Consider the following 72089-nt stretch of genomic DNA (forward strand, 5'->3'; position numbering starts at 1 on the left):
AATTATTTCCCTAAGGCTATACAGTCATTTAGTATTTGATCTAGCATCCACTATGAGATCCAGGATGTTTTCTTGATAAATATTTCCATAAATAGCTAGTCAGCTAGTTAATGTAGTATGTCACCTCTCCCTGCTTTCCAGACACATATATACATACATGAATTCTATAAGCTATAACACATCATAATGATCAACAGAAACAAATTACACTTGTTATAAATCGTAAGTCCTTAGTTCTTACTGTTAGACTAATTAACGTACTAGAGGTAATTAAATCAGCATAAATATCATAGCTGAATTTCACGAAAAAGATCAGAAAATGTTATGCCCATTAATAATTTCTGTAGCTATTCAAGCAAATATAATGCAATAAGGATAATTAAATCTTGTGCTTCAGGGAGCAAGTGGGTTTGCTTAAGGAACAGAAAGGAAAATATGCCTTTATTCTCTGCCCGAGGGATAGTAGTGGAAAACTGACTAGGTATATTAATGGGGTACTAGAAACGGTAACATCTGCTGTTCTCTAAAATATCAGAGCTTTGGCTGAGGTAGAATTAACTGATTCATATCTGATATTGAATTATAATAACTTCTATTTACAACATAGTGGAAACAGGCTCTTTTAAAATTTTATTTTCGCTTTAATTTACTAACTACAGTTTTTAAAAATGCATGCTACCTGATAAATGCACTAAAGATTACATTTTTGAAGTTCTTGGCCAGAAAGACTTTCAATTAAATTGAATTTCTATTTACAAACTTGATTTTAATGGTGTTGCTTACTCAGAGTAAAAGTCTGCTTTTTCCTTTCATGGTTTCTCCACTGGTCTGAATCTGAATTATCAGCAAACTATTGGAGGTAGCAGGAATAAATATGTAGGTATTAGTATGATGAACCTGAAATACCAAACAACTTATACAGTAAAAATCTTTAATTGTAATTCATAGAAAGCAGTACTATTTTTAATCTTTTAAGAAAACAGATGCTGCATTATTGGCAGCAATTACAAGAGAGGACTATGTGGTAGACTCAAATTTAATGCCTGGAAAAAGATGATAATTTCCAATTTTAAATATATGCCTGCCTGAAAGTTTACTAATCTACTTACCTTAGTGATCTCACATACTGATAGTAGGAAGTTTTAGTTAGCTGAAGAATTCTAATACCACTTCTCAATTTCATGTTGTAAGTGTATTTTTTTAAATATCTTCCCCAAATTTAATTTTATTCCTAACTGCCCTCACTTTTTTTTCCTTCCTGGGTCTCTAGGCTATGCTAATTTGCATATTTGAATTAATGCACCAAATAATGTTTGAAAGTCTAATCTTATTAAATGCCTCTAAATCCAACACTTCTGCTAACTAGAGAGGCCTTATTAATTAATTCATATGTTATTAAAACCTCGTGCTGGCTGCCTACTAGGTTGTCTCTGGGGGTCGAACGGACCAACTAGTTCCCTTAAAAAACAGAGTGCTGAGACAGAGCAATTTATGTGAAGTCAGATCTCCAAAGAAGCTCATTTAACCACTAGCACAAGACTCCATGCATTCTAGAATTTACTAGTTGAATAATTACTTACAATTTGACAGTTTTTGAGCTAAGCGTTTTTCATCTTATTTTCCCACCCTTGAGTAAAGCTTTGTCACAAAGGAAGTTTAAAGAAGAGTGTGAAATAATTTATATGTACCATGTGCTACAATTGTATTGATGGTGACAGAAATTCTTTGAGTAGTGATGGGCCTAAGAAACAAGGAAGGAGAATAACTGATAATTAACAATAATTATGTATCAAAATATGAATAGCAGCAGTTCCTTTCCATAAATAAAAACACAAATAAGAAACCAGAGGCCTTATCTGAAAGAAAATAAAACATGCCAAAAATACAGAAGTACTTACTATAAACTGCATAGAATATATACATATATACGTATTTTTTTTTTCTTTTTTTGATGGAGTCTTGCTCTTGTCACCCAGGCTGGAGTGCAATGGTGCAATCTCAGCTCACTGCAACCTCCACCTCCCAAGTTCAAGAGATTCTCATGCCACAGCCTTCTGAGTAGCTGGGATTACAGGTGCCCGGCACCATGCCCAGATAATTTTTGTATTTTTAGTAGAGACGGGGTTTCACAATGTTGGGCAGGCTGGTCTTGAACTCCTGACCTCAGGTGATCCACCTGCCTCGGCCTCCCGAAGTGCTGGGATTACAGGTGTGAGCCACTGCGCCAAGCATAGGATATATTCAAAAAGTGTATGTGTTGGTGATTTGTCCTGTCTGTTTTATATATAGCGGGGTCCCCAAACCCTGGACCAAGGGCCAGTACCAGTCCATGGCCTGTTAGGAACTGTCTTGTACAACAGGAAGTAAGCAGTGCCCAAGCATTACCACCTGAGCCCTGCCTCCTCTCAGATCAGCGGTGGCATTCAATTCTCACAGGAGGGCTAACCCTATTGTGAACTAATACGTGAATAATCTAGGTTGCACCCCTTATGAGAATCTAGTGCCTGATGATCCGAGGTAGAAGAATTTCATCCAGAAACCATCCCCTCTGCCATCCGTGAAAAAATTGTCTTCTACAAAACCAGTCCCTGCTGCCAAAATGATTGGAGATTGCTAATATGTGGGACATAATTCATAATGAACTGAAGTAACACACTACTACTATTTACATGACACGAGTCAGAATATTCTTTACTTCTCGGGATCAAGTAGGAGTTCAGGATGGGAGATAACTTCCATAGTTACCACAGGCTAAGAAATAGCAATTGGGCCAAGGGCTACATTTGTCCTAATGGTTACTATTTCTTGCTCCCAATAAAAGGATTATAGATGAGATCTTCTGAGTAAAACAGATAAGATGAAACATAAGACTACTCTCCAACAGGCTAGGCTTTGTGCATTCCTCTAGTTATTGCCAAATAAACATTTTTCTGGACGATTATTAGCCTTTACCATTTGATGCAAGTCTCCTTACACATAAAGCTGCAAGAGGGAATTTGGAACAAGTCTAATTGCCCACCAATTATTAATAGACAGGAATTCAAGGACTCTTTTGTCACAGTCTGGATAGGAATAGCTGATAACAAGGCTTCCAAAACCACAGCACTTCCAAACCTGTAAACAGGGGTCTTAGGAAGAGACAGTCCATTACAAGGTTCTTGTGTTTGTTATATTTGCTCAGTAATATTAGCCTATATAAATCTATTTTTGCTTCTTTTAGTAAGAGATGTAACTCAAATTTCTTATTTACCTACAAAAGTTAATAACACCAGTTCCATATTATATATATTCAGGGTTTGTGTGTGTGTGTGTGTGTGTGTGTGTGTGTGTGTGTGTAGTAAAAGTAAGGAGCAGGCACTCTTTAAAATTTGTGATATGCCTCTGAAAGAAATGCTCCAAAGTTGGCTAAATTGGACTGTCATTTTAATAATTACAATAGAGTGATGAATAGGACATTATAAGTGCTGTTACAGCATTTGTTATACAAAAGAGTGGTTGAATGGTTATTTCTAAAAATTAAAAATAGAAAACCAAAATGATTATTGCAAAACTAACTACTGTACCTGCTTTACAAACGGAAATTCTTAAAGAATGGGTATTTCCAAGAAATATTTCAAAGAGAAATTTGGGCCTGAAATCATTTTATCAAATATGCCTTCTCTTAACCATTAATAATACGCTTTTCTTGTAGTTAGTAATACAAAAGTTTAATATCCAGAATTTACAGTTGGAATTAGTAGATATTGCTAGCATAGCTACACAAGTAGATCATTATTGTCATTAAAAATAGGATATTCTAACAGCTTGAATTTATGTGTTAATAATAGAATTATACCTAAGAAAATAATTATAGTTGGAAATTTTTATCAGCTTTTAAAACCATGTGTATCTCATGACTATCACATCAACGAAAATGAAGTTCTTTTAATATGCCAAAAGTAGGCATAAAATGAATTAAAACCAGCAATTCATTTAAGAATAATATGGATCACAATATACTGAATCACTGGCGTATTGGGGCTTTGCATATAGTACACTATATACTTATTATAACATATAACCAATCATTACATGTTATTACTACCATTTTAAATATAAAGTACAACCAAGAATTAGTAAGTGATTAAAATCCTGGTTTAGTTTTTCAGTACACTCTTAAGCACTATGCTATGATTTAATTCTTAGCTATATATTTAGAAGTTAAAAATCATGTCTTCCTACAAGTATCTAATTTTTTTGTCCTTTCCTCGTCATAAGACCTGCAAAAGTTTCAACCACATAATGATATCAGGCTCACAGTCCAGGATCTCATGATCTAGTTGAACTCTAGATGCAGTGTCTCTGGGTCTACAGACCTATGAACTCAAAAGTCAAATAATCTGTCATATAACGTGAAAAAGAGACAACATAACAATAATAACTTATTTCATTTAAAAAGGGGAGAATAGGAGGTATTTAGCAGTCTCTAGTTCATAGTAATTCTAAAATCCCACTTGGCATTTTATCTGGGGGTAAGAAATATTCCTTGACTTAAAATTTAGGAGTATGTCCATAGATCATTGTTCTCATCCTCTGCCTTCTGGGAGTTCATTTCTTTTTCATCATATGCCTTGGACAATGATAAAGAGGGAATTGGTACATACATCTTTTTCTGGCAACCAGCTAACTACTTGTAGAAATCTGGAGACTAAGAAGTCTTTAGTAGAACTCTCAATCTCTACTAGTCTAGATGGCAGTGCTTTTTGATAACAGAACTTTATTTTACAAGGTTATGAGTTTTCTATGTATTTTGAGATCTCCTCTATTTGCCAAAATCAATGTCCATAATTATTCCCAAATGCCTCTCTCTCTAGATTCAACTATATGTATTTTAGATATATCATATCTTGATAAAAATACTACTTTAATCATTCTAGCACCACTTATCCCCTGTTGAAGAGCAAGCTAGTTAGTTTTTAGAGACATGATCTACAAGGCATGTTAATTATTTTAGAAATTTTAACGAAAGGTTTGATGACAGCACCCTTCACTGAATATTTTTCCTGAGATGACTTTTAATGGCAATCCTCTGAATTAGACCTTTTCCTTGAGGCTCTATTTTAATGGCTACATCTTTAATTTGGTGAAAAATAGTTTCATTTAGCAACTCTGCAATTCTGAACTGTCTCTGCTACTCCTAAATACTGTTTGCAAATTGGCTATTTCTTTTCTGATTCCATCTTTTCCTTGTAGTACCGCTACATGTTTATTACATATATCATCTTTTTTTTCCAGTTGCAGGCAATAGTTGTATTAAATGTTTCATTACTACATATTGTAAGTCACAATTTTTCTAGCGTCCTATAATAGTTTTATCTTTGTTCTTCTGGCCAATTATTGCAGTTTTCTTTCCACTTGTAACCTTGGTCAAAATCATATTTTAAGTTTTTCTTGAAGTAACACCTAATTTCCTCAGAGCAACTTCTACAGTTGTTAGCTATGGCCATAGTAAAGTTGTATGCCATAACACCTCAAAACTCAATGAGTTGAAATAATCATTTATTCTTATTCATGTGTCTGCAAGTCAGCTAGGGTAGGTCTTCTGATACCAGCAAGGTTTAATTAGGTTTAACTCCCAGCTACATATATGGTTTAGTATATTCTGCATGCCTCGATTCTTCTGAGACTAGTGGGCTTCCTGGGTTCAGTGGTTCTCATGGTGGACAGAGCACAAAATGTCAAGTTCAAACGTATGAGCACATTTCCCTATTCTGCTTCAGTCATATTTTGCTAATACTTCATTATCAAACCAAATTACATGGCCACCTCAAAATCAAGAGGTGGAGAAGTACATCTAGTGTCAAGAATTGGAAAGCCACATGGCAAAGATGCAGATACAAGGAGAGACAAAGAATTGGGTCCTAAAATTTGATCTACCCTAGTGGGTCTGCACTGTCTTTTTTTTGACCGTAATATTCCTAGTAAAGTCAGGTTTGCATTTCTTTTTTTGTCAGATAGTCTACAGTGTTTATCTGTAATTACAATTATGGTAACATCTTGATTAACATATATTGGTTCTTCATAAGTTTGTTTAGGAAAACGTGTATAGAAAAATCTTACTATAGGCTTTTAAGCCCTTCCACTCCCTTCTAAAAAGTACTGTGAAAATTCTAGAATATTCAGGTCATGACGTCAAGCAAGCTACCTCGATGTACATATGGCCTTCCTTGCATTATGTGAAAACAATCACCAAAAGCAGATGCCTCTCTACCATCAACCAAGCATGTGCCATTTCAAGCACAACTTCATCACATTGGTAAAGGCTCTATTTTACCTCTAATTGGGGATTATGTAGATTATTTGATCAATCATGTGTGCCTTTGGTCATAGGAGTTTTTAGACTACATGTGTGAGGTGAACATAACTCTCAAGCAGCAAATACTTGTGTAAAGAATAAAATCTATGCTACTAACTAGACATTCACAACCAACTCTTCTGAGTATGAAAAGAGAATAACATTTCTTAACTAATAGCATAATCTTGAATGTGTGTGTATATTTTCAGATGTTTTTCAGTTCTTCTGCTGGTTGGTAGATGAACATAAGAACTTTTTTGACGGAAAATTCTTGAATTTTGTGTAAAGTTCATTGCAAAAGGTAGTTCTGGCCAGCATATTGGTTATATAAAATTCCTTTATAGATTAGTGTTAAAGGCAAAAAGTGCAATGGATATGCTAATGGCATTCTTATGTATCACAATATTCTTGATCAGAAAGAAATATGTTGAGTTTCTTAATGTTAAGGTCTAGAATTAGAGAGTATAATAGATTTTCTTCCCTTAATCTGGCAGAGAGCTGTCAAAGTTGTAAATCACCATTTATCCAACAATCATCTATTTAGCTTCTTGGTTGTCAGGAAGAAACCAAATACAGAGACCTCCCACTTTTCTCCCTACTACATCTGCTCTTGCAGTTGTAACTCATTGTGTGGGTGCAACTGTAGGAGTCATTGCTGAACAGCAGTAACCTCAGCCTCCACACAGGCTGGAAGCACATGGTCATTTACCAGTGGAGAAGGGAAAGTAGCAGTGAATGGCAATAGAGTAACACAGAGCGCCAGAATTCTGTGTTAGATCTTTGGACATATATCTGTGTAGGTTGCTAACATAAGTGGAAGCTGTGAGTGGTAGAACTGGACAGGGTGTGAAGCAGGTAGTTATAATTAAGGATGTGTTTCACAGATGGCCAAGAGTGATACTAACTTAATTATCTTCCTTTCCAAATCTAAGAATTCATTTTACATTCGAAGTAGACATTTTGAAGAAGCATCAGATTTGCTAAAGGAATATGCTGTATATCGGATTTGTGACCTGTTATACCTATTTCAGAAACACAGTGTTCACAAATTAGTTGGAGGAAAGGCATCCTCTAGTCATCGAGGAATTGAATTTTTGGGCTTATAGGCACATTTCAAATAAGAAGGGTCTTGCAATTATTCTCTTAATTTCCATATCTTTTGGGTGGAAAATCCCAGTAAAACTTCAGACAGTAAGGTTTACAGGCAACAGTGCATTGATTCCTAGGAAGTCAATAAGAGAATGAGTTGAAGAACTTTGGAAGAGGGAAATCATTTCTATGTATCTCTCACAGTACTATTCTACCTCTTGGCCTTAGGTAGCAAGAAAAGACCTGAGACAACATGATCTGTATTTTACTAGTGCATTAGTTCCTAAGATAGGCATCTTGAATTAAGCCCCCTTCTATTCCACACTGCTTGTATGATCATGAAGAAATCTCTTTAACTCACTAAATATTGATTCTTCTCATGTTAAAATGGTTATCATAATTAGGACCTATTACATAGAGTTCTTGAGGAGATTAAATGTTTCTATATTTAGACATTATTCCAGTACCTGGTAAAAACTAAATACAGAAAAAATAGTACCATTCCTCCCCTTCTCCTTGTCTTTCCTATTCTTCATTGTTTTTGTTTTTTTCTTTATCCACTCCATTTCTCTCCTTTTTCTGTCTTTCTGCTACCCTTCTTCCATCCTCAGAAATTTGTTTGCTTTCATAGACATTAGATAAAATAATTATGTGATGACATAGAATTTTCAAAATTGCTTAATCATAGAGAAAAATACTATTTGCTACATGCTTTGTCATAAAAATATATAAATATTCCTGTGCATTTTAGTAAAAAGCTCTTGAGGAAAAAAGTAATTATGTGATTAGCAAACTTAAACACTAGAGGAAAAGTAATAAAGACAATACTTATCTGAAAGATGGACACACAAACCTAGGGATTTACATATAAGCCTGAACAAGTCTTAATATCTATAAAACGGTCTGGGTTTTATGTGGGCCTATAAATAGCATTGGAACTTCAGCAAACAATTGAAGTTGTAGAGTATCTTAGTGTAAATGGATTAGCATTGCTTGGAATTTCAGTTATATATCCTTCTATTTAGAACACAGCTTGCAAAGAAATCACAACTTTAAATAACCCTTGGCCTTGATCTATTGCCCACTCTTATTCTAATGGCTCTATTACTTAAGCAATTAGAGACATGGTTTTGAAAAAATGCTGGACCATGTTCCCAATCCCACAAGTGTAAATTACAGCTAGTCTACTTTGTCTTTTCCCTAATTTTGGTGTATGAATGAAATAAGCATATATTTTATTGACATTCAGTTTCATTAAGTGCAGATTTGGTGGTACTATGAGAAAAAGAGACTATTGTGTCGTGCTTTCTACTTCATGTAGAAATGAGACTGTAGATATGATACTGTAAAGGTTCTCTACGAGGAAAAGAGTTAATTTTATAGAACTTTAAATAACTCAGGGTTTTATTTTCCCAAACTACAAAATGTCAGAAGGTAGGCATATGCTGACATTTATATCAACTGATCATGGCTATCAGAGTCCAAGACTAAGCTCTTAGGTTTACCTTCAAAATGTGAATAAAGTAAAGAGAGAGGCTCTGGTCTTCATCTTCCTATTTATTTATTTTGTTTTACTTTATTTTATTATACTTTAAGTTCTAGGGTACATGTGCACAATGTGCAGGTTTGTTATGTATGCATACATGTGCCATGTTGGTGTTATGCACCCATTAACTTGTCATTTACATTAGGTATGTCTCCTAATATTATCCCTCTCCCTTCCCCACACCTCACAACAGGCCCTGGTGTGAGATGTTCCCCTTCCTGTGTCCAAGTATTCTCATTGTTCAATTCCCACCTATGAATGAGAACATGTGGTGTTTGTTTTTGGTCCTTGCGATAGTTTGCTGAGAATGATGGTTTCCAGCTTCATCCATGTCCCTAAAAAGGACATGAACTCATCCTTTTTTATGGCTGCATAGTATTCCATGGTGTATATGTGCCACATTTTCTTAATCCAGTCTGTCACAGATGGACATTTGGGCTGGTTCCAAGTCTTTGCTATTGTGAATAGTGCCACAATAAACATACGAGTGCATGTGTCTTGAAAGCAGCATGATTTATAATCCCTAGGGTATATACCCAGTAATGGGATGGCTGGGTCAAATGGTATTTCTAGTTCTAGATCCTTGAGGAATCACCACTCTGCCTTCCACAATTGTTGAACTAGTTTACAATACCACCAACAGTGTAAAAGTTGTCCTATTCTTCCACATTCTCTCCAGCACCTGCTGTTCCCTGACTTTTTAATGATCGCCATTCTAACTGGTGAGATGGTATCTCATTGTGGTTTTGATTTGCATTTCTCTGATGGCAAGTGATGAGAAGCATTTTTTCATGTGTCTGTTGGCTGTATAAATGTCTTCTTTTGAGAAGTGTCTGTTCATATCCTTTGCCCACTTTTTGATGGGGTTGTTTTTTTCTTGTAAATTTGCTTGAGTTCTTTGTAGATTCTGGATATTAGCCCTTTGTCAGATGAGTAGATTGAAAAAATATTTTCCCATTCTGTAGGTTGCCTGTTCACTCTGATGGTAGTTTCTTTTGCTGTGCAGAAGCTCTTTAGTTTAATTAGATTCCATTTGTCAATTTTAGCTTTTATTACCATTGCTTTTGGTGTTTTAGACATGAAGTCCTTGCCCATGCCTATATCCTGAATCATATTGCCTAGGTTTTCTTCTAGGGTTTGTATGGTTTTAGGTCTAACATTTTTTAATCCATCTTGAATTAATTTTTGTATAAGGTGTAAGGAAAGGATCCAGTTTCAGCTTTCTACATGATTATCTCAATAGATGCAGAAAAGGCCTTTGACAGAATTCAACTCTTCTTCATGCTAAAAACTCTCAATAAATTAGGTATTGATGGGACGTATCTCAAAATAATAAGATCTATTTACGACAAACCCACAGCCAATATCATACTGAATGGGCAAACCTGGAAGCATTTCCTTTGAAAACTGGCACAAGACAGGGATGCCCTCTCTCACCACTCCTACTCAACATAGTGTTGGAAGTTCTGGCCAGGGCAATCAGGCAGTAGGACGAAATAAAGGGTATTCAATTAGGAAAAGAGGAAGTCAAATTGTCCCTGTTTGCAGATGACATGATTGTATATTTCAAAACCCCATCATCTCAGCCCAAAATTTCCTTAAGCTGATAAGCAACTTCAGCGAAGTCTCAGGCTACAAAATCAACATGCGAAAATCACAAGCATTCTTATATACCAATAACAGACAAACAGAGAGCCAAATCATGAGTGAACTCCCATTCACAATAGCTTCAAAGACGATAAAATACCTAGGAATCCAACTCACAAGGGATATGAAGGACCTCTTCAAGGAGAACTACAAACCACTGCTCAACAAAATAAAAGGACAGAAACAAATGGAGGAACATTCCATGCTCATGGATAGGAAAAATCAGTATCATGAAAATGGTCATACTGCCCAAGGTAATTTATAGATTCAATGCTATCCCCAACCAGCTACCAATGACTCTCTTCACAAAATTGGGAAAAACTACTTTAAAGTTCTTATGGAACCAAAAAAGAGCCCGCATTGCCAAGACAATCCTAAGCCAAAAGAACAAAGCTGGAGGCATCATGCTACCTGACTTCAAACTATACTACAAGGCTACAGTAACCAAAACAGCATGGTACTGGTACCAAAAGAGAGATATAGACCAATGGAACAGATCTGATCTTTGACAAACCTGACAAAAACAAGAAATGGGGAAAGGATTCCCTATTTAATAAATGGTGCTGGAAAAACTAGCTAGCCATATATAGAAAGCTCCTCTTACTATTTAAAGCAGGATGAAAGGAAAGGTGCAAAAGGAAAAAAAAAAGAAGAAGCAAACATATTAGCTGACTCTTCTTCGGTTTTAAGATTCTTTCCTAGAAACTCTATCCAGTGACGTTTTCTTATATGTCATTTGGTAGAACTCAGTCACATTGTTATTTCTGTCTATAAGGATGGTTGGAAAACATAAATTTTTAGAGGTTTTTGTGCTTACAACAAAGCTGGAGTTTAATTACTAAGTAACAAAGTAAGACTGTTTACAATGTAGTCCAAAAGTAATATCTCATGCAGTTCATATTTTGGCTCTCCAATATCCATATACTACATTTGTACATACATGATACTTTCCCATGCATGAGGCATACTTCCCACTTCCTCAAAGGAAATAGCTACAAAGCTTTATCCAATTCATAACCAGGTCAATGTATAGGATATCTAGGTGATGTTTACTTTTTCCGATCAAGTCTAGATATGATTCTTTGAGGTTTGATTATATCAAACTAAATTACAAGTTACCTCTTCTGTACATATTTGAACAATGATGCCAGAGCACAAGAGAAATAAAATGAAACTACCATTAATAATGGAGAATAATGGCAAATGCACAGCACTTCTTGGTCTCTAGCCATTACAAATTCTGCTTGAAAGAAGTACAAAGGATCCCCTTCCTTTCCACTGCAGAAATTTTCTAGGTTAGACAATATGGCAATCCCTTATTCTACATACTAAAAATATCTGCCTTAAATATTGTACTCAAAGACTATAATTAAACAGGGTTTTTGGAAGAATGGCCTTCACAGAGATTGAGCAGTTTTAGAGGCCTATCCCCTGCTGGTGCCAGTATAGGGATATGGAATATATTCCAGTTGTTAAAATCACTGGTTCTTTGGTCTCACCAGAAAAGCTTGTATCAGATTAACAGTCCCAACTAGTATAAATCTAAAACATGGATTAAAAACAATAATCCATTTGTTTATTTGAGGGACCAACATCTAACAGGAAAGAGAAGCACATTGATGTTTGGCCACATTTCCTCCAGGATATCAGCAAATTTCTTGTTTCTTGTACTGTGAAGAGAATACCAGTGTCCTGATGTCCAGGTGCTTATGGGAATTTCACTGGGTTTTGGAGGCAAAAACTGGAACAGAAATGCCAAATCCTGAAGAAGACAGAATCATAGATGTGAACCTGAAATTATTCAATTTCTCCTCCTCTAAGAATTTGCCAAACCCTAAGCTTCTAATGCAATAAACATAATACTAAAAAAAGAAATAAATAAAAAAAAGCAAAATGCAGGAAGCTGAAGGTCTAAGCAGAGATTTGAGTTTCATGGAGGTCGGGTGACAAAAGTCAGTCTATGACTCAAGAAGCAGAGAGATTTTCTTTAAAATCCTGGAATTTCAACTGAAACCTTGGAATAGCCATGCCCTAGTTGTAAATTATTCCTGGGAGGAAGAACGAAGAAGAAACAGACCAACCCTAAGGAAGCCTGAAGTCCACTCTCAACTGGATCAGAGTAATCTGCAAGTAACCTTCCCATCTGCCAGGAGAAAATCAAATCATTTTAAATGAATGAAGAATATAACATCATTCAGGGACTCTACAATTTTAATATACAATGTGAAGAATTCTATAAAAAATACTAGGCATGCTAATAAAAAATAGTTCCAAGAGGCTCCATGAACTTATATGAATCTGATATTAGCCCATGCATTACAACTTTATTTTAAATTATTGGATTTTGCAGTTAAAGATTCACATGAGGTTCATGGAGTCCTTTCCTTATGTTTTATTGGTTTTATAAATGTCCTAACAAATATTGTATACTTTCATACAGTAGTCATTTTTTTCATCATATCTATATGTGTCACATAAACTTTCTAGATGTTTAAATTTGTTTTTCCCTGTTTTTCAATCTTCTCTTAAGAGCCTAAGAAAGACAGTCTTAAATTGTCAAAGCCACCCTCCCTTAATTCTCTGGCAGCAGTCTCTGGGTGTGGATAGAAAATCTATGTGCTTTGGAGACAGTGAGTGTAGTGACTGTGAGACTTTGCATTGAACTCAGTGCTTCCCTGTCACAGCAGAAGACAAAACTTGGGTAAACTCAGCCAATGTTTACCCATGGAAGGAGCATTTAAATGGGCCCTATCTAGAGAGAAATGGCTCATCCCAGCAGTTGGAACTCGAGTTCCAGCGAGCCTCACAACCGTGGGCTAAAGTGCTCTGGGACCCTATATATATTTGAAAGGCAGTCTAGGCCACAAGGACTGCAACTCTTATGCAAGTCTGAGTGCCGAGCTGTGCTCAGAACCAGTGAAACTGGGGGGCACGCAACTTACTGAGACACCAGCCGGAGTAAGAGAGTGACTGTCCCACCCCTCCCCAAGCCTCAGACAGCTCAGATCATGGCTCCAAAAGAGACACCTTCCTTCTGCTTGAGGAGAGGACAGGGGAAAGAAAAGAGGGCTTTGTCTTTCATCTTGGATACCAGCTCAGCCACAGTAGGATAGGGCACTGATCAAAGTCATGTGTCCTGTGTTCCAGGCCCTAGTTCCGGGATGACATTTCCAGATACACCTTAGACTGGAAGGGAATCTGCTGCCTTGAAAGGAAGGACCTAGTCTGGGCCGGATCCATCACTTGCTGAATAAAGAGCCCTTTGGCACTAAATAGCCAGCAATAATACCTAGGTAGTATGTCATGGTCCTTTGGTGAGATTCTGAGTCACGCTGACACCAAGTGAGACCCAACACATTCCTAGCTTTGGTTGCTATGGTGAGAGACTCCTTTGGTTTGAGAAAAGCAGAGGTGAAAATAAAAGAGACTTTGTATTGTACCTTAGAAACCAGCTCAGCAACAGGTGGGTAGAGTACCAAGTGGACTCCTGGGTTCCTCAATTCTAGGCCTTGGTTCTTGGACAGCATTTCTGGATCAGGCCTGGGCCAAAGGGGAGTTCACTGCCTTGAAGGGTGAGTCCCAGGCTTGACAGCATTCACCACAAGCTGACTGAAGAGTCACTGGGCCTGAAGTGAATGTCAGTGGTAGCCTGGTACTCCCCAAGGGCCTTTGGTGGTGGTGGCCACAGGGCGAGATCCTCTGCCTGTGGAAAGGAGAGGAAAGAGTGGGAAGGACTGAGTCTCACAGTTTGAGTGCCAACTCAATCACAGAACGACAGAACTCCAGGCAGACTTCTAAGAATTTGACGCCAAAAACTCTAAACCAGTCCAGAGTCTCAGGGAACTTGCTCTCTTGAAGAAAAGAACACAAGCCTGACTGGCTTCACCATAAGCTGACTGTAGAGCCTTAGGGCCTCAAGAGAACATAGGTGGTAGCTGGGTAGTAGTTACAGTGGGCCTTGGGAGAGACCCAATGCTGTGCTGGCTTCAGGTCTGACGAAGAACAGTCCTAATGGCGGCGGCCACAAGGGTGTTTGCTGTCATGTCCTCCCAACTCCAGACAGCTCAGCAAAGACAGAGAGTCCACGTGTTTGGAAGATAGTAAGGAAAAAAAAAACACACACACACACAAGTCTCTGCCTGGTAATCTGGATAATTTTTTCAGCTCTCATGTAAGACCACTAAAGTGGTAACTCTACAAGTCTGCAAGAAACAAACTGTTACTGGGATTCGGGTGCTCCCTAGTGTAGACATGGCTTAGATTATAACATTCAAGTCCTTTTGAATACCTGAGAAACCTTCCCAAGGATGTCCAACAAGCCCAGACTGTGAAGACTAAAATAAATACCTAACTCTTCAGTGCCCAGATACTAAAGAACATCTACAAATACCAACACTATCCAGGAAAACATGAACTTATCGAACATCAGGTCTATCCTACAAGATATGCTACAGAGCATACTTTAGTCAGAAAGAAAAGGACATTAATGAACAATAAGAAATCATCTGAAGGTACAAAACTCACTGGTAATAGTAAGTACACAGAAAAACACAGAATGTTATAACACTGTAACTGTGTTGTGTAAACTACTCTTACTTTAAGTAGAAAGAGTAAATGATAAGCCAATCAAAAACAGTAACTACAACTCTTCAAGACACAGACAGCATAACAAGATAAAAATAAAAACAATAAAAAGTTTAAAAGTGGGGTGATGAGGTTAAGGGTTAGAGTTTTTATATAGTGTTATTTTTGATCGCTTGTTTGTATGTGCAATCAGTGTTAAGTTGTTATCAGTTTAAAATAATGGTTTATGAGAAAGTATTTGCAAGCCCTATGGTAACATCAAATCAAAAAACCTACAATGAATACACAAAGAATAAAAAGTAAGAAATAAAGCATATTACTAGATAAAATCACCTTCACTAAAAGGGAGATAGAAAGGGAGGAAAGAAGACAACCACGTAACAACCACAAAACAAATAACAAAATGGAAGGAGTAAGTCTCTACCAATCAATAACAACATTGAAGGTAAATAGACTGAATTCTCCAATCAAGACATAGTGTAGCTGAATGAATGGAAAAAAAACAAAGACCCAATGATCTGTTGCATCATTGTGCAACATTGCCTTGTGAAGTGCAAGAAATACACTTCACCTATAAAGATACCTGCAGACTGAAAATAAAAAGAGAAAGAGATATTCTATGCCAATGGAAACTAGAGGAGCCTGTTCTATAATCGATAAACCCCGATACACCCCACCACCTCTTGCTCAGCCTATATACCGCCATCTTCAGCAAACCTCAACAAGAGACATAGAGTAAGCACAAACGCCCGCGCAAAAACGTTAGGTCAAGGTGTAGCTTATGAGTTGGAAGAAATGGGCTACATTTTCTACCCCAGAAAACCCTACAATAGCTCTTATGAGGTTCGTAGATAAAGAGGGGGAGTAGCTACATTTATATCAAACAAAATAGATTTCAAGATAAAAACTAAAAGAAGAGACAAAGAAGGGCACTATACAATGATAAAGAGGCGAATTCATTAAGGGAATACTACAATTGTAAATATATACACACCAAATAATAGAGTCTCCAGGTATATAAAGCAAATATTACTAGAACTAAAGAAAGATGTAGACAACAATAGAGTAATAGCTGGAAATTTCAACATCCCACCTTCAGGATTTTTCAGATCTTCCAGACAGAAAATCAAATAGAAACATCTAACTTAATCTGCGCTATGGAACAAATGAACCTAATAGCTATATAAATAATTTTTTTTATCCAATGATTGTAGAGTACACATTCTTCTCTTGAGCAAATGAATTATTCTCAAAAATAGACTGTGTGCTAGGTCACAAGATGAGTCTTAAAACATTCAAAACAATTGAAATAATGTCAAGAATCTTCTCTGACCACAATGAAATAAAACTAGAAATCAATAATAAAAGAAATTTTAGAAACTATAAAAACACATGAAAATTAAATATTATGCTCCTGAATGATCAGTGAGTCAATAAAGAAATTAAAAAGAAAGTTGAAATAAATGTTTCTTGAAATAAGTGATAATGGAAACACAACATACTAAAACCCCTGGGATACAGTGAAAGCAGTACTAAGAGGGAAATTTATAGCTTTAAATGCCTAAATCAAAAAAGAAGAAAAACATAAATGAATAATATAATGATGCATCTAAAAGAACTAGAAAAACAAGAACAGACCAAGCCGAAAATGTGGAGAAGAAAATAGATAATAGAGATCAGAGCATAAATAAATAAAACTGAATTGAATAAAATAATACAAAAGATCATTAAAACAAAATGTTGATTTTGTGTTGAAAAGATCAAAAAATTGAAAAACTTTTAGCCAGAATAACAGGAAAAAGAGGAGAAGACCCAAATAAATAAAATCAGAGATGAAAAAGCAGATATTATAACTGATATCACTGAAATTCAAAGGATCATTACATGCTACTGTGGGCAAATACATGCCAATAAATTGAAAGATCAAGAAGTAATGGATAAATTCCTAGAAACATACAACCTACCAAGATTGAACCATGAACAAATCCAAAATCTGAACAGATTAATAACAAGTAATAAGACTAAAACTGTAATAAAAAGTATCCAAGCAAAGAAAAGCCCTGGTCCTGATGGCTTCACTGTTGAATTCTACCAAACATCTAAGGAAGAATTAATACCAGTGCTACCCTAACTAGTGCAAAAATGTAGAGTAAGAAAAAATACTTCTACAAGGCCAGTCTTAGCCTGACACCAAAGCCAGAAAAAGAGACATTAAAACAACAAAACTACAGGCCAATATCTCTAAAGAATATTAATGCAAAAGTCCTCAATAAAATACTAGCAAACCAAATTCAGCAATACATTTAAAAAGATCATCATCATGATCAGTTGAAATTTATTACACGGATTCAAGGATGGTTCAACATATGCAAATCAATCAATGTGATACATCATATCAACAGAATAAAGGATAAAAACGATATGGTCATTTCTATTGATGCTGTAAAAAAACTTTATAAAATTCAACAGGTCTTCATGATAAAAAACCCTCAAAACCCTGGTATACATGGAACATACCTCAACATATGAAAAGCCATATATAACAAACCCATAGATAATTATCATACTGAATGGGGAAAAATGGAAAGCTTTTCCTCTAAGACCTGGAACAAGGCAGGGATACTCACTTTCATCACTGTGATTGAACACAGTACTGGAAGTCCTAGCTCGAGCAATCAGACAAGAGAAAGAAATAAAGGGCATCCAAATTGAAAAGGAAGTTAACTAATTGTTGTTTGTAGATGAGATTATCTTATATTTGGAAAAACCTAAAGATTCCAACAAAACCTATTAAAACTGACAAACTCAGTAAAGTTGCAAGATACAAAATCAATATACAAACATCAGTAGCATTTCTACATGCCAACAGCAAACAATCTAAAAAAGAAATCGAGAAATAATCCCATTTACAATAGTTACAAATAAAACTTAAAATCTAGGAATTGATGTATTCAAAGAAGTAAAATATCTCTAAAATGAAAATTAAAAAAATATTTGCACATGAAATTGAAGAGGACACAAAAAATTTTAAAGTTATTTCATGTTCAAGGATTGGAAGAATCATATTGTTAAAATGTCCATTCTACCCAAATCAATCTACAAATTTAATGCAATCTCTATGAAGAATCTCAATGACATTCTTCACAGTAATTTTTTAAATCCTAAAATTTATATGGAAGCACAAAAGATAGAGGATAGCCAAAGCTATCCTCAGCAGAAAGAACTGTATGAATCATATTCATTTACTTCAAATTAACCATAGGGCTATAGCAACCAAGACGACATAGTACAAATATAAAAATACATACACCAGTGGAACAAAATAGTGAACCCAGAAATAAGTCCAAAAACCAACAGTTTGACAAAAGTGCCAAGAACATACACTGGGGAAAAGATAATTATCTTCAGTAATTGGTGCTGGGAACACTTTGATATTCATATGCAGAAAGATGAAACTAGGCCCTTATATCTCACCATGTACAAAAATAAAATCAAAATGGATTAAAGACTTAAATCTAAGACCTCAAACTATGAAACTACATCAAGAAAACATTGGGAAAACTTTCCAGGGCATTGCAGTGGCAAAGATCTGTTGAGTAATACCCAAGAAGCACAGGCATTGAAAGCAAACATGGAAAAATGGGATCAAACCAAGTTTAAAAGGTTCTACACAGCAAAGAAAGCAATCAACAAAGTGTGGCGACAACCCAGAGAATGGGAGAAAATATTTGCAAATGACTCTTCTGTCAAGGGATTAATAACCAGTATATATAAGGGTCTTGGGCAATTTTATAGGATGAAGTCTTTAATCTGATTGAAAACTGTGCAAAAAATCTGAGTAGACATTTCTCAAAAAAGACATACAAATAGCAAAGCAGCACATGAAAAGGTGCTCAACATCTTTATTCAGCAGAGAAATACAAATCAAAATGCAATGACAAATCATCTCACCCCAGTTAAAATGGCTTTTATCCAAAAGATAGGAAGTAACAAATGCTTGCAGATGTGGTGAAAGGCGAACCGTTGTGCCCTGTTCATGGCAATGTAAATTACTACAACCAGTATGGAGGCTGTAGTTTGGAGGGTCCTCAAAAAACTAAAAATAGAGCTACCATTTGATCCAGCAATCACACCTTCTAGATATATACACAGAAGAAAGGAAATCAGTATATCCAAGACTTATCTGCATTCCCATGTTTATTGCAGCACTATGCACAATAACCAAGATTTGGAAGCAAACTAAGTGTTCAGCAACTGATGAATGGGTAAAGAAAATGTGGTACATATACACAGTAGAGTACTATTCAGCTATAAAAAAGAATGAGATCCTGTCAATTGCAACAACATGCGTGGAACTGGAGATCTTTATATTAAGCAAAATGAGCCAGAAACAGAAAGAAATACTTTGCCTGTTCTCACTTATTTGTGGGAGCTAAAAATTAAAACAACTAAACTCATACAGATAAAGATTAGCAGGATGGTTACCAGCTGGGAAGGGTTGTGGGGGTGTGGGGACAGTTGGGGCTGGTTAGTGGACATGAAAAATTCATTAAAAAGGATGAATAAGACCGTGACTATAGTCAACAATAATTTAACTGTACATTTTTAAATAATGTAAGAGTATAATTCAATTGTTTGTAACACAAAAGATAAATGGTTGGGGTGATAAATATCCCATTTACTCTGCTGTCATTTTTATGCATTGCATGCCTGTATCAAAATAGCTCATGTAATCCATAAATATACATATCTTCTATGTACTCACGAATATTAAACATTAAAAATTTTAAAAATACAGCATGTTTTACCTTCATTCTAATTTCTCCTTTTTAGGTTTTCTATTTTTATAAGTTTTACTTTTATAGTTGAATATCCTTACAAGAAAAAGAAAGTAAAAATTAGGAGTGATATAAAATTATTCTAATCTACTATCAAAAACTATCAATAACTATTTCTAGTTATTTTATCTATAAATGACAATGATTAATTTAGAACCAAACAAGTACCTCTATTGTTGTTTTTTTCATTATATGCAAATATAATTTCAAAAGATTCTGTAATTTTAGTTACTTGTGAATTTACTTTTGAAAAATTTACAAGTATATACTATAGTTATCTACCAAGTAAGAAATAATTCTCTTTGGGGTTTATCAAGCATTTCTAGACACCACATTGTCATAAATTTTACTAGAGGTAGCAATTTTCTCATTGCACTTTAATGTCCTGAGTGAATCATTCTATAGCATAAACAATGTTGTCCCATTACACTGTTAAAACCGAATTAAACATCAGAGGGGTACAGTACTCTCCACAAAATGCCAGTTTAACTGCAACATACTCAGGTAAATCATTTTAATATATAACTGCAATAGTGCTGAACATTCAGTAAGACAAACAATGCTTGATAACTTAAACCACACACAGCAAAATTGAAAGTAGAGTTTTTTGAATGCACTTTATTCTTTTTAAAAGCAAAATCTATCAGTTTGCATACTAAGAAAAGACATGAATTGTCAGCATAAAATCAAAAAATGGTATAAACACTAACTTGTGCCAGGGGAAAGAAGTCATTGGAGATATAAAGATTATATACATACATCACTAAAGCAGTTCCTACATCTGCAGCAGCATTGCTTTCTAAATGGTTCCTGCCATAACTCAGTCACACTGATGAGGCACATACCTTCTCCTTGAGCCTACACTATGCAGAAACTCGTAAGTCACTCTGATCATGACAGAAAAAGAAATGCTTCTGTCCAAAGAACTCATGATTAACAATTTATGCAGCCACCGCTTTTCCAGGTAGATTTTTCATAAGTATTACAAATACTTATTCAGAAAATCTGCATATATGTTGTCATTTTTAATTACCAAGCCAACCAAACAAGCAAAAATAATAAGTAACCAAATAAATTGCTGTGGGAAACATAGAACTGACACAACTTATTTATTTACTTATTTTTAGTGTACTTTTTCCAGTTTTCACAGATTCTAATCACAGGATAAGGGAAAGTGATTCTGAGGTGGTAGGTGGACACTGAACAATATTCACTACTCATTTCTTTAGAAACACAATGATTGTTCCCTTTTTAAAGCATTTTTATGATGTTTAGGTATGGTTTTGTATCTCCTTCTCAAACATACCAGAATATTTTATTTTTAGAATAATCAAAAAATGCTATAGTAAAATTAGAGATTTGTTATATCATTTCCAAGAGGAATATGACATACTTCCAATAAATATCTCTCTCACAGAGAAAAACCAAGATTACAGAGGTAAAGTAAAACATACATTTTTCACTGGTTTATGAGCACCTTCTATACATATGGCCTCAAAGTACTGTGTGTACATATATATGTGTGTGTATGAATGTGTGCATATAGAAATTTTATTTTTACAGTGAGCTCAACAGTCATGATTGCAGTTAGTTATTTCTGTGTTGATTTATGGATAATTTTTATTTTCTTTATTAAATATACTACAGTTATTCATCTTTATAAAATGAACACATGTAATTAGAAAAATACTTGAAATATTACTGAAACAAAAATATTTATTTGTTATACTTTTTACTTCAGTGAGATCAACTGTTTTTAGCTTATATATATGAGTGAGAACATGTGGTATTTTAACTTTCCATTTCTGGCTTAATTCACTTAACAAAATGTCCTCCAGTTCCATCTACATTGCCACAAATGACAGAATTTTATTCTTTCATAAGACTGAATAAGATTTTATGGTGTATATAAGTCACATTTTCTTTATTCATTTATCTGTTTTTGGATACCTATGTTGATTCCATATCTTGGCTATTGTGAATAGTGCTGCCATAAACATGAGGGTACAGGTATCTCTTCAATATACTGATTTATTCTCCTTTGGATAAATACCTGGAAGTGAGATTTCTGAATTATACAGTAGTTCTATTAATATGTTCACCTTTTTGAGGAACCTCCATCCTGTTCTCCATAGTTGTACTCGCTTGCATTCTCATCAGAAGTCTATGAGTTCCCCTTACCCTGCATCCTCACCAGCATTTGCTGTTTTTTCTCTTTTTCATAGTAGCCACCCTAACTGGGGTGAGATGTTAACTCATGGTGGTTTTGACTTCCATTTCCTTGATGATTAGGATGTTGTGCAATTTTTCATATATTTGTTGGATATTTGTGTATCTTTTTCTGAGAAATGTTTATTCACATTGTTTGATCATTTTTTAATCAGGGGAATGTTTGGATTTTTGCTGTTGAGGTGCTTGAGTCTCTTATATATTCTGGATAGTAACCCCCTATTGGATAGTTTGCAAATATTTTCTCCCATTCTGTAGATCATCTAACATTCTGTTGTTTCCTTTGCAGTGCATAAGGTTTATAGTTTGATAGGGTCCCAATTGTTTATTTTTGCTTTTGAGGTGTTATTCATAAAAATTTTCCCAGAGATCTAATTAAACCAAAGAGCTTCTGCACAGCAAAAGAAACTACCATCAGAGTCAACAGGCAACCTACAGAATGGGAGAACATTTTTGCAATCTACTCATCTGACAAAGGGCTAATATCCAGAATCTATAAAGAACTCAAACAAATATACAAGAAAAAAACAAACAACCCCATCAAAAAGTGGGCAAACGATATGAACAGACATTTCTCAAAAGAAGACATTCATACAGCCAACAGACACATGAATAAATGCTCATCATCACTGGCAATCAGAGAAATGCAAATCAAAACCACAATGAGATATCATCTCACACCAGTTAGAATGGCAATCATTAAGAAGTCAGGAAACAACAGGTGTTGGAGAGGATGTGGAGAAGTAGGAACACTTTTACACTGTTGGTGGGATTGTAAACTAGTTCAACCATTATGGAAAAGAGTATGGCAATTCCTCAAGGATCTAGAACTAGATGTACCATATGACCCAGCCATCCCACTACTGGGTATATACCCAAAGGATTATAAATCATGCTGCTGCAAAGACACATGCACACGTATGTTTATTGCGGCACTATTCACAATAGCAAAGACTTGGAATCAACCCAAATGTCCATCTGTGACAGACTGGATTAAGAAAATGTGGCACATATACACCATGGAATATTATGCAGCCATAAAAAAGGATGAGTTTACGTCCTTTGTAGGGACATGGATGCAGATGGAAACCATCATTCTTAGCAAACTATCACAAGAACAGAAAACCAAACACCTCATGTTCTCACTCATAGGTGGGAACTGAACAATGAGATCACCTGGACTCGGGAAGGAGAACATCACACACCGGGGCCTATCATGGGGAGGGGGGAGGGGGGAGGGATTGCATTGGGAGTTATACCTGATATAAATGATGAATTGATGGGTGCTGACGAGTTGATGGGTGCAGCACACCAACATGGCACAAGTATACATATGTAACAAACCTACACGTTATGCACATGTACCCTAGAACTTAAAGTATAATAAAAAAAAAAAAAAGAGGAAGAAACAAAAAACAAAAAAAAAATTTTTCCCAGACCAATGTCCAGAAATGTTTCCCCTATGTTTTCTTACAGTAATTTTATAGTTTCAAATCTTACATTTAGGTATTTGATTCATTTTGAGTTGATTTTTGCATAGCATGGGAGGTAGAGGTCTAGTTTCATTCTTCTGATATGGATACCCATATCAGTTTTCCCACCATCATTTACTGAAGAGACTTCCTTTCTCCAATTAGTATTTTTGGTGCCTTCTCAAATATCAGTTGGCTGCAGATATGTGGATTAATTTCCGGCTTTTCTAGTCTCCTTCATTGGTCCGTGTATCTGCTTTTTATGCCAGTATCATAGTGTTTTGGTTACTACAGCTTTGTGGTATATTTTGAAGTCTAGTAGTATGATTGATCCCTTCAGCTTTGTTCTTTTTTGTTCAAGACTGTTTTGGCTCTTTGGGGTCTTTTGTGGTTCCAACACATTTTTAGATGTTTGCATGTGTGTGAAGAATGTCATTGCTATTTTTAGAGAGATTGCATTGAATCTGTAGACTGCTTTGGGTAGATCTGGAAAATGTAGGGAAATTGGGATATAGGAAGGGATTTGTTAAAGGATACAAAATTTGGCTCAATAGAGGAATAAGTTCTACTCTTCTATACCATTGTAGAATGACTATAGTCAACAATAATATGTTATATAGTTTCAAATAGCTATCAAATATATTATATAATTTCAAACAGGACATTGAACATTCCCAAAGAAATGATAAATGCTTGAGTTGGTGGATATGCAAATTACCCTGGTCAGATTACTATTCATTATATGTATCAAAACATCACTTTGTGCCCCATAAATATATGCAATTATTATTTGCGAATTAAAAAAAAATATTTTGCCCAGCTAATTAATTTAAAAACCTTCCTCAAAATTCAAAAATGGAATGGAAAGACAAGTCTTAAAATTTTCCACTCATATCCTCTGGATGAAAATGTAAAATCAGTGTGCCTCTTTAAGGGATCTTTTGTCAATGTCTATTACAAGGAAAAAACCAGAATAACTGGGTCAACCATTATTCTACTTTTAGAAATTTGTATATTCTCACATGTGTGCAAAGAGACATGTATGAGAATGTTCAGTGCAGCATTGTCGATTTTACATTACAAACAGCTAAATGTCTCTCAAAGAGTTATTGGGGAAATAAATCACAGTGAATAAATGTAGTAGAACATTATGCAGCAATTTAAAGAATAATGTGGATATGTAAGTGCTTACGTGGAAAGCATCCAGGTAACACTATTTTAGAATGTCAGCTAGAGAATAGTACATGTGAAAAATTCATATTAAAATGAATTAATATAGTATGAGCCAGCAATTTAACATCTGGGTATATAGCCAAAAGAATCAAAAGCAGGGTCCTGGAGAAGTATTTGTACACCATGATCATAAGTTTATTTACAATAAATCCAAAGGTGAAAACATCCCAAATATTCATTCACAGATGAATGAATTTAAAAAGTGGTATACCATTAAAACGGGATATTCAGCGTTTAAAAAGGAGGAAATTCTGACACAAGCTACAACATAGATGAACACTGAGGACACTATGCTAAATAAGATGACCCAGTCGCAAAAAGACAAATACAGTATGCTTCCACATATATGAGGTACTTAGAGTAATCAAAATCATAGAGACAGAAGATAGAATGGTCCTGGCTAGGAGCTGAGAGGAGAGGGAAATGGAGAGTTGTTGTTTTATAGGTATGGACTTTCAGTTTTACAAAATGAAAAAGTTCTGGAGGTTGGTTGCACAACAGTGTGAACATAATACTGCTGAACTACATACTTAAAGTGGTTAAGATGGCAATTTTATGTTTATTTTATCATAACATTCTTAATAAAAATATTTATTTGCACAACAATAATTTTAGAGTTTTAAATGTAGATTTAGTAAATATATATTTGCATGTATCTGCTTCTTAAATATGGATTCACCTTCTTTATATAAAACCAAATTGGCTTAGAAAGTTGCTTGAATAATGTTCACAATAATATAATGAGAAAGAATATAATATTCACAGCAGTCAATATTAACTAGAGAAGAGCATTGCAAAGGGATGATGCATTATACAGAAGTCAAAGAAGATGTAAAACTAGAAGAGAATTTTAAAGAATAAATAGATCATATTTTCTAAGTTTTACTCTGTCTAATGGCATTAAATTACTCTTGACTTTCCCTCTAGGACATAAGATACTATGCTAAAATAGGCTGTATATCTAGAAAAGTTTTTTGTACTGATAAAACCATCTGGACATTAATTTACCTTGAAATTTCTGTGAGGTGCTGAGGGCAAAACAGCAGATGTCATCAGTAAGCTATACAGAGACAATAATGAAATCATGTCCTAATATATAAAACAAAGAGGGAAAAAGGTATACATATAGAGAGGTTTAAATGCCCTCAAAATATTAATCCAAAGGTGAAGATTATTTGATTGAGCTTTAGATTTTGCATTTATTTCTATAAAATTCACTAAAATTGAGAAATATCTATTAAATGGAAACAAGTTATATTGATTTCTATTGGAACACATCCAGAGTGGACCACCCAGTGTGGACATGATTATTATTATTAATGTCACATATTAATTATGACAAATAATCAAATATTTTTAGCACCTTTATTTTAAATAAGGCAGTGATTTCCAACTAGGAGTGCCTTTGCCACTGAGTGACAATTGTCAAGGCAACATTTTTGGTTGTTACCACTGAGGGATTCTCCTGGGATCTACAGGGTAAAAGCCAGGGATGCTGCAAAACATCCTACAAAGCACAGGACATCTTCCTACAATAAGAATCTCCCAGCCCAAAATGTTAATAGTGCCAAGGTTGAGAAACCATGTTTCAATAAAAATAATGTGCTTGAATTATTTTAAATTGAATGTGATTATAGCAAAATCCAGAGTTTTCAAGTTATAAGAATTAGAAAGATTGACATTGTTATAAAAACATAAAAGAAGGAAATTTTTTTGCAGAATTCCTTCTACAGAAACAATGGGTTACAAAAATGGGTACAGGTCCCATATAGCGCTGATACTTTAGATACATAACTTTGTGCACCTAATCTTTTAGAATACCTTTAAAAATATTCTTTTCTCAATAAATTCGTGTGTGTCTGTGTGTGTGTGTGTTTGTGTGCATATGTGTGTGAGTCAATATACAACTATGATTTTATAGTGAAGAGATACTGTTGCTCTTAAGAGAAATTGGACCCTAAGAAAAGCCTAAAAGAGGCAAAGATTTTTAAAGCCATATAAAATCCACAGCTACTTAGACATAAATATGCAAGAAGTGAGGATGAGAAATCTATAATCCTCAGGGAGAGTTAAAGGACAATTAACCTTCTAAAGTTAGTGACATGGAAAATTCTGGGAGATAGAATTTAGGTTTTGGACTATCAGATTGAAATCTATCACTTATCTATATCAGATAAATTTTCAGTGAAAGCTTTAAAATAATGGCGAAAGGTATTGTCATTTTGTCTTCTATATGATGATTAATTTCTATCAATAATACCAAGAATCATAGGGTCTAAAAGGATTGAATTTAGAATTGACTGGTTCTATTCTTCTACCACCATTTCTTTGACTTCTACTACACCTATCTGATTGCTATTAATCTTCTTAATGTTTTTCCTAAGAATCAAGGAGTATCCAGAAAAATTACCTATATTTTCTTCACAAAGAGTACCTCCTTATGCCAGAGAAACTGGAAGTGCTATTAAGTATTGTGAGTGAAAAATATCAGAGATAATTCTCAATCAATTTAGAAAGTTTATTTTGCAAAAGTTAAGGACGTGCCTGTGACACAGCCTCAAGGGGTCCTGATGATGTGTGCCTAAGGTGGTTGGGGTACAGTGTGGCATTATACATTTTAGGGAGACATATATATCAATCGATATACGTAAGATATACACATTGGTTTGGTGTGGAGAGCCAGGACAACTCAAAGGTTGGGATGGTAGGGAGGTGTCCTCTAGGTCATAGGTAAGTAAGAGACAAATGGTTGCATTCTTTTGAGTCTTTGCTTAGCCTTTTACTAAACACACAATTTACATGTGAGAGCAGGGTAGAGGAAATGTCACTGATGCCTTAGTCTGGCTCAGTGAATCTCCATTTTCACATAAACAATAGGGCAGTGAAAACGATCAGATATCCATTCGTCTCAGGTCAGCAGAGGGATGACTTTGAGTTTTGTCCTTTTGTCCTGCGCTTGTGAGGGTAAGCTATCAATTTACATTGCCAGACTGAAATTCAACAGAAGCGTTTTAGGGTAAAAACCCTGATGCCCACAAGGAATTTCTTTGCTGGCAAATTGTGAGAGAGGTATGTGGCTTTTTGTATCTTTATAGCTAAGCTATCTTAATTAGGAATATAACAGGAAGCAGGTTTGTCTGACACAGTTCCCAGGTTGACTTTTCCTTTTGGTTTAGTGATTTGGGGGTCTTGAGATTTACTTTCCTTTCACAGTACATCAGCTGGGAGAACATAAAGATTATGTGTATGAGGCATTTGAAACATTGCTAAGTAATATTTTGCCAATTCATGATTTTGTAGTAGGTAGTTTTTGGAAAGGAAACACCACCTACTTGTCAGCCTGTTTCAATTAATTATACAGGTGTCAATAATTACCATATAAGCCATTTGTTTTTTAATTTATTATACATAATGCTAGGATAAAAATATTTCGTGCTATTCATACTTGATTGATTAAAATAAATTTCAGTTTAAAATATATGGTTTTAAAACAATAAGAAGCATTTTTTGCATCAATTTCAAAAATGTGATTAAGAACATTAATCACAGGAGAGTGGTTTCTGAACACAGTCTGGATCAAGCAAGAGCAAATGCAAGAGTCTCATTTCAATAATCAGGGAACAAAAAGCAGCAGAATCTCTATATAGCAGTCTCACAGAGCTTCTTTATTATTTTGTATTTTCTTTATGTTTGTGTTGTTGTCATCAGGTGACCCAGATATTTTCAAGAACTATTTATACTTTTAAGGTGTGAGGTTGGTTGGAACCTGAAGATTTCAGCAAGTTGTCATCTTGGAACGGAACAAGGAATTTTTATTTAATGTAGACTACCATGGTGAAAATATTCTTAATTAAAATTTATGTGCATTTTACCTGGTGATTTAATAGACCATTCAAAAAGTGCTAATGTTTGCTGAATGCTTAGCTGTCACACAGGTTGTAGTGTTTCCTGAGTACTGAAAAATCATACAGTGGTGGAGAGCATGTTTAATACTGTGGGGGTAAGTAAATAAACCGATGAACTCAGACACTACTAGGAGTGAAAAAAAAAGACTACCTATGCCAAGTCTCCCAATAGTATGCAGCCTCTCTTATCCAAATGCAGGGACTGAGAGCCATTCATCCCACCTCCCCAGGTCCTCCATGCATCACTGCTGTCAGGGATTCCAGCTCCTCTCCAATGCTCACATGACATCAAAGATATGAGAGAGATGAATGTATATAACTGAAGGAGTGTGGATAACAGGTACCTAAGAGAGAATCAGAATTGGAAAAGACCGACTGAACAGACAAGGGAGCTAAATACGGGTGAGTGTTTGGTATAGAGGTCAGAGTAAGAATTAGAGAGTGAGATAATTTGAAAGAGTTTAAGGCTGCAGGACACTTGCAGAGAGAATGCAAGAGGATTCAATAAATGCACGCTGTAGGCTATCAGTTTTCCTGACATGGATTTTGGGAGACAAAAGTATATATTTTACTTCCAAGTTGTATATAGTATTTCTCTGAATTCAATATTGCAGTAGGATTGAAATATAAGAGGTCCCAGAATTAATTTAGACATTTTATGCCTATTAATTATTTAAATTTTGAAAATTAGATAGCCATGTCCTTGTGTTAAAGTGGCCATTTAGCTAGAAGTCTATTACTTATATATTTCTAAAGTAACAGGAAGTATTAACCAAAGTCATTAGAAAAAATATATGTGACCCTAAATCATATAAATAGTTTCCTAAATATCCCATATTATTTTTTGTGTTAGAACAATCAATATTTTGTTCTGATTTAAAAAAAAAAAAGCACCTGACTCTTATTTAACTATGAGAATCTGAACAAATTTAACACCATGATATAAAATTCTCAGGAAAGAAGGATAGTTGTGGTGAAAATATGTGTTATAAATTTTTTTCTGAATTTAGAGTGTAATTTTTCTTTGTTCCTTCTGTTGGTTCAAATTGCATTGACTATCAATCTAGTAAGTTCCTATTACAAACTGGTTTGGGTTTCATGAAGGAGAATTATCCCCAAGAATATGTAACATGATGTACAAAAAAATATGGCTCACAACAAATATGTTCCGAAAGACACCCGCGCTCCCATGCTGAATCAGAATGCTAATGTCCTTTGAGCCACAGCCAAAAAATTTTAAGTGTGTGGTTTTAGTGTACTTTTTTGCAAAGCTCAAAGCTTGTTGTCTAAAAAATGCAAATAAGTATTATTATAAAAGATCAAATGGAAATTGCTATGGGCTGATTCGTGACCCCCAAAATTCATATGTTAAAGCTTTAACCTTCAACGTGACTGTACTGTATTTGGAGATAGTGTTTTCAGGAAGTAATCATGTTTAAATGAAGTCATCAGGGAGGAGCCCTAATTTGATAGCATTAGTGCTCTTATAAGAGAGAAAGAGATACCAGAGCTCTCTACCCTGTGAGAACACATGGAGAAGGCAGCCCTCTATGAGCCAAGAAGAGAGCCTTCACCAGAGCCCAAAAAGCTAGTACCTTGATTATGCACTTCCCAGCCTCCAGACTGTAAGAAAATTATTTTCTGTTTTAAACTACCCAGACTAGGGTTTTGTTATGGCAGCCTGAGCTAGTACAGAAATGTATACAAGTGCCACTGCCGCTTTCCAGATTGAAAATTGAAGGAAATTTTTAGATGTGTATCTAAAGAAAGATATTGGACAATAACTTAATACATTATATACAATATAAAGATATTTTAGCAAGGTATGTCACAATGGTCAACATTTTCATAATGTGTACTTTTCAATTTTTTCTTTTATGGATCATACTTTTTGGTTTTGAATTTGAAAACTCATTGCCAATCCAGGCATGGTGGTGCACCTGTAGTCCTAAATGCCAGGGAGGCCGAGACAAGAGGATCACTTGAACTCAGGAATTTGAGGTACAATGAGCTATAATTGTGAGAACTGCACTCCAGCCAGGGTGACAGAGACAGACCTTGTCTCTAAAAGAAAGAAATAAACTAATTAATTAATTAACTGAAAATAAAAATAAAAACTCACTGCCAAACCCTGTGACCTATATTTTCTCCTATGTTTTCTTCTAGAAGTAATAGAACTTTGAGTTGTACACTAATCAATGATCCATTTTGAGTTAATTTATGTGCAATATATTAAATTTGTGCCTAGATACATTTTCATATGGCTATCCAATAGTTTTAGTATCATTTGTTGAAAAAACTATTCTTTCTAAACTTAATTGCCTTTGTTTCCTTGTTGAAGATTTATTGACTATATTTGTAATCTATTTCTAGGCTCTTTATACTGTTCCATTTGTTTATGTCTCTATTATTTTTCCAATCCCATATAGCCTTGATTATTTTAGCTGTATAGCAAGTCTTGAAATTGGGTTGAGTTTTCCAACTTTATTGCTTTTCCACATTTTAGTATAGCTATTTTAGATCTTTTATCTTTCCATATAAACTTAGATTCCTTTTTTCAATATTATGAAATAGCTTACAGAATTTTGATTGAGGGTGTGTTGCATCTATAAATCAAGTTGGAAAAAATTATATTACAATATTGAGTTTTCCAATCCATGAACACAAACTATCTCTCGATTTATTTATATTTCCTTCAATTTATTTAGAATTTTATAGTTTTCCACATATAGGTTCTATACATACTTTGTTAGATTTGTACCTAATTAGTTCATTTTTATGTGCAATTATGAATGGTTATTATAAATTTTGTATTTCAAACTACCACTGTTCATTGCTATAAAGTAAAACAATTGCCTTTCATAGAATAACTGTGTATCCTGTGACCTCGCTATACTCACAGATTTGTTTCAGGAGGGGTTTGTTTCACTTTTTTGTTTCATTCTTTGGAATTTTCTACATAGACAATCATGTCATTTGCCAGCAAAGACAGATTCCGTCCTTCTTTGAAATCTGTATGCCTTGTATTTATTTCCCTTTCTTGTGTTATTGAACTTGCTAGGACTTCCAGTATGCTATTAAGTAGCAGTAGTAAAACAGGACTTACTTGGCTCATATTAAGATATGGCCAAATATTCAGTTTCTCAATAGTAAGTATGATGTTCACTGTTAGGATTTTTTTGTAGATATTCCTTATAAAGATGAAGAAGCTCCCTCTATTCATAGTGTGCTTAGAGTTTTTATTGAGAATGGTTGCTGAATTTTGTAATTCCCTTTTCTGCATCAATTGATATGATCATATAATTTCCCCCTTTTAGCCTCTTGATGTGGTTTATTACACTAATGGACTTTCAAATGTTGAACTAATTTTGCATATCTGGAATAAATATCGTTTGGTTTTGGCATGTAATTCTTTTTTTAAAAAAATCATTGTAAATCCTAAATCAGATCACAGAATTATCCTGTTTTAAATTCTGCAACAGCTTTCTAGTGCTATTACTATGTTCTGTTCTCTCTGCCCAGAATATTTTTGCATAAATGGCTCCTTCTCATCCTCAGGCCTCAGATATCTCTTCAGAGGGTACTTCCTTGAATTCCTACCTAAAAATGTCCCCACTTCCAGTTACTCTTTATCACACCACCATGTTCTCTTGTCCTCAGAGCAATATTTAAAATTTAAAAGTTTACTTGTTTGTTTGTCTTATTTGCTTTTTCACTGAGAGTGGAAAAAATGTCTCTTTCAATCATTTACATATTTTCAGTGTCCAATATATATTCTGAATCATAGGAACTAAACAATATTTGTGTTTAGAGATCCTTGGAAGTTCTGTAGTCAAACCCTCATCTGTTGTTGAAATATCTGCCATAAACATCATAGACAAAGAGTTTCTGCCTACACGACTCCAGTTATGGGAATCCTACTGCTTCCCAAGGCAACCCATTTTATCTTTGGACAACGCTGAAATCTCCATTTACCCAGGGTTTTAGTCCTGACCCCTGTGCTATGAAGAACCAATCTACTCACCTGAGAGCCCTTCAAATAATTCAGTTCTCCAAGCCTGGCTTTACTAACTAATCTCTCTAGTTTTCCGTAACTTCACCATCCTAGGTGCTTTCCTTGGAGCACATTCACTGCATTGATTTCCACCTTCAAGTGAAAAGCCAAGAAATAAACCTGGCCCCCAGGAGTGGTCAGAGAAAAGCAAAGTGGAGACCAACACCATCCTTATTTTGGGTTAGTGAATTTCAAAGCATTGTTTCTAACTGCAGCTCCACCTCCATGGTTTATTTTTAAGTAACATCTCATGTGGCACTTTAATAAACATAAAAACTGGGCGTTCTGGCTGAAATGGAGTGGGGGCCAAGAATCTCATTTTCTTAGCCTCTCCCTCAATCTCCACCTCCCCCTAGACAGCCCTTAGGCAAACTCCTGAGAACCCTAAACTCTATTTCTATGCATTCCACCTCAAAGACTTTTCAATTTTGGTATCTGTGCCCAAGGTTGACTCACAGTATGATTATGGACAGGAAAACTCTGGAACACTTTTTAAAGTACATGAGTAACACATGAAAACAAGCTTTTGTAATTAGTCCAATAAAGAAAAAAAAGAGAGAAAGAGCAAGAAATAGGAATGCTGAGGGGGTGGAGCAAGATGGCAGAATAGAAGCCTAACCTTCATTTCTCCCACTAGGACACCCCATTTCAACAACTATATGCATGCAGTAAAACACCGTCACAAGAACCAAAAATCAGGTAAGCATCACAGTACCTGGTTTTAACTTCGTATCATTGAAAGAGGTATTGAAGAGGGTAGGAGAGAGTGTCTTGAATCGCTGACACCACCGCTTCACCATTCCCCAGAAGCAGCAGGGCAGCAGAGAGTCTGTGCACTTTTGGAAGGGCAAGTGTATTAGCCTGTTTTCACACTGCTCATGAAGACATACCTGAGACTGCGCAATTTAAAAAACAAAGAGGTTTAATTGGACTTACAGTACCACATGGCTGGGGAAGCCTCACAATAATGGTGGAAGGCAAAGAAGAGCAAGTCGTGTCTTACATGGATGGCGGCAGACAAAGGAGAGAGCTTATGCAGGGGAATTCCTCTTTTTACAACCATCAGATCTCGTGAGACTTATTCACTATCACGAAAACAGCATAGGAAAGACTTGACCCCATGATTCAATTACCTCCCAGTGGGTCCCTCACACAACACACAGGAATTCAAGATGACAGAGACAAACCATATCAGGGAACCATATCATGTAGTGACTGGGGGACTTTACACTGAACTCAGTGCTGCCCTGTCATAGAGGAGAATAAAGCCATGCTAGGCTGAGCCAGTACCTGTGCTTGGAGGGAGCAGTTGGACCAGCCATAGCCAGAAGAGAATCAGCTACCCAGCAGTCGGAATTTGAGTTTCTCAGTAGGCCTTGCCACCATGGTCCAAAGTGCTCTGGCGTCCTAGATAAACTTGAAAGGCATTCTCGGACACAAGAACTGCAACTCCTAGTGCTAGGGTACACTTAGAGCCAGTAGACTAGGGTGGCATGTGACCTAGGGAGATACCAGCTGGTGTAGCTAAGAGAGTGCTTTCACCATCCTTCCCCCAACTCCAGGCAGTGATTCCCTATACAACAAATGCAACCACTTCCTTCTGCTTAAGGAGACTAGAGTGAACAGTAAAGAGAACTTTGTCTTGCATATTGGATATCAGTCCAGCCATGGTAAAATAGGGCACCGTCCTAGTTCCAGGTGGCTCAGCATAGAGAGAAACACTCAATTTGTTTGAGACACAGTAAGATAAAAGAGTTTATTCCAGATAGCCCATAAATTTCTTCCCAACAAGTCGGTACCTCTAAGAGTCTGGAAATCTAGTGTTGTTGAGCTTGGGACACAAGTCCATTCAAATACCTGGAAAGCCTTCTCAACAAGGATAGGCACAAAGAAGCCCAGACTGTAAAGACTACAATAAATGCCTAACTCTTCAATGCCCTAACACCAACAAACATCTACAAGCATCAACCCCATCTAAGAAAACATGACCTCAGCAAATAAGCTAAATAAAGCACCAGGAACCAACCCTGGAGAAACAGAGATATATGAGAATTCAAAATAGTTGTACTGAGAAAACTCAAAGAAATTCAAGATAACACAGAATTCTACCAGCTAAATTTAACAAAGAGATTAAAATAATTAAATAGAATCAAGCATAAGTTCTAGAGTTGGAAAATGCAACTGAGATGCTTAAGAATACATCAGAGTACCTTAATAGCAGAATTGATCAAGGAAAAGAAAGAACTAGTCAGCTTGAAGACAGGCTATATGATAATACGCAGTCAGAGAAGACCAAAAGAAAATGAATAAAAAACAATGAGGCACAACTATACAATATAGAAAATAGCCTCAAAATGGCAAATGTAAGAGTTATTAGCCTTAAAGAGGAGGTAGAGAAAGAGATAAGTGTAGAAAGTTTAACAAACAGATAATATCTGAGAACTCCCCAAACCTAGAGAAAGATATCAACATTCAAGTACAAGGTTGTAGCAAGCAGATTAAACCCAAAGAAGACTACTGTTGCAGAAAGTCAGGGACCCTAAATGGAGGGACCAGCTGGAGCCACAGCAGAGGAACATAAATTGTGAAGATTTCATGGACATTTATCAGTTCCCAAATAATACTCATAATTTCTTATGCCTGTCTTTACTTTAATCTCTTAATCCTGTTATCTTGGTAAGCTGAGAATGTATGTCACCTCAGGACCACTATTGTAAACACTGATTGTAAAACGTGTGTTTGAACAATATGAAATCAGTGCACCTTGAAAAAGAACAGAATAACAGTGATTTTGAGGGAACAAGGGAAGACAACCATAAGGTCTGACTGCCTGCTGGGTCGGGCAGAATAGAGCCATATTTTTCTTCTTGCAGAGAGCCTATAAATGGATGTGCAAGTAGGGAAGATATCACTGAATTCTTGTCCTAGCAAGGAATATTAATAATTAATACCCTGGGGAAGGAATGCATTTCTGGGGGGAGGTCTATAAACAGCCACCCTGGGAGTGTCTGCCTCATGCATTTGAAATAAGGACTGAAATACGCCTTGGTCTCCTGCAGTACCCTTAGGCTTATTAGGGTGGGAAAGAAACCCCACCCTAGTAAATTTGAGGTCAGACTGGTTGTCGAGGTCAGACTGGTTGTCTGCTCTCAAACCCTGTTTTCTGTTAAGATGTTTATCAAGACAATATGTGCACAGCTGAACATAGACCCTTATCAGGAGTTTTTCATTTTGCCCTTTGCCTTGTGATCTTTATTGGCCTCAGAAGCATGTGATCTTTGTGACCTACTCCCTGTTTGTACACCCCCTCCCCTTTTGAAGTCCTTAATGAAAACCTGCCGGTTTTGCAGCTCAGGTGGGCATCATGGTCCTACCGATATGTGATGTCACCCCCAGAGGCTCAGCTGTAAAATTCCTCTCTTTGTGCCCTTTCTCTTTATGTCTCAGCAGGCCAACACTTAGGGAAAATAGAAAGAACCTATGTGGAAATATTGGGGGTGGGTTCCCCCAATAGACTACCTCAAGTCATTTAATAATCAAATTATCAAAGGTCAAAGACATAGAAAGGATCCTAAAAGCTGCAAGAGAAAAGAAACAAATAACATACAATGGAGCTCCATATAATTGGCTGCAGACTTTTCAGTGGAAACTTGACAGGCCAGGAGAGAGTGTCATGATGTATTTAAAGTGAAGAAAGAAAAATCCTTTTACCCTATAGTAGTATATCTGGTAAAAATATCCTTAAATTATGAAAAAGAAATAATGATCTTCCCAGAAAAACAAAAGCTGAGAAATTTCATCAAAACCAAACCTGTCCTACAAGAAATGCTAGGGAATTATTGCAACTGAAATTAAAGAATGTAAGTGAGCAATAAGAAATCATCTGAAGGAACAAAACACACTGAGAAGAGGAAGCACACATAAAATCACAGGATACTAGCACATACAATGGAAGTTTGTAAACTACTCATCTTAAGTAAAAAGATTAAATGATGAACCAATCAAAAATAATAGCTACAGCAAATTTTCAAGACATAGACAGTACAATAAGACATAAAAAGAAACAACAAAATGTGAAACCATGGGAGAATGAAGTTAAAGTGTAGAGTTTTTATTGTTTCTTTTTGTGTGTGTGTTTGCTTGCTTGTTTGTTTATTCCATCAATGTTAAGTTGTCAACAGTTTAAAATAATGGGCTATAAGATAGTATACATAAGTCTCATGTAAGCTCAAATCAAAACACATACAAAGTATACACAAAAAATAAAAAGCAAGGAATTAAAGCATACCACCATAGAAAATCACCTTTTTTAAAAGGAAGACACAGAGGAAAGAAAAAAGAAAGATAAGACCACGAAACAGCCAGAAAGTAAATAACAAAATGGAGGGAGTAAGTCCCTACCAATCAATAATAACATTGAATATAAATGGACTAGACTTTTCCATCAAAGACATAGAGTAGCTGAATGGATGAAAAGACAAGAACAATAATCTGTTGCCTACAAGACACATATTTTACCTGCAAAGAAACATATTGACTGAAAATAAAGGCACGGAAACAGATATTCCATGCCAATGGAAACAAACAAACAAAAAAAAGAGCCAGAGTAGCTATATTTTTAACAGACAAAATAGATTTCAAGAGAAAAAATTGCAAAAGAGAACAAAAAGTATCATTATATAATGATAAAGGGGTCAATTCAGCAAGAGGATATATTGATTGTAAATGTATATGCACCTAAAACTGGAGCACTTAGATATATAAAGCAAATATTATCAAAGCTAAGCGAGAGACAGACTCAAATACAATAATAGTTATACACTTTTCAACATCCCACTTGCAGCGTTGGACACATCTCCCCAACAGAAAATCAGCAAAGAAACATCCAACTTAATCTGCACTATAGAACAAATGCACCTAATAGATACATTCAGAACATTTTATCCAATGGCTGCAGAATACACATTCTTCCCCTCAACACATAAATTATTATCAAGGATAGAACATATACTAGGTAAAAAAAAAAAAAAAGTCTTACAACATTCAAAACAATTGAAATAATGTCAAACATCTTCTCTGATCATAAACAAATAAAACTAGAATTTAATAACAAGAGGAATTTTGGAAACTATGCAAACACATGGATATTAAACAATATGCTCCTGAATGACCAGTGGGTCAATGAAGAAAGTCAGAATGAAATTTAAAAACTTCTTGAAACAAATGATAATGGAAACACAACATATCAAAATCTATGGGATACAGGGAAAGAAGTACTGAGACAGAAAGTTATAGCTATCAGGGCCTATATCAAAAAAGAAGCAAAATTTCAAATAAATAAACCAATGATGTATCTTAAAGAATGAGAAAAAGCAAGAGCAAAACAAACGCAAAGTTAAGAGAAGAAAAGAAATGATAAGGATCAGAGCAGAAATAAATGAATTTGAAATGAAGAAAACAGTAGGAAACAACAATGAAACAAAAGGTTGGGTTTTTGAAAAGACACAAAATGAGCAAAACTTTAGCCAGATTAGGTAAAATAAAAAGAGAAAGAAGACCCAAAAAACAAACTCAGAAATGAAAAAGGAAACATTACAACTGATATGACAGAAATTCAAAGGATCATTAGTGGGTACTACGAACAATCATCTGCCAATATATTGGAAACTCTAGCATAAATGGATTAGTTCCTAGACACATACAACCTACCAAGTTTGAACCATGATGAAATCCAAAGCCTGCACAGACCAGTAACAAGATCCAAGCCACAGTAAACAGTCTACCAGCAAAGAAAAGCCCCAACCACATGGCTTCACTGCTAAATTTTACTAAACATTTAAGGAAGAACTAATAACAATCCTACTCAGCCTGTTCTGAGAAATACAGGAGGAAATACTTCCAAACTCATTCTATGATGCCAGTATTACCCTGATACCAAAACAAGACAAAGCCACATTTAAAAAAGAAAACTACAGGCAAATATTTCTGATGAATATTGATGTAAAAATTCCCAACAAAATACCAGCAAACCAAATTTGACAATACATTAAAAATATCACTCATTATTACCAAGTGGAATTTATCCCTTGGATGCAAGCATGGTTCAGCATTTGCAAATAAATCAATATGATATGTCATATCTACCTAACAAAGGGCAAATCCATATGACAATATTAATGGATGCTGAAACAGCATTTGATCACCTTCAATATCACTTCATGATTAAAAACTCTCAGAAAACTATGTATAGAAGGAACATACCTCAGCATAATAAAAGACTATATGTGACTGACCCATAGTTAACTATATATGACTGACCCCATCACACTGAATGGGGAAAAATGGAAAGCCTTTTCTCTTAGATCTGGAATATGACAAGGATGTCCACTTTCAGCACTGTTATTCGTCATAGTACTGGAAGTCCTATCTAGCTAGAACAATCAGATACCTATTTGTGGCTTTTGTTAAGTAAAAGAACTCAAACAGAATTCCATGCATGTGTGTGTTTGTGCGTGTGTGTGTGTGTGTGTGTGTGTGTGTGTGTGTAAAGGACCATATAGCTTATGTTTTGGCAATTCATCTGTAGATTTATATTGTACCTTTAAAGGTATTTTTTAATCACAAGCTGGTTATATTGATGAGTATGAAAACTAATTCAACTGTAGTGTTTGGGACACTGAACTATAATTTGGTACAATTAAATTAATTTGTAACTGAGAAAGGTATGTTAATATTAATGCTTTATTTTCTCTTTTCCTTGAAATGGGATCTTGCTATGTTGCCCAGGCTGGTTGTGAACTCCTGGAGTAAAGTGATTCACCTCAGGCTTCTGAAGGGTTGAAATTATAGGTGTGTACCATCGTGTTTGGCAAATTTTTTAAAGATCAAAATAATACATAAAGAATACTCCAGTTTCACATAACTTTCTGAGATAAACACTAATTCTAATTTCCTTATCATCCTCCCAGAAATATCTCATCTATGTATATGATATAAATGTATGTGCTTGTGTGGTGTATGTTTACTGTTATAATTTTTACAAGTATTATATAAGACAGGCATTAAAGACTGAGAAAAATAGAGCAGACCATATATACTGATCATGCTAAGAGGCCTAGAAATATTTTGTGATTTAATAAAAATCAATAGTCATATCATGAGTTTTAGGGAGAAGTCAAAAGGCAATATAATAGAAAGAATTAATTTAAATAGAGGCATTAGAATATCTCTCCATACCGCCCCACTGATAGTGACAAGGGACAGACAAATTCCTAGGCAGACAGGGATGGGTCCCTGGTAAAACTCAACCCTCAATCCAACTACAGTCTAAAGCCTGAAAACCAAGCTATCAGTTTTCCACCAGTTCCAGATAGAATCCACAGACTAGAGTGAGAACTTCCATTCCTGTATTATCCACTCTCTCTCAATTGGTTCTTTCTGAATGATACCTTTCAACCAATTGAATACTGCCTTTTCCAAGCTCACCCATAAACCAGTCAGCACACACTCCCCCATTCTAAGTCCATAAAAACCCTGAACTTAGCCTCACAGATGGCTACTCCTACCCACTTTCAGGTTCCCTCTTGCTGTTTAGAGCTTCTCTGTCACTCAATAAATCCTACTCTGCTTTACCCCTCTCTGATGTTCATGTACGTTATTCCTCTTGGTTGCAGGACAAGAACCTGGAACTCACTGGGCTGCAAGAGTGAAGGAGCTGTAATGCTCCTGCTCGCTAAGCTGTGGGTGGCTGGTGTAACAGAGCTCCAACACTCCTGCTCACAGAACTATAGGAGTAAAAAAGCCACAATACCACCATCATCACTTTACCCTTTATTTACCTGGGCAAGAAAGGAGAGTTCAAGAAAAGTTCTTGAACTAGTTCTTGAACTAGATAACTTGACTAACATGGACCTTGTGAAGTTGAGGTTCAGAAGGAAAAGAAACTTGGGTTGAAAATCAAGAACCTATTTGTAATTATCTTTCTGGAGGGAAAATGAATAAACACTGGCCATGCCCACTCCTGCACTGTGGGCATGAGCTTTATGTTTTTGTATCAAAATTAAGTTTGAAGTGTTAATATTATTTTGTACTGTGCTTACAACAATCAGAAAATGACAGAAGAAGCTCTTAGATCCATGAACTATTTTCACCCAGGTGAGGGAAAATAAAGATCTGATGTACCTTTTTTGAAGGCATTAACGTGGTTGGTGCTATTTTATCATTATGTCACTACTGTCTAGCTCTTTCAAGGAACTCATTTCACATGAGTGATTTTTTTTCTAAAGAAATGGAGCCATAATATTTATAGAGCTTTCTTCCCATTTTTCTCTTAATAATATATACTTTGGAGAAATTTTCACATCAATTCATGTACTTCTACCTCATCATTTTTCCTGATTGCTTAATAAACAATTTTATGGTTGTACTATAAGTTGTTTAACCAGACGCTGATGACATTTAGGTTGTTTCCCACCAATTATCTTCCATCAATATTTTAATTAATGTGTACAAAATGGGTACTTGTCCAAATAAAAATATATCTGTAGGATAATTTCCTGCAAAATAAATATTTATCAAAGGGTGGTATTTTTACATTTTGATAGATATTGCTAAATTTTCCTCAGTGGAAATTAGGAATTGTTATCATTTTTATTTGAATTGGTTTTTTGTCTCATGTTGTTGAATGTATTTGTGTATTTGGTTACCATTTATTTTTAGATAAATGCAAGGTACTTTTATCTCAGTTGCATTTTGTTTAGGATAAATTAGAGGTACCTATTATCTCTTAGCCAGCCCCAAACTCTATCTCAGAGATCCTGCTCTTACTAAATGGGCAACAGGCCAGTTATCCCACTTTGTTTGCCATGGTTGATTACTCAAGAGTTGGACAGCTGATTCATGCAGGACCAAACAGATCCTCCTCTGCTTCAGATTGAAATCAGAACTGAAAGACACTAGCTACTCTCTGTTTGGTCTTTATAGCTTGAAACTTCTGTCAAGATTGTCTATACAATGATTTCTGCCTTTTGCGTCGGGAGGCAAGAAAAGTCAGTCTGCAGAGATGGAGGGAAAAATAAAGCAACTGTGCATTATAAAGCAGAGGTACAAATCCACATATCTTCATAACAAAAACAAGAGGTGTGGGAGGAAGGGAGGGCAGGAGAGAGGGAGGGAGAGAGAGAGAGAGAGAGAGAGAGAGACCTAGACCTAGACCTAGCATAGCAAAAAAGCAAGAAAAATTATTTGGTTTTGGTACAATCTAATGTCTAGGCTTAACTACCTTTGATGCAAAGCTGCAAAAATACCCTGTTTTCTGAGCTACTCCCATGTTCTTATAATAATTCTCTAATAAGAAAATTATTAAGCTGGTTTAGAAATTATTAAGCCAGTTTATGTGACTGTATGTTACTTACAACTAATAAATTCAGAAACAGACATTGTAATAAATCAAAAGTTTGTTTCCTGACTACTAAGAGGAAACAATCTTAATATATGATTAGCAATTGTTTAAAAAAATATTCTTAGTCACAAGGTACTGAAAGATTGATATCGATATCCTGAAAAAAGCAATACAAATAAGTCTAAAGCAAGATGATAGAAAAGTAAAAGATAGATACACAAAGTAAAATTAAGTTATATTACTATGCAAACAGTTTTTGCAAGTTCAGTGAATCATTCTATCCTATTCTTTTTCTTCTTTACTCCTAGAGAAATTTGTGTTTATTTGTAAAATGTTCCACAGTTGAGATTTGCCTAGTTAGTTTTTTCAGTATTAGCTGCAATGTTGTACCAGGGTAATAAAAAGATCTAATTTACATTTAAAAAGAGAGCGTGTGTAGAAAATGGTTCAGTAAGGTCAACAAGAATTCTAATGGGTTGGCTGTTCATAAGTTGGAATAAGAAAGGAATCAGTTAGTACAACTAAGTGGAGGGTAGTATCACTTACTGAGAGAGTGCAGATTAAGAAATGAGAGAACTTGGTCAGGTGTGGTGGCTCATGCCTGTGATCCTAGCACTTTGGAAGGCTGAAGTGGGTCGATCAAAAGGTCAGGAGTTCCAGACCAGCCTGACCAACAGAGTGAAATCCCGTCTCTACTAAAAATACAAAACTTAGCCAGGCATGGTGGTGCGTGCCTGTAATCCCAGCTACTCGGGAAGCTGAGGCAGGAGAATCACTTGAACCTGAGAGGCAGAGGTTGCAGTGAGTCAAGATCAAGCCATTGCACTCCAGTGTAGGTGACAGAGTAAGGCTCCATCTCAAAAAAAAAAAAGAGAGAGAGAGAGAGAGAGAGAGAGAGAGGAGGCAGGAGAAGAGAGAGTTGTAAGTATCGAGAGAGAGAGAGAGAGAGAGAACTTGGTTAGGAAGAGACAAGAATATTGTTTAGAATATGCAAACTTTAAGGTAACTATTAATCAGCTCCAGGGACAACCAAGGAAGGCAATTATTGAATAAATGTGTTCAGACTTCTGCAAGGAATTCATGGCAGGATATAAATATTTCAGAACCATGATACAGAGAAGGATAGCTGGGAGCATGCGTAAAACCATATAACTAAATAATCATAACCAGAGTAGTAGAAGAAAAGAGGCCAAGGAGAGAGCCTGGAGAATTTCCATATTTAGAGATCAAGTAATAGAAAGGAGACATTAGAAGAAATTGAGAGAGGATACTGAGTAGGAGGAAATCAAGAAGAAATGTACAGAAGTATATAGAATGTGGCATAAAAGACTGGAGAGTGGCAGGGTGGGAGGTGGGTGAGGGATAAGAAATTATTTACTGGATACAATGTACACTATTCAGGTGAGGGCTACACCAAAAGCTCAGACTTCACTACTACACAATATTTCCATGTAACAAAACTGTACTTGTAGCCCTAAATCTGTATAAACACAATGGAGTACTATTCAGCCAAAAAAAAAAAAAAAAATGAGATCCTGTCATTTGCAACATGGGTCCAGCTGGAGAACATTTTGTTAAGTGAAATAAGCCATGCACAAAAGGACAAACTTTGCATGTTCTCACTCGTTTGTAGGAGCTAAACATTCAAACAACTAAACTCATGGAGATAGTAGAATGATGGTTACCAGAGCCCTAGGGGGACATTGGAAAGGGGGAGGAAATAAGAAAGATTAATGGGTACAAAAATATAGTTAGGTACAATGAATAAGTTTCAGTATTTGATAGTACAACAGGGTGACTATAGTCAGTAATAATTTGTTGTACATTTTTAGAATAACTGAAGGAGTACAATTGGAATCTTCGTAACACGAAGAAATGATGAATGCTTGAGAGAATGGATACCGCATTTACCCAAATCTGATTCCTACACATGCTATGGCTGTATCAAGATATCTCATATACACCAAGTATATTCACCTACTATGTATCCACAAACATTTAAAAAGTTTCAAAAGTAAAAAATAAAGTGTCTTAAAGAGGAATTGTCAATGATAATTAATGTTGCTCCGAAGTCAAGTAAGACAGTAAGAGAATCATGACAATCTGATATGTCTTGACTAGCAGTTCAGGAGAATTGCTGGACAGAGTCCCAGATGGAGTTAGCTGAGGAGAGACTTTAAGTGATGACTTTTAAAAAACAGTAAATATAATCCATACTTTCATATTTTTTGTTTGTTGTTTTTTGAGAAAAATGGAGTACCAATATGTAGCAATAGCTGCAATAAAATATGAGTCGGATAGGTTATTTTGTTGTTTGCTTGTTATTTTTATAACTATGAAACAACTGGTTATGCTACTAGTATTATGAGAATGAAGTATGGGAGAGAGAGAGAAAGAAAACAGCAGACAAAAGAGAATAACTACAGGAGCAAAATTGTTGCAAATGAAGTAATTTTGAAAGCCTATGCTAGAATGAGTGGTGTTCTTAGAACAACTAATTGGTTATCCGTTCAAATCTGTGTTATGGGTTCAAATATTTGATAGATGGGGAAATACCAGAACTCCTGAAAGTGTATTTGATTATTTGGCTGGAATGAGAAGTTAAAAATAGATACAAGGCTACTGGTACCAACGCTGCCAGGGAATGTGGAAGAAGGGAAGATCATGTTCAGAATAAGTATCACAGTGCTCCTTTGCATTCTTACAGTGGAACAGTGATGTGTTCAGCTTGGTTGTCATCAGGTAGATGAGAAGCCAAGACACTAGAAGGCTGTGATTTTCTAGAACTTTCCTCCATAGGGCTTAGTACTATACAGAGACATCAATAAAATGGTTTAGATTCAAAAGATGTTCTTAAAGTTTAGAGCATCTATGAAGTTCTAGATACTGTATTTGGTAAAAGTGAAAATGTAACTCAGTAGAAATGATCCATAAAAAGATTTGAGGACAATTCATTACTCACATAGGAAAAAGCATTGTTAAAAACATTTAAGTTCAGATGGATTAAAAATTGAAATATGAAAAAACATAAATATACAAATTAAACAAAAGTAGATGCACATAATTTTGCAGTGAGGAAAGATTTTCTAAACTAGAAGTAGGCAAAAAATCTTCAAGAAAGTATATAAATTTTACTACCAAAAAGTTATCATTTCTATCCATTAAATCAATCTAGAAATTTAAGTACAAACAATAATCTGAAGGAAACAGAAACACACACATTATATATATATACATATTATACATATGTGTATATGTATGTGTATATATGTGTATATATTATGTATATATAAGTATATATGTAATATATAAGTATATATAGTATATGTTTATATACATATATAACACATATATTACATATATACATATGTACTTGTATAACGTACACTTTGCATATATAATGTATATATACATACGTTATATACACATATAGTATATATGATGTATATATACACATATATTTGATATATAATGTATATATGCACACATACAGTGACAGGATTGCCAGTTGTATTAAACTTAAGAGACTTTTTTTTTTTTGAGACGGAGTCTCGCTCTGTCGCCCAGGCTGGAGTGCAGCGGCCCGATCTCAGCTCACTGCAAGCTCCGCCTCCCGGGTTCCCGCCATTCTCCTGCCTCAGCCTCCGGAGTAGCTGGGACTACAGGCGCCCACCACCGCGCCCGGCTAGTTTTTTGTATTTTTTTAGTAGAGACGGGGTTTCACCGTATTAGCCAGGATGGTCTCGATCTCCTGACCTCGTGATCCGCCCATCTCGGCCCCCCAAAGTGCTGGGATTACAGGCTTGAGCCACCGCGCCCGGCCAAGAGACTTTTTAAAGTAGTGCAGTAACAAATAGGCAAATGTAACAATATGCAAACCAAGCATCTATAAAATGATAATCAAAACTTTTTACTTTAATGTAAATATTTGATATTATTTAACATATAATAAAAATAAATGCTGACTACATGAGGAAATACTCATTTTCACTAATATTCAAAAAAATTGAAAAAATAAATCATGGGTGTTCTTTTTTCCTAGCCATATTACAAAGAGAAAAAAATGAAAATATGCTGCCTTGATATAATTTCTGGGAAATGTGTGCTGTCTCAATTTATTGATGAAAGCAGAAATTAATGTGCAAGGTTTACAGTAAAATTTGACAGCATGCATCAAGATCCCTAAAATAGTTCAATCTGGCATGTCTCCATAGTGAGATCCTTAGGCTTTCAACATGGAGTAGCATGTAGCAATGATGTAAAAACTCATGATTAAATATGAAACATTCTGAAAGTCCAACAATAAGAGCATCTAGGTAAATTGTAGTTCATTCCTATAATGAATAGATATGACATTATTAAAATTGTATTTATTTAAAATTGCCATCTCAATTCAGTGTAATCTCAGTGCTATAAATGTAAATGTACAGTTAGAACAAGGAAGAGGCAGAGGCAGAATGAGACGAAGTTAACAAAACAAAGGGAGGAGCGTCACAAAATAGTAATAAAGGTGATTTCTGGTTAAATAAAAGTATAATTCTTTTCCTTAATAATGTCTACGTTTTTCATATATACAATATGTATTAAATAAAATAAATAAGAATAAGCTTTATCAGTCACATATAATATTATATAAAATCTTTGCAAAAATAGCTAAATCTAAGCAAAGAGTGGTTTCTTTTTTAATTTCCAGTTTGATTTTAGATTCAGGGGGTACATGTGCATGTTTTTTACATTAGTATATTGCGTGACACTGAGGTTTGGGGTACAACTGATCCAGTTACTCAGGAAGTGACCTTAGTATCCAATAAGTAGTTTTTTTAGGCCACATCTACCTTCCTACTTCACCCCTTTGTGTAGCATCCAGTGGTGGTTGTTGCCGGCTTTGTGTCCACGTGGACCCAGCGTTTAGGTCTCACTTACAAGAGAGAGCATGCAGTATTTGGTTTTCTGTATTTACATTAATTCACTTAGGATAATGGCCTCCAGCAGCATCCATGTTGCTGCAAAGGCCCCCATAAAGCACAGATTGTCTTATCAGATTGCTGATAAATCACCTGTTCAGCTAAGGTATCACCCATCCCCAAGCCACCAATATCAAGGCCAACAAATTAATCCAAACTAATCCAAACACACCCACTTAGTGGGCATGTTTACCATGAGACAGGCATGGTAAATTTGCATTTTATATTTTCCAGAGCACAAATTTGTGAGAAGAATTAAAAAGAGCAAAGATGGGTCAGGAAAAAATGCATATCATAAGAGTCGCAAATCCTGTTAATTTCTTCCTCCCATTGCCTATGGAGATTCAAGACCACTATTGCCATCTCCTTTCTTGTCCCCTAAAAGAACAGCACAACACAGTTCTAGGGACCTAAGCAATTTTTTTCAGGTGGCTTTTGTGCAATTAGCCTATGGGATTTAGAGATAATATGTTTTTGTTTGTTTTAATAATGGCCCTTTATTCTGATAAAAGTAACAGTATATCTTTGATGCCTAATGAAAAGGGCTATCCTACTGCCAACTGTCCACAAGCTGTCCATTCATATCTGTGTTGAGCTTTCTGAGGTCCATATCTGAGATACTGCAGTCCCTTTGCTTCTTGATTTTAGTTACTCTCTTACTTTGTGTCCTGTTTCATCTCAGGTATCCCTAATTCAGAAGCCTCTTATGAGATTGACCTTGACTCATACTTTCACTTCTGCTTCCTTTTCTAACAAGAATCTAGATCATATTTCATCTCTAGACTGGATCTTGGATGTGCGAAAATGGAGAAAAATGTGTCGAATTAAAATAGACATATTTATTGTGTAAGAGTTAAGTAAATAAAATTTTGTATTTGGTAATTACTTTTAGAAGAAAAGGTATAGTTATATAAACCACTACAGTCAGTGCTATGACTTTGTTGTTCTGCTACACTGCTTCAATTTGAAAGTCAAATCAATGATCAAAAAACTGAGTATATTTAGATATCATAAGATTATGACCAATTTATTTCAATGATAAGCATCTTGTCAACTGGGAGAAAGACAGTTATTCAAAACTTGGACACAAATGTTATGGCATCACTCAGATAGATTGTATTATAGATTATGAAAAGTATATAGAGGAAAAAATGTCCAAAGCATAGTTGCATAAAATCTAATAAATAGAAATATGTCTTGAAAAAAAATACAGCCTAGTTAAGAAAAGTTGAGCCTAGGAACAGATCAGGACTAGGCAAACTTAAGAGAGAAAACGACAAGACAAGAGCAAAAGTCAGAATTTACAATTCAAGGAATCTGATAGGCAATTATCTCTTCTTTTTCCTAAAAATCTCATTGGACTGACAGAAGGAAAATAAAAGTGCAAACACATCCATAGCCCTAATAAAGAGCTGAGACATAAGTCATTAGCAAGTATAACACAGGATTTCTGGAAATATAAGGTAGATAGAAGAGAATTAAAAGAAACCCATGAAAAAGTAGGAATTTAAATCTACTGAGTGATCAAAAGGACTTTCTAAATAGTGAGTTATTAAACAAAAATCTTATAATCACTTTAGGAACAGAGTGATCAGGATACAAAAGTACAAGCAGATTTTGATTTTGTCAGTAGGGTCGCTGTGAAAGAACTGCAAACCAGTTGTATCAGATTTCAGCACAGCTGCCAATAGCTTTTGCCCTTGGGCAGTAAGGTGGCAAATGGACATGAAGTTTGCCAAACAAGTTGTTGGGGCTGGAGAGAAAATCAGGCAGAGGCCCAGATTAATTCTGGACACAACGGTATATGTACAGCCTGCACCAAGAAAGTAAACTGCCTCAACATCCTACAGAAAACTGACAATTAGAAAATCTCATGCAACCCTCTCCTTCTCAATAATCAGAATGAAGATTTCTACTATTATAATCTGAATTCATTACTGTAGGAAGAAATTATACTTATGCTGATGATACTTACTCCAGCTGTCGATAATAGTCATTCCAAGTTCTCAATAATAAAGACAGACAATGAAGAATCTACAATATATAAGGAAACCAATGGATGCAATGTAAATATCCAGTTAAAAGAACAAAAGAATGAACCCTTGAAGAAGTAGTTAATATGTAAAATAAAACATAATTGTGTAATTGTTATAGTTAGTAATGTTCAATATTCAGAAATATTTAAAAATATTCAAAGTATATTGGGACCCATGCTGCTGCATATACCAAAATAATATGAAAAGATGTTTTACTTATACAATTGGACTTTCTCAGGAGAGTAAGGAAAGTTCAAGCTGGTCTGACTGGCAGGAGCAAAGCTGGGTTTGGGTTTTATTATATGTAGGAAGGAGGGGCAGAATGAGGGTGGGTGCCCAGGAATGGTTTGGCATATTTACTGGCTTTTTATTGTGAACAATAATAAAATTTGCATATTTCCACTTTTTCCCACCTCTTTTCTCACTTTTTCACTATTCAATTTTGTATTATTCTTTCTTAGCTGTTCCAGTATTTACTTTGTACCTCCAAGCATATTTATACCTTGGCTATTTGATGAATCAATTGTAAGTCATATATTTTAATCTCTGGCTATAAAGAATGGAGAAAATCTACTCATATATCATACCTCTTCTAATTCCTCCTTCTCTCACTTTCTTTATTAGTTATATTATTTTTACATTGTCATCATAGAAGACATTTAAATTCTGTTCAATAAGAATAATTCACATATTTGTTTCCATCTCTCCCTTTCAGGACATGAATTCAAGGCTGACTACCATTCCTTTCATCATTGTTTATTCAATTTTCTCCTCTTTGGCTAAGGAACAGTTTTCTTCAAAAAGAGTCTATAGATATTCCATTCCTTTAATTCTCGCACATGTAAAAACTATATACATATATCCTTCATAGTTGAACGGTGATTTAGGTGTGCATAACATTTTTAGGCACTTTTGCTGAGAAATTTAGGGACATTACTCCACATCCTACACGCAATTTGTATTTTAAAAAGGATAGCTTGCCCTGTTATTTCCCCACTGGTGTTACACTCACTTTGCCTGGGCACTAAAAATAATTTTCTTAATATTTGACAAAATTATCACTAGACTTGTCTTTTAATCATTCTGCATGAGTTTTTTCTCTAGGATGCAATATATCATTTGAACCTATGAATTCAAGTCTTTTATTTGTGAAATTTCTCCTTGAAATACATTGTTAAATGTTTATTTTCCCTTCTAATTGTTAAGTTTATTTCTTCAGGGACACTAATTATATTTAATATAGGATCATTTGTCTTCCATACATACTAGTTTATTTCAAACCCTTTAAAATTTGCTCATTTCCATTCCTTTCTGCTTGTTTTTCAATCTTGCCCTTTATGACTGTCCTTATATTTCCATAATATTTATTTTCATATATGTCACTGTGTCACTGTCAATGTTAACTTCCTTTCTAGGATTATTTTATTTTTATCCTCTAAGTATTTCTTGGCTCCTCTTTCTCATGCTATTTATATGCCTGTGGTAGCACCATATCTCCCTAGGTTTTTGTTTCTCTGCCATGAATTTATGATGGTTTCACTTAGTTGTGCTCATTCACACTGGTATATTTAATCACAGTTTATTGGATCACCGACAAATTTTTCCATGAGTTTTATTTTTCCGTTTATTTTTGCACATGTTTCAGTCTTGCCTTTTCCTTCTTTTCTCTGTGTAGTATATTTACACTGGCTCCTTTTTTGGTAATTACTTGTCTTTGAATGCAAAGAAATCGTTCAGTATCAGCATTTTTCACATTCTTATTAGACAGGAACTAAAGTAATATTAGAAACTAGTAAAAATTCTCCCTGGGTTATAACATACAATTGTCTGAATGCCCAGGATGCTTTAACTTTATTTCTTCCCATTAAAAAGATATTTAGAGCTATAGTCCTACATATAATATAGGAACTGCTTCCATGCCACATTTCCAATGCACTTACTCTTCCTTCCCTGATACCCATGGGAAAAAAAAAATCATATGAAGCTTTCTGCCTGAAATATATACATGTTTCTTGAAACAAAAGGTTGTTGTTTTGCTTCTCAGTGTAAGAACTGCTCAGTCAGCATGATACAAGATTTGTAGCCATAAAAGACCTTTTCAGCATCATTCTTGCCCCTGTGGCAGCACTTTTTTTATATCTGATTGTTATGAGTAAGAGATGTCTTTAGTTTAACAAAATGTAGAGCTTACATTCCTGTTTCTTGAGTTTTTGTTGTTGTTACTGTTGTTGTTTTCTAAAATAGAGAAGAGGACATGATACAACAGGTATCTCTAAGCTCATGTTATTCAGGAATGACCTCAAACGCAATCAAGTATGGGATATGAAAGCACTGAAGCCAAGTTGTTTTTATACAAGAGAGTTTGTTGGTGTCTCATTTAATTATTTGCTTCCATATCTAAGAAAACTTTAAGTAATATAGTCTTTTGACTTTCTTTTAACTAACCTTACTGTGTGACCCCACAAGAAGCAGGCTGCTGTAAGAGATCAAAGTTCAAAATGTCAACAGTGATCCACAGAGAGCCCTGTTGTCCAGTGCAGAACATTACTAAGTACTCTTAATACATCACAGCTAAGGGTATTAATAAGAGCAGTCCTCATAAATTTGAAACTGACTCAATAATCCCCCAAAAAATGAAGTTTATGGTTCCTTTGGAATGAACATAAGAAATTTACCCTCCCAGTCTTAAAACGTATTTGTTTTATCTGAGTTCATTTGTCTTATCTGAGTTCCTTTCTCAGGAAACCAACCCTCAGGTCCCCTACATAGTATCAAGGAAGCGAAACTTACCAGATCACAGCATCTGGACAATGAGACACCATATCCTTCACTCATCATGATTGCCTATCCAACCACCTGCTTCCTGTTGACCAACTCCTCTTCCTTAGCCTTCTCTAATTCCTGTTTACCTACATATAGTTATATTCCTCCCCCACTACATAAACTCCCAGTTGTAGTAGATCAGGGAAATGGATTTCAGACTGATCTTGTATCTCCTCAGCTTTGGCAACCAATTAAATAAAGCCTTTGTTCCCTGAGAATTCTCGTTGTCTCATAATTGGCTTTCTGTGTGGAAAGCAGCAAAACTTAGACCAAACCCCTGGTGTTTTGGTAACAAATGGATGGATACTGCATACAAAATATTAAGATGCATACTACATACTTCATGTTCACAATCTTGTTTAAAACTCACAATTACTGGCCGGGCGTAGTGGCTCACGCCTGTAATTCCAGCACTTTGGGAGGCTGGGGCAGGTGGATCACCTGAGGATAGGAGTTCGAGACCAGCCCGGCCAACATCAAAAAACCCTGTCTCTACTAAAAATACAAAAAAACTTACCCAGGCATGGTGGCACATGCCTGTAGTCCCAGCTACTCAGGAAGCTGAGGCATGAGAATCACTTGGAGCAGGGAGATAGAGGCTGCAGTGAGCCGAGATTGTGCCACTGCACTCCAGCTTGGGCAACAGAGTGAGACCCTGTCTCAAAAACAAACAAAAACAACAACAAAAAACTTACAATTACTATGTGGAGTAACCACTATATTATCATTTTACAAAAGAAGAAATTCAAGACTTAGAGAAGCCTAGTAATGTTCCCAAGGCCACATAGGAAGTAAATAGCCTAGCCAGAATTAGAATCCTGATATACTCCAGGGCCTGTAATGCCCATCACTTACTCTACAGAATATCCAAATGTCCTTTAATTATTTTCAAAGTTGCTTCTATTATTCCAGTCATGTGGAATCATAAAAGGTAGACTTCAAAAGTCATCCTGGATTTCTGGGGGACTTTATTCCATTATATTAGCCCCACCAAATATAAATGTAAAATTGATGGCCTAAAACAGTGAATTAATCTCCCAAAGTGACCCAAAGAAAGAATTGTATGTATCTTCTCCCTGGAGTAAGGAATCATTCTTTGTTTCCCACACAGTGGCTTAGTTCTATTCATTGGGTCTATAATGGTAAAAGAAACAATAGGTATATAGATATATGTGTGTGTCCATAAGCCTGTGTGTATATATAGATATGTATGTGTGTTTCTGTTTATGTCAACACATACATATATTATATATGTAAGCAATAATTTTATTTTCTCTTGCTTGAACATCTCTAGTTCCTTTGAATGTTACTTAATCTAAGGTAACCACCTAGCTTATACCAGAAAACTTTTGAGAATAAAAAGGGGCATTATCCAGGACTTACCCTGGTTAGACAGGAGCAAACTGAGACAGTCCCAGGCACACTCATATGTCCTACCTATTCATATATGTAGTGCTTCTTTTTGTTGTTGTTTTATAGGCCACAAACTCAGGTATGCAAACATGTACAATATCTTATCTACAATTAAGAGATCTTAGCTATCTATACAAAGAACTCCTAAAAAAATGACAAGAAAAATATAGTGATGGCAGAAAAAGAATAAAATGTTTTGAAATGGTAAGTTATAGAAGGAAAAAAATCACGTAATAACAGATATGTTAAGAAACGCTCGAACTTCCTAGTTGTCAGCAAAGCACACTACAAAATAGTTGTGAACTCTTATTTTATATGTACCAAAATGACAAAAGTTAAAAAAGGATTATAGTACCTACTGCTGGTTGGGATTTAAGACAATTCACATTGTGGGTAAAAATCATAAATTGTTATGGATCTTTGGAAAATAAATCTAACAACATCCACTATAATAACTTTATGCATTATTAGCAATCTCACTTTTAGATATCTATCCTATAGAAATAAAAGTGCCAGTACCTAAACAAATATACCCCAAAATTTTTATCACAGAATTATTTGTAGTTATAAATATATAACAACAAAATGATTACATACTAAGTAAGAGAATGGCTAAATAAATTATGATAGAGTCACGCTATGTAATATGAGACTATCAAAAACATAAACCATAATATAAAATTTGTTCTGAGTTGTTTTCCATGAGGTATTGTTGAATGAGATGACCACTGTGCAGTTCAAAGAAAGTTCTAGGGTCTGAGTAATTGTTATTAGGACATTATAAAGAAACATAAAATAAAATTAAAAAAACTTTGCACACTTATATCTATCTATCTAAAATACTGTGAGAATATGTGCTCATATAAGGTTCAGCTGCATGAAGCAAAGTACAGATGGATACCCACCAATTTGTTAATACGAATTACGAGGGTACTGAAGTGGAGGTTTATGTGGATAGAATGAGAGACAGTGTGGGGGGCAGTCAGAATGAGGAAATAAGTAGCATAGTAGTTCATAATAAAAGTCATGCAGAACTTATAGCTATCTTTGAATTTACAGACTTCCATGATTTAATGTTGCAAGAAAATGTGTGCAGTATGTTCAGACTTTGGTTGAAAGAAATAGCTTGAACTTTTCTGTTTAAATATACATAAAATACTTGTTTATGTACATGTAAGCAGGTAGAAAAGTGTTCAAAGATATCCACAAAATTGTTAACACTAAATAGCTCAGAGGATGAGAGGTAAATATTTTTGACTTAATAAAACTTGTGCTATTTTTGTGCTATTTTATCCTGTTACTACAAATATGTACCACTTTTTTCTAATTTGAAAAACACTTTAAAGTATTTACTCTGTGTTAAAATCTGAAAATACATTCTAGCAATATTGCGCACCTTTAGGTTATCTGGAATCTACCGCAGTGACCTCTACACCACACTGCAGATGCCCTCACCCATGTAGTTATATATTTCCTCACTAAAACACTGGCATACTTCCATATATCTACCAATCTTTAAGAAATCTTCCTTGGTTCTTTGAACAGTAGTGTTATGCCACTGAAATATGAGTGCCAACTATTTTTTATCTCCCTTGGTTCACAGCTAGTTTTTCTTCTCTTACCCTGCTGTCCACATAACTGCACACCATGCTGATAAACCGATTTTAATTTATATCTGCTTCATCCTTATTTGTTAGTGGACCCAAGCTTGCTCTTCCACAATAGACTATTTGGACTATTTTTTAGTGGAAAAGCTTCATGAATTATGGAATGTAAATATGTTGAGCATATCTACCTTGAAAATATGACTGGGTCTAAAGGAATATTTACTCTCCTGCAAAATAAGGGTCTATAGACTCTTCAGAGGCCATATTTGAGAAATTAACACCCAAACCAAATGTACATATTACATAGAACTACTTCCAGTTTTGGTGTAAAAGGATAAAGAAGAACTTTACCTCTATGGTAACACCAAGAAAAAAATCTGGAAAATATTTGAAAACTATAACAGTCTATAGGGTTATTTATTAGTGGCAGATGCAAGAAAGACTTGATGAACGGGTTTCCACTGAAGCATTCACAGGCAATCAGCTTCCTTCAACAGCTAGGTCTAGGTCTAGGTCTAAACAAACTTCCAAAAAATCCAGAAACTATACCCAGTTCAGAAGGGATCTGACAAGATATTGACAACTGTTAAGTAGACAGTAATACAAAATTTTTTCGGTGTAACACTTCGCCTGATCTCACTCCTCTTCAGTTTCGCTGAAGTAATAAAGACAATGATGCTAAGATTGAAAGACATATAATTTACATACTTGAAAAACTCTCACACTTACTCTAATAGTTTCAGGAACTGTAAATATGATGGCAATACCTCTCTAGACACCACATTCAAATTCTGATAAAACAGAGTAACTGCTCCACAGCAGTGGCAGCTCCCAGCAGCAAGCTGCAGCCACAAAACTGGATGTCTTGGACTGGACTAGCCAGAAATGAGCTTAATCTTCGTTTTTTTTTTTTTTTCTTTTTTCTTCTTCTTTTTTTTTTTTTTAACGGAGTCTCACTCTGTCGCCCAGACTGGCATGCAATGGTGCAATCTCGGCTCACTGCAACCTCCTCCTCCTGGGTTCAAGCGCTTCTCCTGCCTCAGCCTCCCAAGTAGCTGGGATTACAGGCATGCACCATCATGCCCAGCTAGTTTTATTTGTATTTTTAATAGAGACAGAGTTTCTCCACGTTGGTCAGGCTGGTCTCGAACTCCCGACCTCAGGTGATCCACCTGCTTCGGCCTCCCAAAGTGCTGAGATTACAGGTGTGAGCCACCGCACCCGGCCTAAATGAACTTAATCTTAAAACTTTTAACTCAGTTGATTTCAGTCATTCAACAACTTTTACAATTTAAATGATTACTTTCTCACTTTAACCAACAGGCATAAATAATGTTCATACACTCTAGGGAAACACAACTAAACAACAGTGTACTCTGACCTTCCTAGTTCTTCTACACATAATGTCTGATATTCAGTATAAGAATTATAAGGTATGTGAATAAGCAAAAAACTGGACTTCACAATGAAGGAAAAAAAATCAAAAGCATCTAACTCACTGATAAACTACATATTGGAACTTGCAAACATGAACCTTAAAACAACTATCTAAATAAGTACAAGAATTGACAGAAACAGATAGAAAGTATGGATAAACAGATGGTGAATCTCAACAGAGAAAATAAAACTATTAGAATATAGAAATTTTGTCATCTGCAATACAAAATGGGATTAACATGAGAATTAAACTGAAAAAGAAACAATCTGTGAATTTAAAGACAGGTCAATAGATGTTATCTTAAAGGAAGTACAGAGGGGAAAAAAAAAAAAGCAACTGATCAGAAAGCCAATTACCAGTGGGAAAATACAAGGCAATCTAGCATATGTGTAATTAGAAAATATATCATTGTTAACTGAAGTTTATGCCAAGAATTCAAGATTATATTAACATTCAGAAATCAATGAATATAATGTATCACGTTCACAAAAATAAAAAAGATAAATCACATTATTGTTTATCAGATGCAAAAAAGCATTAGACAAAATCTAATACCCATTAAAACTTCTCAGGATCTAGAAATAAAACTATTCCTCAATTTGAAAATTTGAGTAATCTGTGAATACCTTTCTGCTGACATCACACTTTCTGATGTAATATTAGACATTTCATTAGACATAATGAAATATTAGACATTCACCACCACTAAGATTGGAGACAAGGAAAGGTAGTACACTTTTTCACCATTTGTATTCAACATTGTACTTTCCAAAGGTCCTCGTTATTACATGAAAGTAAAAATAAGGAAGAAAGGGAGTGAGCAAAGGAACAAAGAGGAAAGAGAGGGAAAAGTAACAAGGCAGGAAAAATGTAAGTATTTTTTTCTGCAGACAACCAAATTATTTAAATCTAGGAAATATTATTATATTAAAAATTCTAGATGTAATAGGTGAATTCAGTGAGGTCTCAAGATTTAGGATCAATACAAAATCTGTTGCATTTCTACAAATTTGCAAAAACAATTGCAAAAAAAATTAAAAAATCAGTATCATTCTTTTTATTACAAAAAAAAAAAAACACTTAGGGCCATATCTAATAAAAGCTGAGCAAGACCCCTACTCTGCAAATAGGAACACTTTCTTGAGAAAAGTTAGAGATGACCTAAATAAATATTGTAAAGATATCAATTATCCCCAACTTAATCAAGGATGGCATGCAATTTCAACCAATATCTGAGGAGGCTTTTCTGCTATTACTGATAAACAAATGCTAAAATTTGTATGGAAGTATAACAAACCTAGATAAAGCAGTCAAACGTTATTGAAAAATAAAGAAATTTGAGGATTTGTAACATTTGACTTCAAGACTTATTATAAAGTGACACCAACCGCATCTGTGATATGGGCATAAGATAAACAAATAGATGCATGAAACAAAGGAGAGTCCAGAAATAGCTCTGCATAGATACAATTGAATTATATTTGACAGGCAACAATGCAATTCAATGGAGAAAAAGACATTTTCAGCAATTGGTGTATTGGGACAACTGAATAAAGAATAGATGAAAAAATAAATCTCCTTGATGCATTCAACATAAAAGTTAATGCAAAATGACTCATAAATCTAAATATGGATGCTAAAATTATAAACCATTTAGAAGAAAGCATACCGGTGTTAAAGTGAACAAGATCATGAATGGTAAGTAAGAGTTTATAAGCCTTTGAGAGAAAACAGAGATCCAATTTAAAGAAAAATAATTCATGCTAAAGGCCTCAAATGTAAATCCATTGTGTCAATAGGAAATCATGAGAATATAGCGTTATTTCATTAGTAAGTACTGTCTTGTGCAAGTTGTTTTGCAAAGTGCAAAGGACAAAAGGTAAAATACCATACAGTACCTCTACATCAGGAACTTTCATCACAATGGGAAAAAAGGATATAGGGAATGGCACACAATGCAATGCAGTAAGTTCTATTAAAGTTAACTATAATCTCTATGAAAACAGTGAGAGCCTAGGAATTAATTCTATATCAATTGCTTGTAAGATTGTAAAGATTTCATAGGATGAACAGGTTGAGTGGTGGCAGAATAAATTACATGTGAAAAAGTTCATATATGAACATGTGTGGGGCTATTCACAAAACCATTAGCATTTGACATGGCTGCAGGAATCATGTTTGGGAAAGAGTAGCAGTAATTGAGAGTAGAAAGAAAAAGTGATGACACATTGTGAATATCAAGTACACCATGCCAAAAACATCAAGATATATTAAATGAATGGTCAGTTTACATATTTTTAATATTAAAAATTCTCTGAGGGATGTTTTGTGTTTCCTATTTTACACATGAGGAATCAAGCTAAGAAAGCTTTGATGCATATATATTAAGCACTGTTACGTCTTCTTAGAGAATAGACCCATTATAATTACATAATGACCTCCATTATCTGATTAATTTTCTGATGAATTTTCTGTTATCTAGCCTGCTTTGTCTGAAATTTATACATAACTACTACAGCTTTCTTCTGATTACTGTTAGTGTGATATATCTTTCTCCATCCGTTTACTTTTAACCAATCTGAGCCTTTATATTTAAAGTCATGTCTTATAGACAGAATATTTGCTGGTAGTTTTTATCCACTCTGACAATCTGTTTTTGTAAATTTCTGTATTTAGACCATTTGCATTTCAAGTCATGATTATCGATCACGTTTTTAACTGCTATTCATTGCACTTGTTCTTTGTTTCTTTTGTTCTCTTTTTCTGTCCTCTCAGGTTTTAACGAGTATTTTATATAATTTTATTTTATGTCCTCTTTTAGAATATTAATTATATTTTTTAAAAAAACATTTTTAGTGACTTCCCTGAAGGTTATAATGTACCTTAACCAATCTAAGTCCACCCTCAAACAAGACTATGCTGCTTCACATGTAATACTTTATAACAGAGTATTCTTAATCCTAATCCTTTCCTTCTATCATTTGCGACATTGCTCTCATTCATTTATTTCACTTACTTATATGCTACGGTCATCAAACATATTTCCTTTAATATTATGGTAAATGAAGTTCTCTTTTATATCAATTAAAAATAAAATAAAAGATTTTGTTTTAGCTTCATTTATTTCTTCTCTGATGCTCTTCCCATTCTTTATATATATAATGTTTCTAACCTGTATCATGGTTATTCTCCCTGAAGAACTTCTTTAACATTTCTTTGGGCCAGTACATTGGCAATAAGTTGCCTGTTTTTGTTTGTCTAAAAAGGTCTGGTGGTTTTTTTTTTTTTTTTTTTTTTTTTCTTTCAAGATTTTCTCTTTATAGTTAGCTTTCTGTGGTTTGCATATAACATGTTTAGATGTAAATTTTTGGTATTTATCCTTCTTCGTGTTCTCTGAGCCTCTAGAATCTGTGGCTAGATATCTGTCATTAATTTTGAAAACTTAGCCATTATTACTTCAAATATTTACTGTGTTCTGATCTCTTTTTCTTCCACTTTGGTAATCCAATTATACATATGTTATACATTTATAAATTGTCCCACAACTATTGAATATTCTGAATCACTTTTTCCAATTATTATTTCTCTTTTTATTTTAACATGGAATCTCTCTATGGGGCTTTCATCAAGTCCATTGATTATTTCTTCATTTATGTCCAGTTTACTGATGAGCTCTTCAAAGGCATTATTCATTTATCTTTATATATTTTTATTTCTAGAATTTTCTTTTTATTCATTCTTACAATTTTATTTATCTGCTTATATTACCCATGATTTTTTGCATGTTGTTTACTTTTTTTATTGAAACCTTAAACATATTAGTTATGGTTATCTTAAATTCTCTAATAATTCCAATATTGGTGTCATATCTAATTTTGGTTCTGATTTTGCTTCATCTCTTTAGGTGATTTTGTTCATTTTTTTTTTTCATTTTTCTTTAAATAAGGCTTGTAACTTTTCTGTTGAACAATAAACATGATTGGTCTGGTGACAGTAACTGACATAAATATGCCTTTGGTGTGAGGATTTATTTTAATCTGGGTAGGACATGGGCTACATTTAATGTTCGCTGTAGTTGTAGGTGTTATAGGTTTTAAATTTCTTTAGTTTTCTTGTCACCACTGTTGCCTTTGGGCTCCCCTTTTTAGATATAATACATGTCCTGCAACTCTGCAAGCTGCAATCCAATGTTATACTTCAATCCTGTTGATGGAGTGGTAAGGTATGAGAGAGGTAAAGCTCTCTATAGTCTTATACTTAAAATCAGTCCTTTAATAGACCTGTTTCCCAGGGTTGTGACCTTCACTAATGTTTCTTAACTTCTTCTCTTAGGTGAGGTGGGAAGGTGATAGGTGGATGAAATCAGGAAAATATCTTTACCTCTGGTGGAACAAGGCTCTGATAGGGTTTTGGTTTGCTTTTTCTTCCCCAGGGACAGTTGGCCTTTGTTATGGGAAATGTTGTAGGCATATTTTACTTGATAACTCTTCCCCCAACCATTGCCAGACCCACTAGGGGATCTTTCTCAAATCTTTACAGAGATCTGCAAACAGGGACAACTTGACTTCCTCTTTTCCTAATTGAATACCCTTTATTGTTTCTCCTGCATGATTGCCCTGGCAGATGACGTGATTGTATATTTAGAAAACCCCATCGTCTCAGCCCAAAATCTCCTTCAGTTGATAAGCAACGTCAGCAAAGTCTCAGGATACAAAAATCAATGTGCAAAAATCACAAGCATTCTTATACACCAATAACAGACAAACAGAGAGCCAAATCATGAGTGAATTCCCATTCACAATTGCTTCAGAGAATAAAATACCTAGGAATCCAACTTACAAGGGATGTGAAGGACCTCTTCAAGGAGAACTACAAACCACTGCTCAATGAAATAAAAGAGGACACAAACAAATGGAAGAATATTCCATGCTCATGGATAGGAAGAATCAATATCATGAAAATGGCCATACTGCCCAAGATAATTTATAGATTCAATGTCATCTCCATCAAGCTACCAATGACATTCTTCACAGAATTGGAAAAAAACTACTTTAAAGGTCATATGGAACCAAAAAAGAGTCTGCATTGCCACGACAATCTTAAGCCAAAAGAACAAAGCTGGAGGCATCACGCTACCTGACTTCAAACTATACTACAAGGCTGCAGTAACCAAAACAGCATGGTACTGGTACCAAAACAGAGATATAGACCAAGGGAACAGAACAGAGCCTTCAGAAATAATACCACACATCTACAACCATCTGATTTTTGACAAACCTGACAAAAACAAGAAATGGGGAAAGGATTCCCTATTTAATAAATGGTGCTGGGAAAATTGGCTAGCCATAAGTAGAAAGCTGAAACTGGATCCCTTCCTTACACCTTATACAAAAATTAATTCAAGATGGAAAGAATTAAATGTTAGACCTAAAACCATACGAACCCTAGAAGAAAACCTAGGCAAATACCATTCAGGACATAGGCATGGACAAGGACTTCATGACTAAAACACCAAAAGTAATGGCAACAAAAGCCAAAATTGACAAATGAGATCTAATAAAACTGAAGAGCTTCTGCACAGCAAAAGAAACTATCATCAGAGAGAACAGGCAACCTACAGAATGGGAGAAAATTTTTGCAATCTACTCATCTGACAAAGGGCTAACATCCAGAATCTACAAAGAACTCAAACAAATTTACAAGAAGAAAACAACCCTATCAAAAAGTGGGCAAAGTATATGAACAGACACTTCTCAAAAGAAGACATTTATGCAGCCAACAGACACATGAAAAAATGATCATCATCACTGGCCATCAGAGAAACGCAAATCAAAACCACAGTAAGATACCATCTCACACCAGTTAGAATGGTGATCATTAAAAACTCAGGAAACAACAGGTGCTGGAGAGGATGTGGAGAAATAGGAACACTTTACACTGTTGGTGGGACTGTAAACTAGTTCAACCATTATGGAAAACAGTGTGGCAATTCCTCAAGGATCTGGAACTAGAAATACCATTTGACCCAGTCATCCCATTACTGGTTATACACTCAAAGGATTATAAATCATGCTGCTATCAAGACACATGCACACGTATGTTTATTGTGGCACTATTCACAATAGCAAAGACTTGGAACCATCCCAAATGTCCATCAGTGACAGACTGGATTAAGAACATGTGGCACATATACACCATGGAATACAATGCAGCCATAGAATAGGATGAGTTCATGTCCTTTGTAGGGACATGGATGCAGCTGGAAATCATCATTCTCAGCAAACTATTGCAAGAACAGAAAACCAGACACTACATGTTCTCACTCACAGGTGGGAATTGAACAATGAGATCACTTGGACACAGGAAGGGGAACATTACACACCGGGGCCTGTTATGGGGTGGGGGGAGGGGGAAGGCATAGCATTAGGAGATATACCTAATGTAAATGACGAGTTAATGGGTGCAGCACACCAACATGGCATATGTATACATTTATTACAACCCTGCACGTTGTGCACATGTACCCTACAATTTAAAGCATAATCATCATCATCATCATCATCATCATCATCATCATCATCATCACAATGAAGCACTGTTGGGGTTCCTAGACATAAAACCCACAAAAGTGTTGGAACTCCCTAAGCCTGTGGTTCCCAGGAGCTTCTGTCATGCTAGTCCACACCCAGGCTGTGGCAATTCATCAAAATTACATTCAAATGTCATTTTCTGTGTATTGCTTCAGTGGTTTCTGCTTTAACCAGAAAACCAGACCTCAGTTGTGACTCTATGGATTTCCTTGTCTTTCCACATTTCAAGGTGACTTTGCCTTGTGACCTTAGTTCCCTGATGAGTCCAGAAAAAAAAATAATAATTCACTTCTGGTTGGTTCAGACTTTTTCTCATTGTAATAAGCTTTTTACATATTACTGTTAAAACCAGCTTCAGGAATTTAAATACCTACAAAATTGCCATTAAGTTTATTATTTTTTCCTCTAAAACCATGGCCTGAAGCATTATTATAGAACTGCCCAAATTTTTAGTGTGACAGTCGTCTGATAAATTAATTTTTTATTACCCTGATAACAAAGCATGGAATGGGCTGACATACCTGGAAAAGGGAAGTGATAGGAAGTTACTGGAAAAACAATCTTTGCAAGATTGTGAGAGAGGATTGAATTAGGTAGAAGTAGACACCAGAAATTTAAAAATGGAGTTTAAGCACAGAAAAATGTGAAGTAAAATCAATAAGAATATTTAGATGTAGCTAATGAAGGAGGATGAATCAAGGCCAATTACGAGAATTCTCATTTGGACAAGGTGTCTACTTGAAGATTATCCAAAAAGAAGTAACAATTACATTCTTAAATATTATTACAATTGACCCAAAAGTATTTTCTATGGACAAATAACCAGTGCTGATGAACAATCTCATTGGGGGATGTCTTGATACAACTCAGTTAACAAAGCAGATGGGACATTTATCATATGAATCAGAAAAATAACCTTTATATTTGAATATATTATATGTTTAGAATCTCTGATTCAGACCTTATTCAACTACTTAGTATTAAAATTATCAATAGACTTTGAGAATTGCTCTTGTTTACTACTATTTTGGAAAAAAAAAAATGTAAATTAAAGAAAACCTACTTTTATTACCAGAAAATAGATTGTTTCAGGTAGTGGTAATAAAGCCTGCAGAGGCTCAGTAACAAACATAAAGAAAAATCCTCTGGTCACCACTTTCACACTCACTATGTTGGACTTGTAAATCCTGACACGGTAGAGGAAAAAAATATTCAATCATGATTATGCTTCTGTTTGTGCATGTGTAACATCTTTCCTTAGTTTTGGTTGGAAAGCTTTTTAAAAACTATCCCAGCTTCTCTTGAAACCTTAATTTTTAAAAGGCCATCGTCAAAAAATTACTTTTCTTCTTACAGATATATCTGGCACAATTGCTTTGCTTTGTTTTTGACATTTTGAGTTTGTCAAAAAAGTATGAATTTTATCAACCATACTCCCACACACCATTGATTTAGAAGAAATTCTTTTGCAACTTACTAGTTTCATCCCTCGACTAATTAAATTGCCATCAAAGACAAAATTTCCAAGTAAATTTTGACATGACGTTGTTATTAACTCTGTAACTATCACCTTCTATTAATAACTCACATAGTAAAACGTTTTAAAAATATGCAATGTATAATTTAAATATTTGAAAACCAGTTTTGACTTTATCATAAATAGCATAAGTGGAAACTTTTTATTTACAAACTAAGAATTATGATGTCTATCATTTTACAAGTCATATTACAAATATAACCTTTTAAAAACAGTATTATTCCCTATTAGATAACAGTTAAACAGAAAACCAGAGTATACAGTCTACTGCCTTTTGTCAAGGTTCAAAACTATAAACTATAATAAAATATTTTGATCTGTCTGATGAAGCAGGAGAAACTAATTGTCTGTTTGGTTGCCTTTATCATTTGAAACACATGGGAAATGAACATTGTTGATGTGTGCATCAACACTACAAAAGCTGAAACCATTTTTCTAGTCTCTTCTCTGAAAATCATCCAAAACTAATTGAAGACAAAATAGCCACTGCAAAATTTAATTCAGAAGAAAATCATATTGATAAAGCTTATGAATGTGCATAATCAAATAACAGCAATGAAAAGCAGGCAATGCAAAGCACTAAAAATTTAAAGTCAACCTTTCCTAAAACCCTCCTAATACTAGGTAAGTGTGTTTCATTATTTAGATATCTAATTCGATGCAAAATTTCTTTTAAAAATTAAATTCATGGGTGCTAATATTAATTTAGAATTTTCAATATTTTAATGACAACATGATATTTTAATTCAAATTATTACAATATTGAATATATGCACTCCACTTTACTATGGAGTACAATGTCTGCCTCATGCCATTTATTTGTATTGGAACACAATTGTCATAAATTGTTGATAACTTCTGTTCTTCAGTAGAGTACTCCACAGAAGAAAGTCCCATAGTCTCCCATCATTATTTATTCCAAAATATTTCAACATTGATTGAGTATATTTTAGCACATTTTGGTTTTATTTAGTTGGCATGTATGACCTAAGTTGTTTATTCAGTAGTCTTTTGCTTGTACTTACGTATCTTTTTTCCTAGATGGTAATCTCCTTGAGGGCAGTGACCACATCTCCATTTATTTATTTATTCATTCATCTATATAACAAATGTTTTAAAAGTACTTAATGTGTGGCAGGAATGGAGCTAAAAATGAATTAACATAATGACCAAGAAATGATTGTCTTTGAAATGGGAGAGTTTATTTTACACTTCTGTGTTCATACTAATGTGACAAAAATTCGAAAGAATTTTCAAATATGCATTTTTAAATCTCAAGTTCTACATAGTTAATTTTAACATAGAATTTTTTGATATAAACAGAAGAAAATTCCTTTTCAAGTATTACTATGTTAAACAAATGGGCAAATTTGATTTAAAATAGTACATATGATGAATGACAATTCTTACAATTGTCAGGAAAACTTTCTCAATCTTTTTTTGTCATTCTGCCAAGAATAGAATTTAAATAGATTAGAATTTTAATATCTAAGTAGGAGAGATTTGGAGTGGTCAGTTAGGCAATTTATATACCTGAACAAATTCAGAATTCATCTACTCGATTTTTGCTGTTTTCTTAATTTTGTCATTACCCAATCTCAGGAACTACCATCTTCTTCAAATTATAATTTATCTAACATAAAAAAGAAAAAAAATTTATGTGTTAAACAAAATTTTGGAAAGTGAATATCTTCCCTTTAAACCTAGGGGGAAAAAAACAACAGAAATGACATAGGATAAGGTAATGAGAACTGATTGAGTAAACAGAATAGGGTTAAGTCATTTTAAAAGAGAAAGGCAACATAGAAGCACTGTTGGTCATTTGACTGGTAATTATTTTGACTCATGAGATAATTTTTTAAAGAGAATATACATACAGTAGTCCCCCATTATCCGTGAGAGATACATTCCAAGACCCATAGTGGATGCCTAAAATCTCAGATAGTACTGAACTCTGCATATACGATGTTTTCTCCTATACATACCGTGATAAAGTTTAATTCATAAATTAGGCATAGTAAGAGAATAACAACTAATAATAAAATAGAACTATTATAACAACACACAGTAATAAAAATTTTGGATATGTGATCTCTCTCTCAAAGTATCTCATTGTACAGTTCCATGGATAACTAAAACCACAGAGAGTGAAACCACGGATAAGGGGGGATTACTTGTACCTACTATTTTACTATAACCCAAAATATATTAATGTGCATTGATTCATTGCTTCTTGGCAGTGGGACCAAGACCTTGTCTGTCAGTATGCCTCGGCAGACTGGAAATCTGATTCTTTTATGTAAAAAACATTAATTTTCTGGGTGTGGTGGCTTGCGCTTGTGATCCCAGCACTTTGGGAGGCCAAAGTAGGAGGATTTCTTGAGACCAGGAGTTTGAGACTAGTCTGGGCAACATGGTGAGAACCCCCACACCACCCGCCCCATCTCTACAAAATAAAAATAAATTAGGAAATAAACATTAATTATGTGTTCATTTGGGGCTATTTAAGATTAGTTGCAAAACAATTTGAATGCAGAATCCATATGGAATATCATGAATTTCTTCCCCTAACTTTTATAGTTCCCTGACCAGGCTTAATTTTGTATGTGTGGGTTTGGGGTGTGTGCGTGTGTGTGTGAGTGTGTATGTATCAGTGTGGGTGTGTCATTTATGATTCTGGGGTGATTACAAAGCATTCAACTTAATTTTCGTAGATACAAGTTCTTTGCATTATTGAATTTCATCGGTTTATGCAACAGTTAATTAAATTACATGATTATAATTAGCTAACATTTGTTGAGTACTCTTACTTATTGCCAATTTTTCATAGTGATTACTTTTAACGCCCCGCTTTAAGAGATTTATTTGTATTAAAACATTTATTCCTCACAAGAACCCAATGGTATGTTTACTATCATTAATTCTTTTTTTTATTTTTATTTTTTTATTTTTTTATTTTATTTTTTATTATACTTTTAAGTTCTAGGGTACATGTGCATGACGTTTATATCATGTATAACTCCCCAATGCAATCCCTCCCTCCTCCCCCCTCCCCATGATAGGCCCCAGTGTGTGATGTTCCCCTTCCCGAGTCCAAGTGATCTCATTGTTCAGTTCCCACCTATGAGTGAGAACATGCGGTGTTTGGTTTTCTCTTCTTGTGATAGTTTGCTAAGAATGATGGTTTCCAGCTGCATCCATGTCCCTACAAAGGACGCAAACTCATCCTTTTTTATGGCTGCATAGTATTCCATGGTGTATATGTACTATCATTAATTCTATTTAATAAATGAGGAAATACTATAAAACACAGAAGTAACTTTCCCAAGACTATACAATTAGCACGTGGCAGCCCACAATTTACGTATAAATTCTCTGACTCCACAGTCAGTGATTTTAACTGACTCTAAATAAGTAAGTACTTTTTCTTAGGGTGTTATATAACCCCCTATCTAGCATACACAGGTATAAATGACTCCTTTTTTTTATTATACTTTATGTTCTAGGATACATCTGCACAACGTGCAGATTTGTTACATATGTATACAGGTACCATGTTGGTGTGCTGCACCCATTAACTCATCATTTACATTAGGTATATCTCCTAATGCTATGCCTCTCCTGTCCTCCCACCCCATAACAGGCCCCAGTGTGTGATGTTCCCCTTCCTGTGTCCAAGTGATCTCATTGTTCAATTCCCACCTGTGAGTGAGAACATGTAGTGTCTGGTTTTCTGTTCTTGCAATAGTTTGCTGAGAATGATGATTTCCAGCTGCATCCATGTCCCTACAAAGGACATGAACTCATCCTATTCTATGGCTGCATTGTATTCCATGGTGTATATGTGCCACATTTTCTTAATCCAGTCTGTCACTGATGGACATTTGGGATGGTTCCAAGTCTTTGCTATTGTGAATAGTGCCGCAATAAACATATGTGTGCATGTGTCTTGATAGCAGCATGATTTATAATCCTTTGGGCATATACCCAGTAATGGGATGACTGGGTCAAATGATATTTCTAGTTCTAGACCCTTGAGGAATCACCACACTGTCTTCCACAATGGTTGAACTAGTCTACCGTCCCACCAACAGTGTAAAAGTGTTCTTTTGCAGCTCAAATGGTGGTGCAGATCCCCCAAAATCTCCTAGAAAGTAGCTTACCATCATTAAAAATTCAGCATTAGTCATCATGCCTACAAAGAAAACTGAAAATGTTCATTAATTCAACAAGCCTGTATGTAAAGCTTATATAGTTTTATCTATAGATCTAGATATGCTAGATCTTCACTGTAGTGATGTTGTGAGGATATGTTACTAAAAAGCATGTGAGTAAAGATTTTAGAAAATATGTGTGTATGGTGTACCTAAAGATTGTCATAGAACCATTTAGTCCCTAGTCTCTTACCAAGATGTTAGCTGAAGGATTTTTTTTTGTTTAATATTAGAAAAGTAAGAACTATAACAAAAACTCCAAAGAGAGAAAATATCTTTCTCCTTACCTCCAAAATTAAATACTTGTATGTGTTAAAGATCAATCCTGGGGAAGTTGTCTTGATGAGAAAGATATAGAGTGGTTCTTGTAGATAATTAAAATCAGCAAATCGAACGAACTCCTGTGTAATCACACAAAAGAAGCAACATAGGCATTTTATCCAAAGCCCTCCCAGATATACTAGTTAGAGGATAGGCTAACCTTTACTAAAAAAGATTTCTCCCTTATGTCCAGAGGCATGTAAGCAATCCAAGAAGAGCAGGGGAAATTAGTCCATGAAGTTTTCCAAGGATCTAGTTTCCTTCTATCTGTTTTACCTTTTCCAGAGTGATGACTCCTCATTAAAGTCAAATCTGGGTCACCAGCACCTTATCTGCTTTCTAACCTGCAGCAAGTAGAAACAGAAAGTGAAGGGTTTCCGCTTTTAGGAACATGATTTCTATCTATAATTGAACCTAATACTTCCACTCACCACCAGCTGATCAGAGTGCCTTCAGAGGACCCCAACTAACTAAAAAGGGAGAATGAGGAAATCACCTGGACCTGAACAGCTGTCATACAGGGGAAGGTGTTTTATAACTAACAAAAGAGGGGTGTAGGAAAGATCACATGTCAATTAATTCAATAAAATATTGCTTGTTAATTACTCTGTTAGTTTACAAGCCATGTATTGAGAATATAGAGGTAGAAGATATAATTTTTGCTCTCTTGAAGGTCATAAGCTAGCAGAAAAAAACAAATAAAGGCAACAACATACAGATGCTGCTATGAGTAATTACAGTATCCTAAGAAGATGGAGGAGTGATGGACAAAAGGAGATTTTTCCTGAAGGAGAAGATAAAGAAAGAATAAGAGAAAGGAAAGAGTTAAGACCCTTGAAAGCCTTGGATATTCAAAAAAATAATTTGGATTTTCCTCTGTGGTCATTATAAACCATGAAGAATTTTTAACGCTAGGACACTATATTATTAAATATGCATTTTCAGACATATCACTTTGGTACTCTCCCATCTCTGGGGAGAACAATTTAGAGGGTGTGACATTGGAAACAGGGAAATTTCAGATAAATTGTCTGACATTTACAAACAGATCAGCTGGGAATTACCTGATGTCAAGAAGACTTAATGTTTCATTATATGAGCAACCAATGTGTACATTCCTCCCTTTCCAGGAAGATCTGCTTCAAGTAAAGTTTAGGGAAGGTGATTTGGGGTTGGGGAGAGTCTCAATTATTTCGATTATACTTAGTCCATACAGTTGCCTGCTTCCCAAATGAATAAAGTATGGCTCCTACTGAAAATATATTGGCAATTCCATACAGCCCAGAGTAGTCTGAGAAGAGTTTAACCCCTTACTTACATAGTTTCTAAATTTTCCTTAACACCACACACTTTTTTAAACTAGAAGTTTGATATCTAGCTAGCAAAACAATGTAGTGAGAAAAGCCTTCTTGCAACTACAGGGTAAATATGCTATTAGCAAAGGCCAGGGAAAAATTCAGAAGAATGTTAAATCCTTTGCAAGTGTCTTTTCAAAGGTTCTCTCCATTTCCTAGTCCAACTTATCTATGTTGAGGGCCGTGTTCCTTTTTTTTCCTCCTTGGAATCTGCACCCACTTTTCAATCCTCCACTGCCCTCTTGAGTAAAACTTCAATTCCACTAATCAGCAAGTTTTCTTCAGTTTTCTCCCATCCTGAATGTATCATACATTTATTGGAGTCCTAATTATTCCCTCTAGAATATCACTATGAAGGTTCTCCAGCAAATCAGATCAGTATGGACCTTGGGTACCTTTCCAAATCTCCACAAAAATATGAGTAATAAGTACGATTTCTCCCTATTCCCTTCCTTTTCAGGTCTTCACTGTGTAAAGCTTGAGCAAAATACACGTTCATACACATTAAAACACACACATATGCACACAGAGTTTCTGGAGTAAAATAACCTAAATTTATAAATTTGTATTACTCTTAGAAATTTTATAAATTACGTTCTTCATGAAAGAGAATAAGAGCAATTGTAATTTATCAAATATTTTATTTCTTCAATATGCCTGTAGATGAAATATGTTAATTTAGTAAATTCTAACTATTTGTCATAATAATTTTCGAAATCTATGATTCCTACAAAGTTGTCTGTTTTAATTTTATTAAAAAATAATGTGAGCTAGTAAGCTCCATTCAACTTTGTTTGTCAAAGTTTCTCAGGGCAAAAATTTCCAGTGGAAAGCAAGAAATAACATGGAAAACATTAATGAGTTAAAATAAAACTTTTTTTTGTTTTTAAAGAGAACCTATGGGGTTTCTTTCATTTCTATTTTAACGTGTAAATATATTCCATCAGATGAACTATAGCAGAATTGGAAGGCAGAAAAATGAGATGTTAACTGGAAACTTGGGTGGGAGGCATTAATTTGGATTTTAACTGGAGTAAAATTTAAATTTTACTGTGCTGGAGTAGAATTTAAATTATCATATTGCACGCATTACCCCTGTCTTTCAGTTTGAGGGAAACTTGCATTCTCTCAGAAGAGGAGTACAACTTGATTTCGTGTGCTCTCCCAAGAAGTGAAATTGATTAGTTTCTTACAGCTTTATATTTTTGTCTGTATTTTTTAAAGTTTCCTACAAACCATTTTAAACGTGTCTAATAACTGATGGACATTCTTCCTTGGAGATCATCTATAAATGCATGCATGCTGCTAGTGGTGGTGGTGTGGGTAGTACAAAGGAGTAGAACAAACAAAAATCTTTCAGAAAGAAGGGGATTATCTTATGCTTTATGTAGTTATCTTTGTATAATCTCTTATACTTTTTATTTATTTATTTGAAATAGGGCCTTTCTTTGTCACCCAGG

At 35.0% G+C, this 72089-nt stretch overlaps 1 long non-coding RNA gene across 1 annotated transcript; it reads left to right on the plus strand.

Moving 5' to 3' along the window:
* Positions 1 to 15836: 15836 nt before the first annotated feature.
* On the plus strand, positions 15837 to 35334 carry LOC117071256. The gene is made up of 4 exons (XR_004432211.1): positions 15837 to 15985; positions 19520 to 19530; positions 33915 to 33927; positions 35322 to 35334. It is a non-coding gene; the product is annotated as an uncharacterized LOC117071256 (long non-coding RNA).
* The last annotated feature ends 36755 nt before the right edge of the window (positions 35335 to 72089 follow it).

The sequence above is a fragment of the Trachypithecus francoisi genome, unplaced genomic scaffold (assembly GCF_009764315.1).
Source record: "Trachypithecus francoisi isolate TF-2019V2 unplaced genomic scaffold, Tfra_2.0 Lachesis_group3, whole genome shotgun sequence".
NCBI classification, from domain to species: domain Eukaryota; kingdom Metazoa; phylum Chordata; class Mammalia; order Primates; family Cercopithecidae; genus Trachypithecus; species Trachypithecus francoisi.